The 69,653-nt window shown below is 39.5% G+C and overlaps 6 protein-coding genes and 1 long non-coding RNA gene across 21 annotated transcripts in view; 3 read left to right on the top strand and 4 right to left on the bottom strand.

Moving 5' to 3' along the window:
- Positions 1 to 717: 717 nt before the first annotated feature.
- On the top strand, positions 718 to 6,870 carry LOC148863570 (ATP-dependent Clp protease adapter protein CLPS1, chloroplastic-like). The gene is made up of 3 exons (XM_088974233.1): positions 718 to 1,361; positions 5,240 to 5,390; positions 6,321 to 6,870. The coding sequence occupies exons 1-3, from the start codon at positions 1,295 to 1,297 to the stop codon at positions 6,580 to 6,582; spliced, it is 480 nt and encodes a 159-aa protein (XP_088830359.1). The 5' UTR covers positions 718 to 1,294; the 3' UTR covers positions 6,583 to 6,870.
- A 432-nt stretch (positions 6,871 to 7,302) lies between these two features.
- Positions 7,303 to 21,897, bottom strand: LOC148863571 (GDT1-like protein 5). Of its 4 annotated transcripts, none has more exons than XR_016108891.1 (5): positions 21,779 to 21,897; positions 8,531 to 8,602; positions 8,387 to 8,431; positions 8,218 to 8,279; positions 7,303 to 7,399 (listed from the first exon to the last, which is right to left on the bottom strand). XR_016108891.1 is itself a non-coding variant. In XM_088974235.1 (5 exons), exons 1-5 carry the CDS (start codon positions 11,781 to 11,783, stop codon positions 7,396 to 7,398), a joined length of 258 nt encoding a protein of 85 aa, XP_088830361.1. In that variant the 5' UTR covers positions 11,784 to 11,912; the 3' UTR covers positions 7,303 to 7,395. The 4 variants fall into 4 exon arrangements, 2 of the variants coding, with proteins under 2 accessions (XP_088830361.1, XP_088830360.1); XR_016108892.1 differs by lacking the exon at positions 21,779 to 21,897 and adding an exon at positions 12,296 to 12,431; XM_088974235.1 differs by lacking the exon at positions 21,779 to 21,897 and adding an exon at positions 11,709 to 11,912.
- LOC148863572 (protein FAR1-RELATED SEQUENCE 5-like) lies at positions 12,319 to 23,513 on the top strand. 10 transcript variants are annotated; one of them, XR_016108883.1, is made up of 8 exons: positions 12,319 to 12,793; positions 16,026 to 19,057; positions 19,155 to 19,240; positions 19,317 to 19,391; positions 19,481 to 19,552; positions 19,665 to 19,724; positions 19,805 to 19,874; positions 22,893 to 23,399. XR_016108883.1 is itself a non-coding variant. In XM_088974231.1 (7 exons), exons 2-6 carry the CDS (start codon positions 16,040 to 16,042, stop codon positions 19,853 to 19,855), a joined length of 3,276 nt encoding a protein of 1,091 aa, XP_088830357.1. In that variant the 5' UTR covers positions 14,533 to 14,681; positions 16,026 to 16,039; the 3' UTR covers positions 19,856 to 19,874; positions 22,893 to 23,470. The 10 variants fall into 10 exon arrangements, 1 of the variants encoding a protein (XP_088830357.1); XR_016108885.1 differs by having other exon boundaries at positions 19,639 to 19,724; positions 22,893 to 22,911; XR_016108884.1 differs by lacking the exon at positions 12,319 to 12,793 and adding an exon at positions 14,459 to 14,911 and having other exon boundaries at positions 22,893 to 23,513.
- Positions 23,514 to 23,655: 142 nt separating this feature from the next.
- On the bottom strand, positions 23,656 to 32,088 carry LOC148863573 (peptidyl-tRNA hydrolase, mitochondrial-like). The gene is made up of 8 exons (XM_088974232.1): positions 31,747 to 32,088; positions 27,982 to 28,066; positions 26,650 to 26,717; positions 26,509 to 26,559; positions 26,336 to 26,409; positions 24,380 to 24,438; positions 24,169 to 24,245; positions 23,656 to 24,041 (listed from the first exon to the last, which is right to left on the bottom strand). Exons 1-8 carry the CDS (start codon positions 32,068 to 32,070, stop codon positions 23,928 to 23,930), a joined length of 852 nt encoding a protein of 283 aa, XP_088830358.1. The 5' UTR covers positions 32,071 to 32,088; the 3' UTR covers positions 23,656 to 23,927.
- Positions 32,089 to 55,904: 23,816 nt separating this feature from the next.
- LOC148863574 (uncharacterized) lies at positions 55,905 to 57,936 on the bottom strand. The gene is made up of 2 exons (XR_016108893.1): positions 57,798 to 57,936; positions 55,905 to 56,603 (listed from the first exon to the last, which is right to left on the bottom strand). It is a non-coding gene; the product is annotated as an uncharacterized LOC148863574 (long non-coding RNA).
- LOC148863575 (uncharacterized) lies at positions 56,462 to 63,483 on the top strand. 2 transcript variants are annotated; one of them, XM_088974237.1, is made up of 7 exons: positions 56,462 to 56,594; positions 57,587 to 58,059; positions 60,554 to 60,737; positions 60,859 to 61,083; positions 61,221 to 61,337; positions 62,046 to 62,279; positions 63,178 to 63,483. In XM_088974237.1, the coding sequence occupies exons 1-7, from the start codon at positions 56,559 to 56,561 to the stop codon at positions 63,391 to 63,393; spliced, it is 1,485 nt and encodes a 494-aa protein (XP_088830363.1). In that variant the 5' UTR covers positions 56,462 to 56,558; the 3' UTR covers positions 63,394 to 63,483. The 2 variants fall into 2 exon arrangements, with proteins under 2 accessions (XP_088830363.1, XP_088830362.1); XM_088974236.1 differs by lacking the exon at positions 56,462 to 56,594 and adding an exon at positions 56,994 to 57,337.
- Positions 63,484 to 63,754: 271 nt separating this feature from the next.
- LOC148863576 (ultraviolet-B receptor UVR8-like) overlaps positions 63,755 to 69,653 on the bottom strand; it is an 11,020-nt gene continuing 5,121 nt past the window's right edge. For both annotated transcript variants that reach the window (XM_088974239.1, XM_088974240.1), the window contains exons 8-13: positions 68,307 to 68,392; positions 67,962 to 68,163; positions 66,517 to 66,570; positions 65,854 to 65,964; positions 65,572 to 65,628; positions 63,755 to 64,149 (exon numbers count right to left, since the gene is read on the bottom strand). In XM_088974239.1, the coding sequence (XP_088830365.1) occupies positions 63,940 to 64,149; positions 65,572 to 65,628; positions 65,854 to 65,964; positions 66,517 to 66,570; positions 67,962 to 68,163; positions 68,307 to 68,392 (720 nt within the window). In that variant the 3' untranslated portion in view covers positions 63,755 to 63,939. The remainder of the gene's footprint in view (positions 64,150 to 65,571; positions 65,629 to 65,853; positions 65,965 to 66,516; positions 66,571 to 67,961; positions 68,164 to 68,306; positions 68,393 to 69,653) is intronic.

Genomic DNA, 69,653 nt, shown 5'->3' on the forward strand with positions numbered 1-69,653 from the left:
AACTTAAATAAATATGGAATTTAATAAGAGAGAATGAGAGTCAATACCTTAAATACAAGAGTTGATGGGAGATGATTAAATAAGGTAAAAAACACTAACTGAAATTACATTTTCAGCCTCCATAATTAGAGTTGGACTAAATAACAAATGTGGGCATTTTGAGCTTTTTTAACAGGAAAATTTATGATGCAAAAAGACATGATATCGAAAGAATTTTGATAAATTCCATCAGATTGATTAATACATTTATAATACCCGTTGATTGATCACAACTTTTTGGGATATTAAATGTCTTTCTAGTATCATAGTCTAACCTTTCTGACAAAACGATTTTTTAGACAGCTTTTGACTGTGTCCGTTGAAGAAACACTCCCAAATACGATCTGAATGAATGTCAGTTTGGAAGGAGTACAAATACAAATATGTACAAAATACAAGGTTTTGCACTCTATATATTTGTATTTGTACTCATTCCAAACTAAGCCTGAAGAAATTTTATGGAGACTCAGCTACAAAGTGATTTCCTTTTCTTTTGGTTGGGTGCCTCGTACTGCAAATGAGGTGGTCCACAATCCAACTACCTGAGTCAGATGTGCTCTGTTGTGACTCTCTTAGTAGGGAGGTTTAATGCTTGAATTTGTTTCTTTTCTTTGTTTTTGTTTTTTTTCCTTTTTGTTCTGTTCTTGTTTGTTTTTATATCTGCTTTTCTGTTGGCAGGATGTATTGCTGTTGTTCCTGTTTTGAATGAATTATCATTTCTACCAAAAAAAAGCTTCAAAGTGATTTCTTGGACCCATTGGACTGGACAGTGAAGCCCCTACGGGCCCGGTCCATTCAATGCTACCAGCAAAATTATGGCCCAAATCCAAGCATGTACCGGTAAGTTTACTATATCAGCGTTCAGATTCGATTATAACAATACCAATTGAACGGTCCAGAATCTGAAGTTCCTGTAGTTTCATGAAGTCAAAAGAAAAGTTTCTACTCGTAATTCTGGACCAATCATATTACACCACATGTCATCTAGAAGCGTGGCTCCCACATCTTGGAATTACGTGGTGTATTGTGATTGGCCCAGTATTCTCCAGTTCCGCTGGGCAAAAAAAACGAACAGGGACCAGGACTCGAGGGAATGAGGGAAGCGATGCAGCCACTTGCCACTCGCCACCACCTCTTGGTGTTCAGAAGCAAACAAACACCAGTTCTGGTTGATATTTTTCGTTTCATCGGAGAAGAGAATTGTTGGTTCAGAGATCAGACACCGAAGGTTGGGTGAGAGAGACAGAGAGTGGCCATGGAGACCGCCATTTCTGGGAGAATCGCTCTTTCTCCTAATCACGTCTTTAGCTCTACTAAACCAGGTTTCTAGCTCCCCCCATCTATTCTTCTTCCTTCCTTCACTTGTTCAATTAGAAATTTCATTTATTTCTGGTTCATTTATACTGAGAGAAAATTTCGATGTTTAGGAATGTTGATTGAGTCATTACTTTGATCTTATCTTCAATTTGTTTCGCAATTCAATACCATCTTTTTCTCTTGAGCATCTGTACGTCCTGCCATTACCTATTTTTTCCCCCATTCTGTATTCAGACCTCTAGTTAGTTTTTTTATTTTTTTATACGTCATTTAATCCTTAAATTTTGTCAAGCTGGTTTTGATAAAAAAAACAGGTTTATTGAATTTACTGTTTGTATTGAGTGTAGTTGACACTTATTTATAGAACTTCTGTGATTTTATATTTTTGCAAGCCAAAGTGCATCTAACTCGATTGTTTTCGTATAAGATATAAGCTTCAAATTGTAGCGGCCTTTATTGTTAATAGCGACTATTTGACAAACTGAAGAGAGTGATTTCTGGAGGGGGACGCTGAACGGACTGGAAATCAAGGATAATAAGAGCCTGAATTAATTTTTGGTAGCATCATTAGGCTTGGTTTGGTTTAATAATCTAAAATTAGATAACAATATTGATATTTGTTAACTTTCGTCATGCAGTTTGTAATTTCCACGAGTTCTAAATGCAGTTGTATTATGATTTTAACTTCAGAGGGAAAAATTTTCTCTCGAGTTTACTTGATGTAAAATCCATTAAAGAATATTGGTCCCAGCTATCTGGGGTCTTGGGAGAAGTGGACTGAATACGAACCTAACCAAGCAATGGTCCCTATGGAGTTTATTTGCTGTAAAATTCTTATTTGCGGTTGATGTATCATTATGAAATGGCTTACAATACTTTATTCCAAAACATAGGTATCTGGTTGTGAAATTAGGACAGTTGGACTAAATCCAGTAACCTGAGTCTGATCTTGAAAATCTGTTGGAAAATTAAATGGATTTTAACATAAAAACTCAGTTTATACTTATAAAAAAAAAAAAAAAAAGGAAATTCATACTATGCTTGTGGGATTCTCGGAGTGAAAATTGAGCACAGAAATGTTAAAAAAAGTGTTCTTTGGAAAATATCAAGGAAAACGAATGTGATAGAATTAGTGATATCAGGGAGAAGTTAAGAATAAAGTGGATAAAATGATTTTTTTTAAACTTTTTTTTTGGGTTGGGGGGGGGGGGCACAGACAGGTTGATATCGGTATTTCATTCTGTCAGTAAAAGATTTTGCAGTTTCTTGTGAAGACAACATACTTGCATAGATTTGGAACTGTTTGAATTTGTTTGGTTAATTGTTTATCACTATTTTAAAAGCGAGAAGTCCTGAGGTATGAGGCACAAGGCAAGGTACATGCCTGATTGAAGTTAGGCACCACTTTTGAAAAGGAAATAAAAGAAGTTGTACAAATTTATTATATAATAATTTGCAAATCTAAGTTCTGGAAAAATAAAATATTTCAAAAAGCTTATTAGCTCAACTGGTTAGAACATTATGTTATTAGAAAGGTTCTATGCACACCTTTTAGAACACTGTTTTTGACTGACAATGAAAAATATTGTGCAGAGATTTCTTATTGGTGGTTATGATTTTTATTTTCACTCTTGTTGGCTGGAGCACCTCGTATACATCCTATTTGCTTGTAACAATTGAAAACACCATTCATTCTAAGGTCAAAAATAGCATTACTGATAATAATTCCTGGATTTGGTTATGCAACTTTTGTTAAGACATGATTATTTGATTACCGTATGTACTGAATATTTTTATTTTGTTTATATGTAAATTTGAAATATTTGCTAGATCCTTGTCCTGTTAGAAAGCTTTATTAAGAATTGCTGAATCTTGTATTATACTATTATGTATATATTAATACATCTAACATACCATTTGTCAGGCTATCTTCTCTTACCAAGAAGAAGATTTAGCACAAAGAACAAAAACATATCTTATTTAGCAGTGAAAATATATTAGCACAACACCTTTCCCCCTTTAGAAAAAAGATTTTACATCTAAAAGAAAATGAAACATTGTTTTCAGAAAGAAACTGAAATTGACAGTAATTATCCCCTTTGTAAAACAATGCTAAAATTTGTTTATATAGTTGTGTATTAACTCTTTCTTTGTGATTAGATATTCATTTAGCATTTGATTAACTGATACAAAAAATTTATTTTGACAAAAATGGTTGTTTATACTGTCTAAGGGTTTAATCTTGTGCCACCATTATCTTTCTTTTTGGATAAGATTTTGGATTATCAAGTAGAAACTATATTAGAGAATATGTGCTACTTAGAAATAGTGTTTACTTCACAGTGATGTCAATTTGTATTGTTGAATAACAAACAAGATTAGAGAACTTTTGACTTCAGTCTCATTTTGTACATGAGTAAGGTGGAGTTTTACATAAATACCCATATGTTCTCTGTGTAGTTTGTTCATGGCTTTTATGGCCTTTATTGTCTCATATATTTAATAATAATTCTTTACATTTCAGAAAAAGAAAAAAAAAACTATGCAACAGATGTCTGTTGTTCGTCTATGTGCTTTCCATGCAATTTGCTTACTTTGTTGGATTGATGGCTTTAGCTCAATTGAATAGGAATGCTTGCTGATATTTAAGTGTTCAATGGCACCTCTTGCACATTAAACTGAAAACATCCTTGATCTTGTGTATTTCTATAGTGATACATCTTTTGCATGGAGATAACAAGCCTTCTATGGGAGTGGGACATGGATCCCAGACATTTGAATATACCAACAGAAATAGACATGATACACAGTTCATAACTCTAGAGGGAAAAGAGACTCTATGATATTAACTAAACTGGCATTCTTTACAATCAAGGGAGGACTGTGACTGAAGAGATGGAAACCATATTCATATGCTTTATACCAGATGCCTAAGGTGTCAATGTAGCTGAAAAAGTGAAAATAAAGATGATAACTGCAAGGTTGTACTCTCCAGGCCACCATCAAGATAGTATAGTCCACTAGGCTCAAGTTCTCCACCAATCCGCTTCCTTGCCTTTAAGTCTTAAAACATAATGAGAAGGATAGAATGTATGTGTTTTCAAGTCCTAGCCTCTTTATGGCAAAAAAAAAAAAAAGAAAGAAAGAGCTAGAGTTTAAGGTCTGTACTAATCCACCCCTCCAAAGAGTCTGTATAGCTGGGACTAGCATTGGGTAATGATCCTTAGTCTTTAATGTATGCAATGTTAAACATATCTGACTTAACTAGATTATCCTAGAAGGAAATATCTCTGAGTATATTTAAAGGGATGAATATATCTTATGCATGTTCAATTTTCTGCAGATGAATTTGCAAGTCAGTGTTAAAATTTTATCCAAGTTAACAATCAAAATTAGGGGGGGGGGATATAGTGTATGCTATTCCTTGGGCTTTTTCTCCTGAAGGCCATGGAAAATTGCAAAAAATGGTGGGTGATAGTGGAAATATATAGACCCTGAATGTTTCCTTTGATATGCCCATATCAATGCTACTGCATATATTCATTTGCCAATGCTGCTCTATGTTTTTTAAAGAAACCTTCAAATGTTCCTTATCAGAAAAGGTAAAAGGAAAAAAGACAGGAAAATCGTAACCATGCTTTAACATCTTCTGCAATGTTGTTTTTTTTTTTCATTTTTTCTTTTTCTTTGGTGTGGAAATATAAGGGGGAAATTATTGATAAAAAAAATATAAGGGGGAAATTTACAAAATACGTTTTCTACTACATGAAAACCTGATGCTTATTTGTAGTTTTGTGGCATCAATTGGCTTCCCCTCCGTAGATGACCTTCAATGAATATATTCATAACTGTTTCTCACTGGTACCTGTTATGCATGATTTAGGGGATAAACACTCCCTCTATAAGGGACCATGTACAAATCGAGGCATTGTCATGTCAATGTCAGCTATGTGTCAGGGCAAAGGTGGTGGTTTGTTGGAGAGACCAACTATAGAGAAGGCTACACCTGGCCGTGAATCTAAGTTTGACTTGAGGTATAGATATGAATCTTTAGGTCAACCACCTTGATTTTTTTGTTTGTTTAACTATACAATATTAAAATATCTTATATTCCGAATCTTGGCGAGATACATTTCAATCATAAATAATGATTATGCATTATAGATTGACCTGTATGCTATCAGTTCCAGTTAGGGCATTCTATTTGTTTAAATTCACTGAAAACCCAACTTTACATTGGACACTAGATCAGGGAACACTAACTTGGATTTTCAGAGCAATAATAATTAAACAAAGATCAGGATATGAGAACTGGGCAAATGAAGAAATCTATGTGCATTTGCTTCCATGTAAAAGGGGTGGGAAACAAAGTTTATGATGTAAAAGAGTAGGGAGGAAACAGAAATATTTCAGACTAGAAAATCTCCACCCTTACTACTATGAAACAAATGGAGCCATTATGATGATAGCATCAGATACATAAACAAATAGGAAACACAGAAATCTGCTGAACTCACCAAAATAGCCGATGCTTTGCCTAGCCACCTTGATTAGACTGCTGATAGTATTATATGCAGTTCTATTGGGTTTGGTTGATAGGAGTAGGATTTATGAAACACTATGTACATTTATCTACATATTTCTGATGTGAAACACTCTATATTATTCTAGTACTGGTAAAAACATAGTGGTATATAGCAATGATTTTTACCTCAAGAATCCCTTCTTTAAGATAACATATAGTATCAAATATCCATCTCATGTTGATATTAGGTATCCTATCCTTGTTGAAAGATCTGATGCCCAAATGGGTACCATTCTCCTAAGACATCTCCGCAGATTCGTGGATATTAAATGTTATTGTTGCATTTGTTCCATCTTTGATGCAGAATTGTTGTAGTGAAGAACAGAGCATAAGAAAAAACAAAGGATCTAACAACTGATTATTGAAACCTGATTTTCAGGAAATCAAGGAAAACAGCTCCTCCTTATCGTGTAATATTGCATAATGACAACTACAACAAGCGAGAATATGTTGTTCAAGTTCTCATGAAGGTTATTCCTGCAATGACCCTTGACAACGCGGTCAATATCATGCAAGAGGCACACTATAATGGCCTGGCAGTGGTGATTATTTGTGCTCAAGTAGATGCTGAAGAACATTGCATGCAGCTGAGGGGCAATGGTCTCCTAAGTTCAATAGAACCTGCAAGTGGGGGGTGTTGAAGACTTGAAGGACTGTTCTCATTGTGGAGAATTATGTCTCTGCTTCTGCTTACCTCCATCTTCTTTTAAGTATTATAAATCTGCTTGTGTGTACATAACCTGAAAACATCCATGTTATATGAATCCTGATGTCATATCATCAGGTGTTAAGGCAAGGGAGGTGGACAATACGACATTGAGGACACTTTGTTTGTATAGTGATTAGTTTGGACTTTGGACTTGCTTTTGAGATTTGATAAACTGAATGGATTAAAGATGTAAGTAATGAATGAATCCTTGTCTTGAAAATTAGAGAATCGTGGGTGTTCCATCTTCAACCGTTCAGCATTCTGACTTTCTGAGGAGGGATGGTTTTAAGGTAAATGTGGACACGGTACTGGGTCTCAACTGCTTGGGATTGGTATTGTGGTCAGCGATGGTGGGTGTGTGGGTGCTTTACGGGTCAGTCTAAGCTATTGATCTGAGATTGATAGATTCATTATCGAAGGTGATGCACCGAAGGTTTCGACGTTCCTGTTGGACCCTTCCCTGGCTCCTCCTTGGCGGATTCAAAGCTTTGGGACGTTACTTACTCATGCTGACAGTGAGACATCCCACGGCAACAGATATCAGATATATTATCCATCCATAAAAACTCCAAAATTTTCAACATAAAAGGCAACAAATCACCCACGACCATGAGAAAAAGCAAGAGAATATAGGAATACGAGGACAGCCTCCACTTTGGGCAAAGATCCATCCTTCCCAAGATGCCAGAATCCAGATACATTGGGTAATGGCCTTTTCTGCTGAATTTGGCATTCCTTATTTCCTTTAACTGCAAAAAAGGAGATAAGTTCTTTAAAACAAGTAATGCCAAATACTCTCTTAAATTGCTCTGCATCTTTCACATGATGCCCACTAGACTAGAGTTGAAAAAGTATGCAAGAGTTTCAAGAAAACTTTGAAATATTTCCTTTTTCCTGATGAAATTACTGTTATCGGCTCTTCAGCTTTAGTGATCATAATACTGAAGACGATAATATTAATTCCCACCTCACTTAGCAATGCTCTAGCTTCAACAGTGTCCGCAACAACAAGAGTAAGAAGTAAGAACAACAAAATTTATTTATTTATTATGATGATGATGAATTGTGAATAAAAGGAGTATATTGCAAGCACGCACAATTAGCAAGCATCAGATATCATATAATTCAACTGTTGATGAGAAAGATTGGATACCAAACACTACAAAAAAGAACTCCACCTGAGAATTCAACCTGCATCAATAGATGGGTACAATATTGAGTTCACAATCTATATATAAACCATAAAAAACAATCCGTGCTTTTTTTTTTTTTTGAGTTCTTGCATTAGACAGGTTCTAAATAACTGTCTAGCTCTACAGCCTAACTTGCAATGCAGTGGTCGGGATGCCTAGGCCCTAGGACCAACATAATCAGTCAAAAAAAAAAAAAGTGAGTGAATCCTTGAAAGTCGGTCAATACAAAGAATGATTGATCCATGAATACTGAATAGGGTGGAATATAATTGATATGCATACAAAATAAAAACACATGCACAGACATGCATGCTACCATGGCGATACATCAATCAGTACATAAATACATAGAGTAAGAGATGGTCAAAGCATACATGATTCCACCAAGGACCACACCCAAAGGGTTTTCATCTGCAGCCAAACCAATTGTAGCTATCTGAAAAGCAACAAGTCGGTATAAACTTGAAAATAGTCATAAATCAAGTCTAGTTGTGATCAACATGATATAGTTAGGTGCATGGAGTTCTCTGTTCTACTGCCTACCTGACTCTTGTCACCCCACTCGCCAAAACATGTAATTGAAAATGCCTACAGAAAATAGGTTTGATGGTTACAACTTACATACTAGTCTTTCCAAGTCCTCCTGAGTCCTGAGTTTTGAAATAAACAATATATAGGAGTTCATACCTTTAAAAGATGGATGGGAAGATCGAAATGTGTGAGAAAGTGCTTCCTCTGTTTTTTCAAATCGTCTTCTATCTGGAAGAAAATAACATGATGGGAATTATTCAAAGAAAAAGTTAACAAAGTATAAGCTGGGGATGATAATAAGACAAGGAGGTAAAATATATGTTGTGGGAAAGACATGATATCAGAAAGACTTTGACATTACAATCCTCCTAAATTTTGGTAAAAGCCCACATGATTGACTTCTATGGTTGATTGGTTGAAGTTTTTCCAATATCATATGTTTTCGACAGCATAGTCGAATCCCTCCTTATCTATGCTATAGGCTCTTATTTAATTAAGCTAACCCATATTTTATTCATGAGTTAACAGCGAGGTTGGTATCTTGTTGTGCACGTAGTCTGTTGTGAAGTGAACACGGAGTGTGGGAACCTGCTTAGGTGACCAATCACAAGTGAACACCCAAGTATTCTGTAAACATGTCTGAATTTTGATGTGATGTGCAGGAATGGCAAGGGGCGGGATGGGGACGGAGGGCCTCTCCCCATCCCCGTTCCTGTGAAAATCTCCATTCCCGTTCCCACGGGGATTTTCATCCTTGCGGAGATCTTCATTCCCCATAGTTTTTTTATAATGTTAACCATTTTGTTTTTATTTTTTTATTTTATTTAAAGATATAAAAATAAAATAATTAAAGTTTACAATCCTATTACTTAAACATATTTAACCATATTTTTAAAAAATTTAATATATATATATATATATATATATATACATATATATTAGTGGGGATCCCATGGGGCAGGGATCAGGGTCCCCGCAGGGCGAGGAGTGCTCTCCCCACCCCTGCTAATAGGGATGAAAATTTCCCCATCTCCATCATTGGGGGAAAATCATCCCCATCTCCACTCCATTCGGGGCAGATGGATATCAGGGAAACAGAAAAAATTGCCATCCTTAATGATGTGGGTCCCATGTGTGCATGGGATCTGATGTGGGTCTATGTGTATAAACATTAGTATATTCACTTGTGATTAGTCACAACTAGATTCAGACAATTGTGTTTGCACCATATATAAGGCTCAATGATGGATTGTATATACTGGTTTATAGCTTACGACAAATGTGATACAACCTAATTGTTAATCTTCATATTTTTCTTTCAAAAGATTGAAAGAATGTTCAAATAAATATATGTTTGACATCAATGCTGCAAATACAACATCGTTTGCTGTTGATGTGTGGGTTGGAAGCACCGTTTTTTTTTAGAAAATGACATCTTTTTTTGTTTGGAAACGTTACAACCAGGTAATACGTTTCTTGGAGCAATAACAACGTTTTTTATTTAGTACCAATGCTCTAAGAAACGTTTCCTGGTGCTACGTCATGTCCTTGTCACTGCCACCTCATGTCCTTGTTGACAGCAACGAGTTGTAGCTCCAGGAAATGCCAAATTTGGTGTTGCTCCAAGCCACGCCTTCCTAATTTCCAAATTGTGGCTTAGAACACTATTTTGTATGAAAAATAGTTCCAAACAAACAGACATTTCCTAAAGAACCGTTTTTTCCAATGTGACGCTGATGTGTCACCATTTTCTAGAACAACGACATCAATGCCCAAACAAACACCAAATATGCAGCCTTGATGGAAAATTTACTTAAACCTCCCTTGTATTTTGGTCAATGCAAAAACCTCATTTCAGGTTTGAAATAAATATGCAAACATACCTATTTTTATTAGTTAACTTGATGGAAAATGTCCTTGTTATTGGATGAAGATTCATCGAATTACTCCAAAAAAAGGGTGATTCACTTTATTTTCAATGACTTTCATTGTTCATTTTATGAGATGGAACAATGAAAGGTTAGTTGGAATTGAAGAGATCACATTGGTTCCCCACATGCAAATTCATCGTGCATTGGGAATATCTCCTGTAATTGTCATGGGGAGATGTTCCCAATATACGGGTGGGAGGTGCTCTGAGGTCCCCTTTCAACAGAAATACCATACTTTAGCAATTAAAAGAAAAAATAATAATAATGTTGAGTGCATATTCTTAACACCCAAATGGTCATAATTTCAACAACTTAGTTATGGGACAATCAATAAAAAAAAGACAAAAAACAAAAGGATGCATTTATGTAATTATTTGAAACATGAAGGCTAAATTTGAAAAGAAAACAAATATATAAAATACAACATTTTGCACCATAGATATTTGTATACTCCAAACTGAACCTGAAAGATCTTTTAAAGCAAAAATAAACCAATTGCATTGTCATATTTTTGCATCAATACAAATGAAACTGCTCTACAAACAAATGGCATGTTCAACAATGTAAATGGTTTTGTTTTATTTTTGCTGATGTGGCAATTATTTTTGTTGGTTTTAAAAAAGAGAAAATTCATCTTTAATACCTAAACTTTGGGGGTGGTGTCAAATTAGTACGGGAACTTTCAAATGTATACTAGAAATATTCAAACTTTCAAAAAGTGTCAAGTTGGTTCAAAACTATTAAATGATTTCAAGTAAGGTATTGTCCAAAACCCACCATCACTTTATGAATTCTCTTAAACTCACCATAACTTTTTAAAACATCTAAAACTCACCATGTCAGTGAGATAAGAGTAATTTGACTAACAGGCATCGCTATTTTACTATTTTACCCTTTATTATGTTCGATACATTTTACTATTTAACCTAAATGTTTGATCCATCACGCATGAGTGTGAATATTAAAATATCAGGACACACGTGTTGGCATCGTTCTTTTGTGATTCTGAATTTTTCCATGCTCTCGCTTTCTGGTCATTTCACTATCGTACTCATCGTCGGTGTAGGTTTGCATCATCGAAGGCCAAAGAAAAGAAGAGAGAAATTGAGTGGTGGAGAGGAAAGGAGAGAATCCAGATCTGAGCTACATTGAGAACTCCGCCAGAAGATGATCGGAGAATTAGTTGTATTGCAAGAAGAGGGCGTGAAGACGAGAGCATCGTTCTCGTGTCAAGAACGGAATTAGACTCCCGTTCTTATACAAGTGAATTTTAGATGCACCCGTATAAGAACCGAAGAAGGAGGGTGTGAAGATGGGAGCATACATTCGTTGCTGAAGATCTGAGGAGGGTATACACATTTGGGATGGTGGGTGTAGTAGTAGTAAAATTTGTTCTTCTTTACCTCCACTTTCGTCTCCTCTTTAGTCCCCAGTTTCGCTTCTTCACCTTCTTTCTTCTCCTTCTCCCCTTCTCCCATTCCTCCGCTTCTTCACCATCTATTCATTGGGCGCTTAAGGGGAAAGGAAGGGCTTAAGGCAACCCCTAGGTTTTGAGGACGATCGATTAGACTCCAGAAAAAATGGGTGTAGGGAGTGGAAATGGGAAGCCAAGGCTACCAAACTGAATTGGGCTTCGAGTCGGACACGGGAAGCATGAGAGTTGGGTTCAGTGGCCCTCTAAGTGGCCCTTTGACTAGCAACAAGAGAAGCGGCAATAGACGGCTGGAGACCAAGTTCAACAAGGGCGATTCATAATTTAAGGGCAGTTTGGTCATGAAACTTGCATTGAGGTTGATGTGGACAATTTAGTTTAATGAACTTTAACAGTATTCTAAATAAATTTCTTAAACAACTCTTATGATTTACCTAATTGAATAAGTGTGTCCTTAACGTTAAAATTGACTAATACTACCCTTATTATTTCTGACAATTGACTAATCCTTCCTGTCATTAACGTGTGTTAACGGAGATATGAAAAAGATTATTTTACCCTCCCTCTCGTTCTGTTTGCCGAAAATTCTTTCCGTTACAACCAAAACTATAGATCTCTCAGAACCGCCGCTCCTCTCCGACACTCTTCTCCGGAATCGCCGCTCTTCTCCGGAACTGTAGAGGTTGGCGCCCCTCTTGTTCTCTTCGAAACCGCTGCAACCGCCGCTCTTCTCAGGCACACAACCAGAATCAGACTACCACCGGCAGCGCTCTGGCGTTGGTGCTGAGTATACAACACCGGCAACTTTCTTGTGTTTTCCGACGTCGCCCCGACCTTATCTTCGTCCCCTTTCGACGGCCAACCTGTCTCCTCAAAAAAGGGTTACCCAAAAATCCTTCTTCACCTACGCAACCGTTATTTACGAGTTGTAGCTTGCTTCTTCAACTTTGCGAGCTCCTACCTAATCAAACCACTTCTCTTTATCTTTGCGAGCATGAACTTAAACCTATTAAAGTCATTCAAGGAGGATCTTCGCTTTTGCACAATCAACTAGAGGTGAGTTTTCTTGTTTCTATAAGCTTTGTAGTGGATTAAATTATGGGGGGAGGGATAATAAGCGGCAGAAAGAAAAGGAAGGAAAAGGGGTGCCCACATCCCAGAAAACGGGGACCGGTGAAGCTTCGTCGTGGATTAAATTTTGGGGGAGAAAAGACAACTCTCTTCGATCCAGTTTGGATTTTGGCCAAACTCAATGCGACCCTGATCGCTCAATGAACTCAGAGAGGTTTGTGGCTCCTGGAAAAGATTCCAAAATACGAGACCTTCACCGTTGAAAATCTTTGGACCGGCTCTTCGGTATCACCATCAGTGTTTTCTGCCGATACCACATCCCGTTCAGCCATCGGAGACCCCTTCAAGCGCTTCTTCTAAAGCACACCCATCCTACGAGTTCCGCATCAGGCAACTGGTTTGGGATCAAACCGTAGCTTTCACGTTAATCGGCTTCTGTATAAAGAGCGGGTTTTAGTCACCTGTAAATTCCACTTTGGAACATGGTAATCAAGGCATAGCTAGAAGGAGCTGAGACCTTGATTGGAACGCATCTCTAGTAACCCATATGGAACGACAATCAAGGCATAACCAGAAAGACAGAGAAGAAGAGCAAGCATTGCAGTTGTGGAGGTCAAAGGGATTTTTAGGAATGGAGGTAGAAAGGGTAGTTTCGGGATTTTTTATAAGGGGACCTGCAATCAAAGTTAGTTTAAAAAATCATAAGAGTAAGGGTACACTTAGAGGGCCACTGAATCCAAAGAGGGGGCCTACAATAAAAGGTAATCTAATTTTAGTGAGGCCGAGCTCAAACTTTGAGTTCAAGCTCAAGTCTCTAATTTGAATTGAGTTCGAGTTAGATGATACCTCGACTAATGAGAGAGGCCTCGGCTCGGCACCTAGGTCACTGAGGGAGATTTTGGCTCGACACCTCAACAATTGAGAGAGACATCAGGTCGGCACCTTGTAAACTAAAGGAGACCTTAGCTTGACATCTTGCCCGCTAGGTCAGCTCGACACTTCAGCAACTAAGGGAGACCTCACTTTGGAACATTGGCAATTGAGGGACTTACAATCAAAGGTAGTCAAGCTCGAACTTTCGAGCTTTTGACTCGAGCCAAGCTCGAGCTCAAGCTCAAGTCTCTAATTTGAATCGAGCTCAAGCATGATAGTTTATGAGTGAGCTCCTGCAATGTAGGCCCCCTCCACTAGTTTTTTCCTTAAAAAAAAACAAAATCATTGATAGCTAAACGAAATAATTGTTAACCGGGTTGTTTGGTAGTATATCCCTACCTGGCTTGTTTGGACCGAATCCGAACCTTATCATCTCAATGTGGCTAATGACTGTTTGGAATAGGGGTGTTAATTGGACTGAATTTGGTTCAATCCGATCCAATCCAATGTGTCCATTACAAATGGACCTGGTCCAATCCAGTGCAATGAATATTTTGAATCATTTTGGACTGGTGTTCAATTTGTTCAAATTCCTGTTAATTTAGATTGGTTTCAACTCAAACCTGGTCCATTGACACCTATGTTCTTATCTTCTATCAATGGACCAGATATTGGCTCAATCCAATATAAAATTATTATGAAAGTACCGGGTCCAATCCAATATGTCATATTGGTCCGTCCAAATGGATTTTAATTGGAGCCTAAAACCGGTCCATTGACACCCCTAGTTTGGACTCGTGTTGGGATCAGAATAATTTCTTTTAAACAAAAGTAGAAAATACGGAAAACAAAAAACTGAAAGGCTCCTGTTTCTTTCTCGTTCTCGCCGATTGCCCGCGTCCGCCGCTGCCGCTGCTGTTTCTTTCACCGTCAATCATCTGCCGCTGCCACCAAAAAAACGGTCCAATTTATTTCATGCTGACCACACCGAAGCAGATCGGTAAAACCCTCTGTACTTTTGTGTTCATCACATTTTATTTTACTCTGTAGAGTCCTTGCGCCGAAGCAAGGCACATCTATTCCCTCCTCAAATCCTCCCTCTGTCTCGCTTTCTCGCCCCTTGTGCACTTCCATCGCTGCCATGCTATTTCTTCCATCGGCCACCGACTGCTGCTGCAACCGAAGATCGGTGCAGCTTGATACTCACACTTACCGCGCCAAAGTAGATCGGTAAAACCCTCCATTTCTTCTTCTTCTTCTGGAATCACTTTGCTCGAACTTACATGTTAAGTAAAAACTTCTCACCAGAATCATTTCTTTCTATCATTAAATACCTTGGATGCTTACGTTCTCTAGTGGTCGTGCTGACATGTTTGAGTGCAGCATTGCCTCCCCACCAATCCCGATAAAACCCTTATCACCTTAGTGCTGTAATGTGGCACAAATTGGAGAAACTAGAACTATTATTTGGGATAAACTCTCTACAGTTGGAAGCTGCATGTCTCCGGAGCTTGAGCTATTTGCTCAAGACTGTTGAATTTTGTCATGTATATTGCTATGCAAATATTTACTTTATCTATTTATATTTAAAAATGTTGAATGGAATATTTTTATTGACTTGTTTGTGGAAAAAAGCATGCTCTGTAGATGTTACTCTAGTAGTTTTCTTTCAGTATCTTATTTGTTTGTCCAAACCAACATTTGGTCATTTCTAGTATGCCTAGTTATTCAAAGCAATTCAGAGATCAGGTAGTGATCATGGTTTCCAAACATTGATTGAATGATCAAGTATGATCATGGCCTAGTTATTCAAAACATTGATTTAATCACGGTTTAATCAGTAACCTAAAGATGTGGAGACTCTCGACAAATGAAGTCAGAAAAGATATTAGGAATTTGGTAACAGGATTGCAGGATTTTCAATAGTCCTTGGAATATATGGAAAACAATGCTCGTGATTTTTCCTTTCTGTTAGACTTTGTAGGACTGCTGTTTCATGTTTTTATCATACTTTCAACACAAGAAAATAAGGCAGAAGATCTTATGCAGAATAACTGGAATTCAGCTCCTTGTTTTGGGGCTGCATTTGTAATATGCTGTTCTATTTAATAAAATTTTACTTTATCTTTTCTCAGAAAAAAATATTATATGCTTGAATCCTTTTTTCTTGTGTTCAATGGCTGTATGTATTAGTGTTGTCAACATACTCTAGTGATGATTATTGAACATGATTCCTATTTATTTTTGTGTGTAAATCTATGTTCATTAAAGTCATTTCATTTTCAATTGTTTTCTTTTTATTTAATGCGTTTAACAATTGTGACCTTTTTATCATTTATAACAGAATAATCAAAGACCATGGAGGTTGGGCCTCAACATATTGATGTTGCCTCAGTCGATGCGGATGAATTGGCTAAAGCTATTGAGCTAGATAAAGGAAAATGCATTATTGATGACTTGCCTACAATGGAAGAGCAACAAGAAAGCATAGATGAAAATATAAAAAGAAAGTTTGAGGAAAGATGTGCCCTTATTCCGAAAGAGTATATCCCAAAAGTTGGTATGGTGTTTAAGACAGAAGAGGAGGCATACGATTTTTACAATAGATATGCAGGAATGTTGGGATTCATCACTCGAAAGTCTAATAGAAATATATGTCGGAGGACAGGTGAAGTGAATTATAGAAAATTTTGTTGTTCTAAACAGGGGAAACGTGAAGTAGATAAACGTAGACCTTGTGTTAGATGTCATCGGGCTGAGACAAGATGTGGTTGTATGGCAGAGATGAGGATAAGTCTTCGGGAAGATGGTTGCTTTCACGTTATTGTTTTTAATGAGACTCATAACCATATTATTGCAACCCCCACAAAAACACCCAAATTAAGATCTCAAAGAATGACATCTGAGGCACAAGCTGCACAAGTTAAACCAACGGACAATTCAAGGATAACTCCAAAAGCATCAATGGAATTGGAGGTTGGGCCTCACTCTATCCATAGGTTGGATTTTGAATCCAATGGTAATGAATGTCAACATATTGATGTTGTCTTACATGGAGCCGATGAATCGCCCAAGTCTGTTGAACTAGATAAGGGAGAAAGTATCGTTAATGATTTTCCAACAAAAGAGCAACAACAACAAAGCTTCGATGCAAGCATAAAAAGGAAGATCAAAGAAAGATGTGCCCTCATTCCTGAAGAGTGTACCCCAAAAGTTGGTATGATGTTTAAGACAGAAGAGGAGGCATACGATTTTTATAATAGATATGCTGGAATGTTGGGATTTACCACTCGAAAATCTAATAGAAATCTATGTCGTATGACTGGCAAAGTGAACTATAGAAAGTTTTGTTGTTCTAAACAAGGGAAGCGTGCAGTAGATAAACGTCGACCCAATGTCAAGCAGCCTAGGGTAGAGACAAGATGTGGTTGTATGGCGGAGATGAGGATAAGTATTCGGGAAGATGGTTTCTTTCATGTGATTGTTTTTAGTGAAATTCATAACCATATTATTGCAGCCCCTAGAAAATCACATACATTAAGATCTCGAAGAATAAACTCTGAAGCACAAGTTAAACAAGCTAAAATGGCAAATAATCTAGGGTTAGCTCTAAAGGCATCAATGGAATCGATAGCCAAGGAAGCTGGTGCGCATGAAAATGTTGAATCCACTTCTACAGATTTAAAGAATTACTTGCATTCATGTAGGACTGGGAATATGGAAAAGGGGGAAGCAGGTGCTATTCTACAATATTGTCAAGACATGCAGGAAAAGGACCCATCTTTTTCTTATGCCGTACAATTGGACCAAGATGAGCTAGTCACAAATATGTTTTGGGCAGATGCACATATGATAGTAGATTATGGTCACTTTGGTGATGTTTTGTGTTTTGACACAACATATAGAATCAACAATGAAAATCGACCATTTGCACTTTTTGTGGGGGTGAATAATCATAAGCAATCAATCATATTTGGTGCTGCATTTTTGTATGATGAAACTGTAGAAACTTTTGAGTGGTTGTTTAAGACTTTCATCAAAACAATGGGTGGGAAAAGGCCGAAGACAATTTTGACTGATGATGATGCATCTATAGCAAAGGCAATTGATTTGGTGTTGCCAGAATCACATCATCGACTATGTGTTTGGCATGTTTTCCAAAATGCCACAAAACACCTTAGTGGTGTATTTCAGAATTTTAAGACATTTTCCGAGGATCTTAGCAAATGTGTATTTGATTATGAAGAAGTGGATGAATTTGAAAATGCATGGGAAAGTATGATCAATAAGTACAATCTTCAAGAAAATGATTGGTTACAGAAGTTGTATGAGAAAAGATATAGATGGGCTCTAGTGTTTGGGCGGCACACATTTTCTGCTGATATAAGCACAACTCAAAGAAGTGAAAGTATGAATAGTTGTTTGAAAAAATATCTTAACATCAAGTATGATTTGTCAAGATTTCTTCGACATTTTGAAAGAGTGGTTGCTGATAGGCGGTATGAAGAGTTAAAAGCTGAATTTGCAACACAAAATATCCCCACATTAGCTGTACAAGTGGATATATTGAATTATGTTGCTCATATATATACTCCGCCAATATTTTCCATGTTTTATACTGAAGTACTGCAGCAACTAAATTGTAGTATTGATGAAGATCATGTTGTGTCTGAAACAATAACTGAATATGAAGTTAGTGTGTCTGGAAAAAGGAAACATATAGTTGCTTTTAATTCAGCAAATGATTTGGTCAACTGTAGTTGTAGAAAGTTTGAATTCATTGGAATCTTATGTGTGCATGCATTGAAAGTACTGAATCATAGACACATCAAGACAATCCCCTCGCATTATATATTAAGAAGATGGACTGTTGACGTGAAGGTGAAGGCTGTTGAATCATCATGTGGCTCTACTATAACTCTTGATGAAAGGGAGAAAGCAGCAATACGTTACAAGGAGATGAATCGTTTGCTTAACCAAGTAGCAGATAGAGCTGCATCTGTTGAAGATGCTTACAAGGTTGTTATGGAGAGTGCAAATAGGCTTTTGAAAGAAGTCACAGAATGTTTAAAACACACAAACTTTGAGAAGTCATTTGTTGCATCAAAGGTTATGGGAGCAGAAATTAATGATACCGTTAGCTCTATTTGCTCTCCTTCCACACATTTTGATGATATATGTAAAGATGCTGTTAGCAACAATATCAGTTCTACTGAAGGAGTGTCATCCACTGTAGTGAAAGGATTTAAAGACAAGGTGACAACTGTATGTTCTTCAAAGAGGCCAGCAGATGCTTTAGAAAAGACCATAACAAAGAGGACAAAATGGAAGAATAACCAATCTGTTGATGAATGTTCTACCCAACAGCCTACACAGGTATTGTTTTAAATTTATACGGTTATACCCCTATAATTTACTTTTACTATATTCTTTGTCATTGATAATTAAATTGTAATGATTTGGGAATGTGGAGATGGAGGCAATTTAAATCATGTCCCTAAAAGGAAGACAAAAAGGACAAGGGCACAGAATTTTGAGCAGCCTCTTTCATCCACACAGGTATTGCTTGATCAAATATGTTTAAACTATGCATTTTGTATTTTTGATATTAAAATTATAATTCTTTATATTGTAGGAATCAAACGAACAACAACACACATCTCATACATTTGGTTTGAATTCAATTACCTTCAACATTGGTTTGCATAGTGTTCGTACCATACCTTCACTTCACCTAGTTCTTTCAAACTATTATAATAAATGTATTTCTTATATATTCTAGTACATTTTTTGGTGCAGCCACAAAATTATTTGTTCCATGGACAGCCCAACTCCTTCGACACTGATCATAACATGTCTCAATCATTACAGGTGAGTGGTGCATATATGTTTTTAAGACTGCCCTAGATAATTTTCTTTGTACTTGTGATTTGTTCTGTGTTTTTGGGTCTCAATAGTTGTTAATGCATGTGCTTCCACATAGACACAATTACATGCAAGTGTTTCCAAAGAATCCATTCACATTGAATCTCATGTGAGCCAGGTGATGATTTCTACATACAAAAGAATTTTATTTCCAAATTTTCTTATGCATGAATGAAGTAAGATAATTTTGTTTTGCAGGAATCATCAAGGAAGACTCGTAGCATTTCAGAAGATGTAGTAAAATTTTGAACCTGAACCCTTTTCTCTGGTATTATTTATTCCTTGCACATGCTAAATATGTCCTAGAAATCAATGTTTAGTCTCGTGAAGGAGATGTGCCATTTTTTTTGTTACCTGAGAAAGACTGTTCTGTTTCTGACTCTCTCACCCCTCAAATCACGTTTGGTGTGGTGACTGTGGTCTGGGTTGTTCATATGGAAAATGAAAAGGAAATAGAATGTACTGGCTACATGATTGAGATAGAATCAGGGAGGTGATACCTTATTTGGGTATCTGTTTCTTGAAATTTCTTTTCCTATTGCCCATCTTTCAATGAAATTGCCAAGCAGAACTTAATAAACTGTTTTTCCATTTTCACAACCAGTGTAGATGTTTTGGATCACTAATTTGAAATTTTCTAATGCTTTGTACAATGAGAAAGCAAAACCTAGGAAGCAGATACTAGATTTTGCTTGGTATAAAACATGGCCTATTGCAGAAAAGGTGGATGCTGGGATATATGAGGATGGTAAAGGATCAGAATATGAAAAGAGATTCCCAGAAAAAAAGAAAATGATGAGCAGATTTAAGCAAGGTAGTAGAAAAAGAAATTGAGGTTGGAAAAATATTGGGTCTGTTTCGTTTAGGGAGGGATGGAATATGCAAGAAAATATTTTTGAATTAGAGGGGTATGGTTGAAGGTTGATTGAGAGAATGGGGAGATGGGTTGAAGTCTGTAAAAGGTAAAGATTGAGGGTTGAAGGTTGGGAAGTGGGTTTGAGATATATGATGTGAGCCTGCAGTTCATTTTGATTTAGGTTCTTTGTGAGGGAGACACTTGGATCAAAGTAGTTTGGTTGGAAGTGTCTTAAGGGGATTTTTGACATTTGTTTTTCTTTTTCTTTTTTTTTCTTTTCACTTGTTTGTTGATACCTTAACCCCAAAAGTTGCATTTGCTTCTTTTTTTATTTAATGATTTTTTCTTTACTATCAAACAAATTTTGTTTTTGTTTTCACCACAGTGATGTGTGGCTCATTGTGACACTAGCAAGTGCACTAGCCGTTCAAGTAATAAAGTAGTGAGTGAAGTATCGTTCCCACGAGGATTTAGGAAACAATTACCAATACTAAATTGAGCACTTCTTATCTGATCAACAAATGAATCAAAACTTTAATGAAAGCTAAAAAAAAATCCTAAATTAAAATTTATCTAAATCATTGGCCCAATTGCCTTCAAATCAGGTTAGAAGAGTAAGCAGTAAATGTCAATCTCAGAATTCAGCAATCTATCAATTTGGATCATTCGAATAAATCATGATTGAGCCTTGGTTTGGTGAAACCCCAAGGTCATGAACAGCCTCTCTCAAGCGCATGTTCATCCTATGCATGAGTGACGGTTCTTCTATCTCTAGCAAGAACCTAATCCCCATGCATGCATTTCTTCAAACACTTCTAAGGCATCAATTCAAATCTGAATTGATCACCAACTGAATTGTGCAAGTTATCTCTAACCTTGCACTCAATTCAGTTCTTGAATAGTAGATCTGAATTCCTAGAGTCTCTCTCAAGCACTCTAGGAATTCCAAGCTGTAGATTAATTCGGCCAATCTGAAAATTGCAGATCTGAATTATCTTTCAAGCAATTCAGATCTTGCAATCTTAGATCTGAGAATTCAGATCTGAGTTTTGAAGGTTAGTTGGCCGAATTACTCTACAATAACACCTTTATTCAAGAAACTTCAAGTACAATTCATGACCATTTGAATGAATAAAAAAGAATTAGATTGCTGAACTGAAATTTTACAAGCTGAAATACATCAAGGAAGAATGGAAACAAGGAGAAAGAAGAAAGAAAATATAACAAAGAAACTGAATTCAAATCAAAAGAGAATGAAACTATAAATGATTTATTACAAAAGATCTTTGAATCACAAACCCTCAATTCGAACTCACCTTCTTCTTCTACCTTGCTTGTCTTGAACTTCCTTCAGCCCTTCTTTTTCTTCTTCCTTGCGCCTAGCCTTCTTCTCTTCTCTCAAGGTGGCCGAACCTCTAAGAGTGGGAGAGCCTTCCTCTCAAGCAATTGAACACCTCTCCCCCCTCCTAGAGGCCTCCTTATATAGTTTTTTCAAGGGGGCTCTTGCCCCTTCTTGAAGTCTCTAGAATTGGGTGTATTACACCCCTCATGAACCTTCTAGAGTGCTCCCTCCTTCTCTTCAAGAAACATCTAGGAGTTGCCGCCCCTAGCTCCCTTTGGGCTGCTATTTGGGCTACAACTTAGCTTGTTTTTGAGCTCAAGTGGGCTACACTCTAGGCTGTTATTTGGGCTAAAAATGGGCTGGGCCGAAATTTTCTTCTTGCTAGGCTTCTTCCCTTGGATTTTCCAAAGAGTTAGTTTGCACTTCTTGGGCCGAATAAAAACTCCCTTTCTCTCATGGCTGGGCCGGGCTGAACTTGATAAATTTTGGGCTTTCTTTTCTTGCTTTTGCCTTCTTTTTGTTGATTTGGCTCCCCCTGAAATCTTTCTTGCAATCAAGCTAAAATAGGGCAAAATCTAATTAAACCAGCATAAAATTTCATGCAAAAACCTCATAAAATATAGATAAATTGTAGGTTCATCACACAGCAATTAGTTGGATATCATACCTATATTTTGGTTTAAACAGGCATATGCACCTGCATGGTTTCATTATTAGTTCTGTTTGCAATGGTATTAATCCATATGAATGTGTTCCCGTGAAATTTAATTTTGGGTTTGAGTTGGCCAAACCCCAGTTATATTAGTCTTGTTTTTAATTACTACCTATTTAGGGGCTGCTGTCCATGGTATAAACTGTGCTTACAGCATATAAATTTAACTGAGACCCTAACTTTGGCTTTTAGGTCTACAGCATATACACTAGAGTAGTTGTCCATATTAAAGTCTTCATATGTCTCGGATGGAATATGAAATGCAAAATGAAAAAAAAATAGACACATTTACCATCTTGATTTACCCAAATACTTATCTTTTACACATACTACACAGTAACTCAAATATATATTAACATGAACTCTGGGTTTTCAGGATGAACATTTGTGGATTACGTGTAAGGCAGAGTCTAGCAACATGATCTCTCCAAAGAAGCAAAGACCCGATTAGTGGTTTACCTTGGGAGAATTTTTGGACATCTAGGCTCTCCAGACTTATCAGTTTGTTACATATTACGGGCAATACTGGTTTTCCTAATAGATAAGAGGCATCAACTCTGTAGAATTACTAGCTAGGAGTTCAGTGTAGTATGTATTATACTACTGGTTTTTTAGTTCTTTTATTAGTTAGCTACCCTTCATTAAATTTCTAAGTTGGTGCTTTTGGGAGGGTGAAGCAAAAGCTTTTTTTTAGGTAAAAGGAGGATCTGAATTCAAGCACATTTACAGCCATGTACAAAGTAGGTGACACAGTTAGGTTATGCTTGAAGAGGTCCTCGATTATCTTGTTTTGAAGTGTAGATGGATGGTCAGGACCAGTTCAGGTAGATAGATCTTTCCCATTCTTTCCTCATAATCTCTTATTCTTACTATTTTCCCTTTATCCAACAAACTTGTCATGTAAAGGGCAGTGTCAAGATATCTACAGAAAAGCCAACTCTATCTGTATCGGCAGGGGAATTTTTCTTTACTTAATGACCTCATTAGTTACTAAAAATTTCTTCAACCATATAAATCACAGCACTCAAGCATAATCAGCATGTAGCATGTAAGGCAGATAGGATAACCTTCCTTGTTATCTCAGTTTGAATTAGTATTTGAAATTTTAAAGAATAAATTCATCATCCAAAACGAGTTCATGTCTTGAAACAATTAACCTCATTGAATCACAGGAAAATGTTGTGGCACATTTCTTCTGTATGAAAAAAAAATACAAAGAATTTTACCAAAAAAAGAAAAAATACAAAGAATCAATATTAGAAAATCAGTGGCAAGGCTTTGATAACCAGCCTTCTTGCTTTCTTGATGAAGCTTTGAACTGGCCATTAAGCACAACACCCCTTCATTTATCATTACAGTGTTCTCATTCACCCACTATGATTCCAAAGCAATCGCATTCTCTTTTAAGCTCTCAACCAAGTTGCCCCATTGATTTTGTGCTATTAACAAATGTCGCACTTTTGTTAAATCCCTCAAGCAAAAGAATCCTTATGGCTTCCAGTCCATTTTGAAATGTGATGTCCAACTGAAATGCAGCCCAAACATAGAAGATTAAACATGGTGGTAAGTGATTCAATTAATAAATGGTCAATTTGGGCTTCAAAGTTCAAACCCACATTGTTGTACAAAGGCTATCAAATTTACTGCTTTACCTCTTCACGTTCTTGTCTATTAAAAGGTTGAAGAACGAAATTAACAGTATCCATCTTTCCAGGAGATCGCCCGATGCCTTGGGATTTATTTTTTGATAATTAAGTATTTAATTAACAAAGTTAGAGAAAGGCAGAATCACCATAATACCAAAAAAATAAAAAACATAGGTAAATGATAAATGGATAAAGATAGTAATAAATGGGTACCAACCTATCCTCAAGCGAGGAAAATCGCGGCTCCCTCTGAAGTGGTCAATAACACTTCTCATCCTGCAATCAGAAAAATTAAAGATGATAAGCTCAAGGCACAGTGGCAAAGGATATCATGCTGTGATGTTAAAGGAATCTCATGAAATTCAAATATCAACTTTCAGGTTATTTATGGTAAACTACACCTACCAATTTAGCCACATATCAAGCAAAAGTTTTGGTGTTTATCCTTGATCACTTTTATCTGGTGTAAAATATTATACAAAAGAATTGGAGAGAAACAATGAGACAGTATCACGGTGCAGTAAAGATGTGGTGCCTAGAGGTTCATTTTTTTGTTGAGGCTTTTATAACCTGTAAGAATAAGTTCTCAAAGGCTTATGGCGACTCATTATCACTAACAACTATCTAGCAATGGAAACGATGATGCATAGAACCCATATTACGTGCACTTGGGGTTAAATGAAAATTTTATTCCCTAAAATCTGCAGTCATTAAACACTAGTTTTCAATTAACAGATTTAATGACAGTTATTTAACAGTCTTTAGTTCCACGAACACCCATTACTTTTAAGGCTACTAGCATGGTTTTTAATGTAATAACTAAAAAAACTAATCATGTCACAGCTCCTATAAGTAACTGAGACATAAGAAATCAGCATAGCTGCTTATGCTCAACAAGTGGAACCCCACCCCCATAGTAAACATTATACAAAATTCACGGGGGTAAGATTGTAAGAATGCATAACAGAAAAGAAAATTTTACAGTTGAGTCCCCCAAGTGATCATTGCCTTTAACTTGGGTTCAGAAGGAACTAAGAAAACCAAAGGAAACAAACTGACCTATAAGTCTACAACTCTTGTTTTGGAGGGGTTTCAATAATTGCCATCAGACAGAACCAATGTGGATATTGGCTCATGGTACCTAGCTTATCATCTTAAGGAAGTTTGAGAAACATTGGCTGCCATCTCTGCTGAAATTTGATGCATTTCTAGAGACTTGACCATGTTGGAGATTGTCTAAAAAGAATTAGGGTATAGTGGCATTTTTGCATGTGACAGCTTTTTCTCTTCCTAGTTCTTTTTTTGGTGGTCTGTTTATTGCAAATTTTGTATATCAATGCACATGAGGAAATCCCCTCACTTAGACCTCCTTTTTGGCAAGTATAAAGAAAATAAAGCACATAATTTGGAAGGAATAGGCCGCTACACTCAAACTCCTAATTTTACAAATTCATCCTTTCCCTCCGGTCAAGATATTGTATAGTTCCTTCTATAACCACCTTAGGCAACTTTGTGCATAGTATTGAAACAATCCATGGATCTTTTTTCCGCCCTGGACTTCACTTCAAAGATTCTGTTGTTCCTCTCCTTCAACAATGCACAGCAAATGGAAAAGGAAGCAAGGTTCCAAAGAATACTTCCTCTTTTACCGAAACCCCTAGCCAACCAAGTATTCACTAAACTCACCAGGTCATCAGGGATGACCCAATGTTGATCAAGAAGATTTATAAAATGCCACCAGATTGCATCAATATCTTAAAAAGAAAAGAAAAGAAGCCACTATTGATGATTGTGGTTCTTTCTTCTGATTCTCGAACCAATTCAGGATTACATTGGTCTTGGAACGTGAATGTATAAATTACCTTCAAGGATGTAGCATCCACAAGAAAATCTTAATGCTTAGTCTCTGGCAGAGGATAAAGTTGGACATTCCAGAGGGCTCTCATAAAGTAGAGTCACCCCTACCTGACCAATTACAACCTAGAAAATTGAGGGTGCTATAGTTCTATATATTCCACTTTGCAGGAAGAAAGTATGTGCGGAACTAAATTGGAGAGATTAAACATCTAATGTTGTTTCTTAACAGGATTTTAGACCATGGATGGGAAACTGTTGCATTATTAACAATAGTAAGCTAAATGAAACAAAGGGAATGAAAGGAAAAAAGAAATACCCATTGTGCCCCCCATGTCCACCTTTTGGCAGAAGACGTAATTTTGCAAAAGGCAAATCCATGTCATCATATATCTGCAGAAAAGGAAATAAAATCCATGTATCAGAGAGCAAGAAGTAAAGGTTTTTTTTTTTAACGATTTAGGAAAAAACAGGAAATGATGTAATAATTACCAGAAGTACTTGACTTAGTGGAATCTTGTAATATGAAACAATGGGTCCAACCTTCAGAAATGGATCCAGAAGTTAAACTAGTATAAATCGGGGAAAATAAAGCAGTTTATATGCAGAAGTCCATCAAGATGAGTTACTTACAGACTCTCCACTTGCATTCATGAAAGTCTGTGGTTTGGCGAGCATAACTGGGACATTTCCTATACGACCTGCATATGGAGAAACAACCCAATCAAGGCTGGACAAATTCATGAATGTAAAACATGCTTAATAAGTATACAAAATAGTTGGGACATTTTCTTTTGTTTGTTAACAACCAAAGTTTGTATTAATTAAAAAAAAGAGAGAGAAGTGGGATGAATACAAACCCCTAGGGTATAAAAAAAGTACAATAGCAGTCCTAGCCCAACAAAGGGTTTCCCATCCCATGTATGTCATGTAGAAAAACTACAAAAATGATTTAGTTGACATGTTAGATCCCAATAGACATCATTTCTTGTCACTCCCCCTAGCAAGACTGTCAGTATCAAGTCAGAGGATATTGAAACCCATATGAATGAGGGGCTGAGTCTGAACACTTGGGAATGATGTCTCTTTAAAGCAGTTAGAAATTATTTTTATAGTGTCAACTCATATGCAACAATATAGCATTAAAGAGGAGGGGGAACACGATCTAAAACTTCATGCCTCACCCTTCCTTCACATACAAAACAATAACAAGAAAAAAAAGGCCAAAGGGTTTCCAACTTCTTTTTTTTTTTTCCGCCATACTTCTTTTCTTCCTAAAACTACCTAGATGCTAGGAAAGGCCAGATTATAATTCTTTTATTTCTCCCAATTAGCTTATTACATTCCAAAGGAACTTTCAAAGGCATACATGACAGAGAACTCCCAACTTTATTTCCCAGCTCATGTGATCCCCATAAGATATCAAAATATCCATAAAGGATTATTGGAATGGCATGCATTGGAAATTCTTTGTATGTGATCCCCATAAGATATCAAAATATTTATCAATCCCCATAAGATATCAAAATATTTACCAACTTGTTGTCCAAGTGCCAAAATACTACACATCTTGGTCCTCTGTATGAGAAAAAATTAGCTATGCATATTTTCTAATGAATATAAAAGAGAGCATAAAAAAGAAATTTCTGCAAAAACTTTCTTGCTGAAAGCCACAATCAAGGACCTATCCAATTGCTAACAAGTAAAAAAAAAGATCCTGGAAAAAGCCAAAATTTAAGTGCATAGCATCTAATGGAAGTGATAAGCAGAAATTAGACCACCGAATATATTGTATCAAAAGACATGCGTAATATAGTAGCAGATATGGAGAACAATTTCTTCAATAATTAACAAGTGTAACAATCAGAGAATTCCCATTGGCTCACTTTGATGCTGTTTTCTTAAGTAACATTAAGAGCAGCATGAAGTCTTTTACAATCTAATTATTTACTGGCACAGGCAAACCTTTTCCAAAAAGAGCTTTGAAGCTAACACTGCTTATAGATATCCCTTCTGCTTTTGCTATAGCGTCTAACATCTCAAAACCCACCTGGAAAAAAGGTCTATTCAGTGGCAGTAAAAGAAGATAAAAGAAAAAAAATCATTCTGCAAAAAGCAGAAAATTTGTAAGCAATGCATCCAGATAAGCATTTAAACAAAGTACCAAAATCATTATCATCAACTGCAATGTCCTTGACCATGCAGTTCACTCAATCCAAAATAAAATTTCCTTAAGAGAGACAATAAGACTGGAAATGAACATGACATCTATGTTTTACCATTGATAGAAATTTAGTACAACATCTAATAGCATAAAAATTTGATGAATATACCAGTATCTATGACAGTTGAACCATGTTTATGAGTAAAACCACTGCAAATTCATAAAATGGTATGTATAATTGTTAGTGATGTAAGTTGTAAGAAAAGTTCAACTAAAAATGTTTACTTTCTGAATTTTAGAGCGCAGCAGCTAAGGGTTGAAATAGACTGATATTTAAGTGATCTTAACTGCTTGAAATTAGGGTTGACAACTAGGGATTCAATACATGCTACCCAGATACAACAAGGACAAGGCTGGATATTTTTTCGATATGGAATTTTACACCAAAAGTTGAAGTATCTGACATAATAATCACCCTGGTACTGGTATATGGTTATCATAATTTTCAATGGGTCCAAGAAAGGGCTGTTGGTTAGCACTTGGAGTAGGGTGGTTGGCCACAAAAGGATGGTTGAATATAAGCCGCCCAAATACCATAATACATTAGAAATTAAACAAAAAGTACAGTGTTTTTGAGCTCAAGAACTTGGAGATGAGATTCAAGGAAAAGAGCTGAGATCTAACCTCTGTCAGAACAATCCGCATTGCATCTATCTTGTGAATTGTTATCATGTATTAGATGGCATAAGACACCCCTAATCACCACAAGCATTGTGCAGAAGCACCAGAGTTATAGGATTTAAATTGACTTAACTTTTTTTTCAATCACAGTATTTTGCGCAATTGACTAACTGATTGCTAAGCAATCACAAAGTACTTGAATATTAGCCAAAGTTGAACTGGATTCAGTAAAAACTTCCTAAAAATTGACCAATCTGAACCATTTCCATTACGCTCTTGTTAGGACCAAAATCAATAAGAAATGACATAGAGAGTAACTTAAACACTACTGATCAAAAGAAATAAAACAATCCTAAGGCTTGAAGAACATTAAAGAAGGATTTGAACCAAATATGATAAACCTTCAAATTCAAGAAACTGAAACCAAATAAAATTGAAGAAAACTAAACAACATGGTTTACAAGGTATCTAGGTGATTTTCGGTGACAGTGAGTCACCTAGGCATTGTGAAGAATTTGACAATAAAAAACTAAGTTTTACCTAGTACCTTAGTTTTGAATACCATTCAGCATGCATATTAATTGAAAAAATAGCAATTTCCTCTCGAAACATTGCAAATGAACATATCTAGGATAATAGTATTTCAAATATATTAATTCAATACTTTCAAAAGTAATACTAATATAATAAGTATTTAATAAAGCGATTTCATATCAAATTAGAGACAAAAGGGTTGATCAATTTTTTATTTAATATAAGAGAGAGAGAGAGAGAGAGAGAGAGAGAGAGAGAGAGAGAGAGAGAATAGAAAAACAAAAAAGAAAGAAAGAAACCACTTTACATTTCTATTTTTCTTTCTTTTTCTTTTCTCAAAACCCTTGGATCTTTTAAATTTCAATAGTAAAAGTGTAAAACTTTAAAGTGCAAATGATAAATATAGTATATAATAGAATGTATTAACATACACATCTGTAAGACTTAGCAATATGAATGATATTACAATAAAGCACCCACTTTGTCCTTTTCTGTTGCCTAGGCAAGCACCTAGTCAAGGGTCATTACTTGGTGTAATGGTAAAATTGCCAAAGATTAGGAGTTAGGACCGTATCCAGTCCACCCATCCCAAGACCCCAGATAGCTGGGACCAATGTTGGGTAATGGCCTTTTAGGTAGGCACCTAGTCACCTAGATGATGCCTTGACCAAGGTTCAAATTTTCAATATGATACACCCTGTATCAGGTGTATCATATTGTATCTTTTGGGTCCCGATACGCCTGTTTACAGGTGTTTCGGGATCCCACTCTTTTAATGAAAAATACATGTACTTAACTCCCCAAAAACCAAATTTTGAAAAAAAAAAACATGTTTCTGCATGTGTTTAAGTACCGCTACGCCTCTGCCGATACACAGAGGTGTATCAATACTTTGAAACTTGGCCTTGATAACTTTGTTGAACAGAGAGATCTAAACAATTTAAACTGTTTACACTGTCACCAGGGCTCTAAATTAGGTTGGGCAATGTTCAGAACAGTATGTAGTTACCTTCCTAAAAAGTTATCATTTAATGTGTAAAATTGGAATGATATAGAGAACATTACTTAATGTGTCAAAACTACTAGAATATGAATATTGATCAGCTTGGCTTGATCTCTGCAAGATTATGGTTATAATCTCCCAAAAGTTCTCCTGCACGTGTGATGATATATCTCTTCATTGTGAATCAAAAAAATTATCATTGTAATTTTATTTTTATGATATCATCAAATTGATGGAATTGCTGAAATTGGATGTAAAATCTTTAGTGGGAATCATCCAAATGAGATTGATTTCTCAACAACATTCTCATTTAATCCTGACTTTTTTATTGCCCTCAACACATCCAGTGGTGGTGGACCTAGTGGTGCCAATGCCTTCAATGCTTTCACCATATATGTGGCCTTTATAGCACATAAGATTGAGAATCCACTGCGTTGTTGTCTTCAATGTCCTAAATTCCACATGGGGAAATCCAGATACTAGAGGGCGGTTAGTTATGACTTATGAGATAACCCTCTTCTGTAGTCAGCTTCAAGTTTTGGCAGGCCTAAAATTGACAAACGCAACAAACCATATGGATGATGACAAAAAGGAAAATCTAGCTTGACACTGAAAAGAAAAGTCAATCGATTTGTTGTATTCCAAATAAGCCTGTATAGAAAAGAACAGCCACAGTTCCATATAATGACCACATAAGAATTTAAAAGAAAATTTTCAAGGTCCTCCATCCCCACAATCAATCGGTACCCACATTTAAAATTCAAAGACCACAACAATGGAGCCTCAATATCAAAAGGAATTCCTATAGAAGCCCGGGACCCAAATCACTGGATGCCAATTCTATCAAACAAATGACAATCACGTAACCAGTTCATATTGGTTGGAGCATATAATGTAACAATTAACAAGAATGCTAGGCCATAGTGTCACTGCATCAAAACTAACACACCCAAATCATTGGCAATAACTTGTACCCTGACCTTGATAAACCTTTCAGAGGTGTTTCCTTGTGCAGCTAAAAGACTATTGTCGAATAGACTTCCACAGAAATAAAGGCTGCTTTCTTGTTTAGTTCATAGTATTTTTACATGGATTCAATCGAAGCTCTCCTAAGTAGCTATAAGGTAACACCTAAACCAATTACAATTCCTATTTCCTATCTTGCAACGGATAATATTAATGTGCGTTACTAAGAACATAAAGAATCATATCCTGTTCCTGAATTTCATTTGTCAAATAGCTTGAACTTTGCTCTCTATGAAAAGGGAAGAAAGTCATGAAATCGGAGCACGTAAAACTCCAAAATAAGTATAAACATACAGAGAGAGAGAGAGAGAGAGGGGCATACGTTGTGTCTTGTGCCTTGATACTTCTTTCCAGGGTTTCCGAGTCCGACGAGCAGCCACGGCTTGGGCTTGGGTTTCACCTGCGGCGTGGTTGTGGAAGTGCTTGAATGCTCTGATGCTGCGCTTCGGCTCAACGAAGCTAAGGCCTTAAGGCGATTCATTCTGGCAGAAGAGACCAGACCGGAGCAGATGCAGTAGCCGCTGTAGGGGAAACGAACAGCGTTGGCTGGCGGAAATGGACCAACAGGAATAAACATGGTTAACAGAGCAGAACCGGGGAAGAGGAGGAAACCTGCACGCGCCTTAATGTTGATAAAAATGTCCATGCAGTTTCAGCTTTCTTCGCCCTACAGACAAGGTGGGACCCATAGTCCATAAAAAAGGCACCTTTTGTAGGGGCCGTTTGGTAACTAGAAAATTGGTTGAACTAAATTGATGATTGGTTTGTATTTCACCGGTAATATAAATGAAGAGACCAAAGAAATAACTCAATATCATCATTTTCAGTAACTTTGGTTCAAGAAAGCGCGATTAAGGAGTATATCAAGGAATTAGAGCAAAGTGTTGGGTAGTGAAAAAATATATTCAGAAAAATGAATATGGCAAAAATGTGAAATTGCTCGGGAAGACCATCAACTGTGTTATTTAGAAGAAGTGATTTATTAAACGTTGAAGGGCTAGAAGAGTTTTATGGGCTAAAAAAGAACATGGGTAGAAGCAAGGTTCAAAATATTGATACGTCTGATACGTTGGTATGGGCGTATCAGGTGAATTGATACTATTTTTTTTTTTTTTTTGAAATCAGTTCAGAGGCCAGTTTAGGGCTCCTCTACCCCCTAAACCGGTCAGACCCTTGATACACTCACTATAGGGATGCATCGGTGGGTCCTAGATGATACGTATCGACCGATAAAGGTTGATATGTGTCGATACTTTAAACTTTGAATAGAAGTAATAAGAAATAATTAAAACACTTATATATGCATATATATAAAAGTTGAGATAAGTCATAGATGATGATGATGGTGATAGTAATTGAAATGAAGCTTTTTGAATGATCAACAGAAAAGCGCATTAAAATGATTAAAATCCCTCCAGAAAGAATTGCAAAGGGCAGAAATCTTACAACGAAGATAATGTAAGACAAAGTTGTGTTGCTCATCATACATCAGCTACTCAGACTGGTTGGAGTGTTTGGGGGACCTCGTCTCAATGTTTAGTCATCAGCTGTCCAATACTGGTTTAGTGGATTCTTGTAATGGGAAACGGTAACTCTAATCATCACAGCGCCAAGTATAATGAACATGGAGTGAGATCAATAAAACCTGTAATTTGGCCAATACTATTGGGAACTACTCAAATAAGTGAACAATTTTTATATGATCAGTGGTAGCAATATAAGTATGCTTGGACCCTGAACATTTGAAGCAAATGTCAACCTTCTCTGGGAAGTCGGTTGGGTTTAGCATTGTTCACAGTTACCCTTCAGTCTCAGATATGGTGTATAAAATCTCAAAACCCACTTGGAGGAGCAAGAGTCGATTGACCATCACCACTAAGAAAACAACAGAAAAGCAAAAACGAAGGGAAAACAAAAACATTGAGGAAAGGTGGAAGATGCATGTCATACCATATATGCATGAAACCCAGATTGGAAAGTAGGTGGCTGGGAACTCTATATAACGGTTTCTTTTGTTTTAGCTGAGTCTTTGAGACATTTTGGAGATGTAAGGATGCTTTGTTGCATCTAGTTCATTTGGAACTAGCTGTTGCTCGCGTGGTTCCTGAGAGGTACCTGAAGCGAGAGGAAAGAGGAAGAACTCTCGGGGGGTTTCCCGGCAGGAACGTTCCGATGCTTAAGTTAGTATTGTGTGCAAGAAGCAGAAGGAGAACGAAAACTAAGAGTTCAGGTTGCGCTAGTCATTTAAGATACCTTGTTCCTTGAGAATAAGCTCCTTATAACTGAATTCCGTTGCTTCAGGCCCTCTGACTTCTGACAGGGCAGGTATAACCACCACTGTCAGTCTGCCACATCCGTTACAGACAGGGATGAGGTGGCACACGCGGGGCTATCGTGCAGGGTACGTGTCTATCAGGTGTGGGATGCCTTTCTAAAGGTGGCAGGCGCAGCGATGGAACATGCCTGCTGTTCGCAGGTTTGTTGGGTACGGCGGTTGGGCAGGAAGCCCTCCTATGGTATACCGAACTGTTCTCTTGCGAATTACCCTGAGCTGGGCTGTCCTTTGAGTGATGGGCTGCCTGTAGTCGGTTATGCTGAGCTAGCCGACCTAAGGTCTTTGTGCCTCGGGGCGTCCGAAGAAGAATCGGTGCGTTCTTGCTTAGGAGTGGCTCGAGGTCCATTGGGAGGAGCTCGGGTCTCAAAAGGGGTCAGGGTGCCCCGAACTCGGGACCCCCCGAAGTGCCTTAACCCCAGGGAGGAGGTGCGGGCAAGGCGGCTTTCGGCGAGTAGTTTACCTGTCGAGTTGTCGTGCTGAACTCGGTGGGACTTCCCCTCCGAGTTGTGCTCAAGTCCGTTGCGCTGTCATGCTGAGTCACTGTTTGAGCAAGGTCATGCCCACGTGTACCTGAGCTACGAGGTCGGGCCAAATCACCCTTCATCAATTGCCCTCACTCCCTGCGCTGGCGGCGGTGACCCAGCGCGGGGAGGTCATGACATGCCGGGTGGATTTGGCATCGATGTTTATGCTGCATTATCGCGCGTTCCGTCCAGCTGTACTGGTCTAGCGCCCGGCTCGACCGAAAAGAGATTCGAGTCGTGTCCAGATTACGCATGAACTTCACGCGACTTAGACTTCGCAGATGTCAAAAACACGCTAAATCGTTTTCGCCTCGAAGAACCCGCGGTCGCGACTATAAATAGAGGGTCCCTTGGCCATTTTCTTCGCCACAAAGCCTTCGTCGTTAGCGTTTGAGCTCGCGCCAGGGGTATCTTAGCTCGGGTCCTCCAGTTCTTTCTATTCTTCCAGTCCGATTGCGTTTCTTTGGTGAGTCCTCCCGAGCTTCCTTTTCCCTTCTAGTTCGTTTCTTTCTTTTAGTTCGGTATGTCGTCTAGTGTAGATAGTCTCATCGACGAGCCCGAGGTAGGTACCTCAGCTCGAGATGTCCCCTTTGCTGCCTAGTCGTCTGAAGTATGGGTGGCTTCAAGTCATCTGGCGTCCACCTCCCATCGAGGTCGGGAACCATATCAGTTCGGGCCTTCCATAATGACCTCGGAGAGGATTCAGGACCTCATACAGAGGTTCTGCCTCCCTAGCGAGTACTCATATAATCTTCCCATCGGCAACTTCCCATGGGAGCACGGTCCCAATGAGATCGTGATCTTCAGGGAGCAACTGATAGCCGGGCTCAGACATCCACTTCACCCTTTGATCGTTGAGGTGTTGGTACACTTTAATATCACCCTGGACCAACTCCACCCGAACTCCATACGGAATGTGGTGGGGTCCATTTCTCTTTGTTTTGACCATTCCCTCTCCATAGATTTAGATGTTCTCAGTATGATTTTGGCTATAAAGAAGAGCGCTTCGGGCGCTCTCCCTAGGCATAGGCGGTCCTACTACCTATCCCCCCGCTCGGGTTTCAAACTCATGCACAAACTCCCGAGCAAAGTCCCAGCTTGGAAGCGGGACTACTTCGTAGTCCGGAGCAGTACGGGGTGGCCCTTCCCCACCGATTGGAGGATAACTGTTCAAGACCCTGGTGTCATCCTGGACAGGAAGACCAAGAAGGAGCTCCAATCACTGGCTCAGCTCGAGTTGCATTATAAAGACTTCACTTCTAAGGAGAAGCTCGTCCGAGCGGGCTTGAGTCTGGGTAGGTTTTCCCCACTTCGGCTTTTTGCTCATATATTTGCTTCGGATTACTGATGTCATGTTTCACAGTAGGTCCCATGGAGGCAAAAAAAAAAAAAAAAAGACAACCAGAAGCTCTTCCACTAGATGAAGATGAAGAAACACCTTGCAAAGAAGGCGCGTGTTGGGTCTCCGCAAGCTTCAGTCGAGCCTCGACATCCGCAGACTTCTGCCTCAGGGCCCGAGGTGGCAACCGCACCCGTCATTGACTTGGAAGAGGGGGCTGTGCCTAAGGGGCCCAAGGTAATGGCGGAACCTGCCGTTAAGCCCACTGAGCCTGCTACCGAGCCCACCAAACTTGCCAGAGAAAGCATTGCCGAGGCCAACACTGCTGCTGCCGGGGCTCATCCTGCCGAAGCTGCTGCTGAGGTCTCCGAGAGCTCTACTAATGATGTGGAGATGACGGCTTCCAGCTCAGAGGTCAGGGGAGCCAAACCGTCCTAAACCCCTAGTGTAGCCTGAAGAAGAATAAGCTGGCTGCATACTCGAGGGAGGTCAGCGAGTGGGCCGAACTCACTCCTGGTCAGCTCGGCGCTCAAGCCATCGCCCATACTATGGTCGTGAGCCCCCCTTCTTTTTTCTCTTCTATTTTCTTCTCTCTCTCTTTTTTTTGGTGGTCTCCCTCTTAACCAGTTCTCCTTTTTGCAGGTGAACTCCACCATTCGCGCCTTGACCCTTCAATCAGATCGACATCTGAGGCGGGCTCTGGCGGTTGAGAAATCGTCTTGCGCAGCCCATACTGAGTTGAGGGCAGCCCATAAGTAGTTTGCTCTTGTAACTTAGTCTTTTTCCTTTCTGAACTATGAATGTACTTATTCTGAGCCTTTGAGCTCAAGTAAAAATTCTTGTACCTGAACTCTCTTTTTAATGAAACATGGTTTCTTCCGAGTATCTCCTAGTGCAAAAACACTTCTAAGTGTGAGTGGACTCCGAGTTGGTTAATTTAATGTATAGGTTACCCGAGCTACGTAAGAGCAGTAGGGGTGTAGATGCTGTGGGGTTCATACCGGAGCTGTCTTTCCCTTAAGGGTTAGAGATAACCAGGTTATGCCAGTTTGGCGTTTTTGTGGCCGTTTAGGCTTTGGGAGGGATTCGTAGTCTGTTCTTGAATTTCCCCATGCTGGAGTGGCACTTGGCCTTTCCTTGCGCATTCTTTATTTTTGTTAAGGCGATCTCAACACCCGAGCTATTAGAGCTGCGTACTCGTGACAAAGTAGGGTACATGCCTGACCTGTCCATACGTGAGCTAAGTTGACATCGGTTGTCCTTAACAGGTTTGACTCGTTGCATGCTAGGGCGGGCTACTCATTACAAGGTTCATGCCCGAACCGCCTGCACCTTGGGCATTGTAACTACTTAGTTCATGCTGATGAGGCCACTCAGTCCTATACACTACCGAGGTCTTTTCATTAGCTCGGCGTTTTAGCCCTTAGGCTGGAGGAGTTGGCTCGTGGCCCACTCTCGGGGTCTGCTCATGCCATAGAGGTGGTTGGGTCCTGTTGTGCCGAGGTCATGTTAGCTTGGTATTCTGGCTCTTAGGCTTAGGGAGTGGCTCGTGGCCTACTCGATTCTTACAGATAATATTGCCTTAGGTTGACAATATTCCATGCTCGAGGTAATTGTTTCCCTTCGAGGGTCTCGAGCTCGTATGTTCCTTCCCTGAGCACTCATTTCACTCGATAGGGACCTTCCTAGTTGGACCTGAGCTTGCCAACTCCGGGCTCAGGTACCATAACTTTACGAAGGGCCAGGTTGCGAACGTGGAGGTTCTGCTTCTTGACCCTGGTGTTATAGTACCGAGCTACTCTATGCTGGGAGGCTGCGGTCCTAATGTACGCGAGGTCCCTTACTTCGTCGAGTATATCAAGGTTAGTACGCAGCTCATTTTCGTTTGTCTGATCACTGTATGTTTCTAGCCGCAACGTAGGTACTTCGATCTCTGCGGGGATCACTGCTTTGGTGTCGTAGGTGAGATTAAAGGGTGTTTCTCCCATGCTGGTCTTCTCTATGGTCCGATAGGCCCATAGGACACTGGGTAGTTCATCTGCCCACAATCTTTTAGCTTGGTCCAGTCGTGCCTTTAGTCCGCGGAGGATGGCTTTGTTCGTGACTTCTGCCTGACCATTTGCTTAAGGGTGTGCGACTGAAGTAAAAGTCTGTTGGATCCCCATGTCTCGGCACTAGTCTTGAAATTTGATATCCTCGAACTGCTTGCCGTTGTCGGAGATCAATACTTGAGGTAATTTGAAATGGCACATGATATTCTTCCGAAAGAAGTTTTGGACATTTCGGGCTGTGATCGTCACAAGGGGTTCGACTTCTACCCACTTGGTAAAATAGTCCACCGCTACTACTAAGAACTTCCTTCCACCCGTTGCTGACGGGAATGGCCCGAGTAGATCGATGCCCCACTGCGCAAAGGGCCACGGGCTGGTGAGATACTTGAGGTCGGCAGCGGGTTGGTGGTGAATATTGGCATGTCTCTGGCATTTGTCACATTTTCTGATGAGCTCAATAGTGTTTGCCTTCATTGTTGGCCAATAATACCCTTGTCGGAATGCCTTTTGGGCGAGGGCTCTGCCCCCCAAGCGCCCACCGCACAGACCCTCATGGGTGTCGTGGAGTACGAGCTTGGCTTCGGTAGGTCGCAAACAATGCAAGTAGGGGAGCGTGTAAGATCTTCGGTATAATTGTTTTACTATCATGACATATTTGGTTGCTTGGCGCTGTACCCTTCTAGCTGCATTGCGGTTTGCAGGGAGGGTCCCGTGTAGCAAGAAGCTCGCGAGTGGGTCAATCCAGCTCGGCTCTGCTTGAACGACGGGAGCGACTTCCTCTGCCCCCCTGAGAATGCTAGGCCGAGACAGGTCCTCTATGTATACGGTTCTCATGGTGATGTCGCTGGTGCTGGATAACTTGGACAGGGCGTCAGCCTCAGCGTTCTCTGACCTAGGGATTTGTTTGATAAAGTGTGACTGGAAGTTGAGCAGGGCCTTTCTGACTTTGGCTAAGTAGGCGATCATGGTTGGCTCGCGAGCTTTGTACTTAGCGGTGACTTGGTTAACCACAAGCTGGGAGTCGCTACAGATAACGATGTGCTTGGCTTTTACTTCTCTGGATAGAGCTAGTCTAGCTATTAACGCCTCGTACTCTGCTTCATTGTTAGATGCCACGAACTCGAAGCGTAGCGCATACTCCAGTTTCATGCCACTTGGACCGTGCAGAACTATTCCGTCTCTGCTGCCCTACTGATTCGAGGAGCCATCTACGTGAAGGATCCAGGACTCCTCATCCCAGCTTGGGCTTGGCCGAACTAGGAGAGATGCCACACTGGTTACTACCTCACGAGGCTCGGACTCGACTGGCCTGGGAGTTTCGGGCTCACCCGAGTTGAGAGCCTTGTGCTCAACCAGCCTGGGGGCTTTAGAGCTGAATGTGCACTCGGTGATGAAATTTGCTAAGGCTTGGGCCTTAATGGCAGTTTGTGGCTTGTACTGGAGATCGTACTCGCTGAGCTCAACGGCCCACTTCATCAACCGACCAGAGACCTCGGGCTTAAGTAAGACTTGCCTCAGAGGTTTGTCAGTGAGAACGATAACAGTGTGAACCTGGAAGTACGGGCGGAGCTTCCGAGCTGCAATTACTAGTGTGTATGCTAGCTTTTCTATCTCTGGGTATCTTGTCTCTACTCCCTACAATACTTTACTAACATAATAGATGGGTCGTTGGACCCGATTTACTTCCTTTATTAGTACCGAACTGACCACTTCGTCGCTCGCCGAGAGGTACAGTTCTAAAACATCGCCCTCCTCAGGCCGGGTTAAGATCGACACATTAGCGAGGTATTTCTTGAGCTCGTCAAACGCGAGCTGACAGTTTTGGGTCCACTCGAACCCATTGCTCTTGATTGCCTTAAAGAACGGCAGACAGCGGTCTGTCGATTTGGACATGAAGCGGCTTAGGGTGGCTATGCAGCCATTCAACCTCTGAACCTCCTTCAACTTACAGGGTGGTCTCATGTCTAAGATGGCCTTAACCTTATCCAGGTTGGCTTCACTTCCACGCCGGTTAACGATGTATCCTAGGAACTTACCCGAGGTCACACCGAACACACACTTGTTTGGGTTCAATCTCATATTAAACTTACGCAAAATTTCAAAAACAGAATGCAAGTCTTGTATTAATTCATGTGAGAATTGAGTTTTGACGACCATGTTGTCTACATAGCATTCTACTTTTTTGCCGATTAACGGCGCAAACAATTTATTTACGAGCCTTTGAAAGGTTGCCCCTACGTTTTTCAAACCGAGGGGCATAACCTTGTAACAGTACAAGCCAAATTCCGTGATGAAGGCAGTCTTTTCTTCATCCGTCGGGTCCATCTTGATTTGGTTATAACCTGAATAGGCATCCAAGAAACTTAGTAACTCATGCCCTGAGGTCGTGTCCACCAAACGGTCAATTCTGGGGAGCGGGAAGCAATCTTTCGGGCAAGCCCAGTTCAGGTCAGTGTAGTCGACGCACATGCGCCACTTGCCATTGGCCTTCTTTACCAGGATGGGGCTGGCTACCCAGCTCGAGTAGTGGACTTCTCTTATGAAGTCCACTGCGAGGAGCTTCTCGACTTCCTCATCGACTGCTTTCCACCGTTCTGGGGCTAGGTTGCGTTTCTTCTGTCTAACGGACCTAACTACAGGATCAGTGTTCAACTTGTGAGTTATGAGTTCGGGGTCTATACCGGGCATCTCTGCCGCAAACCATTAAAAAATATCTAAATTTTGAAGTAAAAAGCTTACCAGTAGGGGCTCCTGGACGGAAGCGCCGATCTGAAGTGTTCGAGCTGGGTTTGCTGTTGAGGTCGGGATCGTGACTGTTTCTTCAGTGGGCGCGGCTCGCTCTTCGCCTTGCTTCGTGGGCCATTCCAGTTCGAGGTCATCGGCCACCTTGGTTTTCCCCTTTATGGCGGCAACGTAGCACTTGCAGGACTCGAGCTGGTCACCCCGCCCGTAGGACATGGGTGACCGGTCGACCTATATATGGCATTGTAGGGGGAGGGGGTCGCTACCACCAGGAAGTTGTGTTCGAATCTGACCACACAAAGCCATGTGCCGACCTCTACAGGTACTGTTACTTTCCTAAGGGAGCGGACCTCCTCTCCACTGAAGCCCACTAAAGGGGTGTCTGTAGGCTTCAGGTCACTTCTCTACAACTGAAGCTGGTCGAACGCATCTCTGAAAAGGATGTCGGCTGAGCTGCCTGAGTCCACGAGTACGCGCCTGACCTCGAAGTCGTTGATTCTAAGCTTTATTACGAGTGCATCATCATGGTGGTAGTGGATCCCTCGCGCATCATCTTTTGTGAAGAAAATTGGGTCTCCCATCTTCGGTTGCTTTGGGGGGTTCTACTCTTCCCGGGTCGCCTCACGAACTGACGTCCGAGCTACTACTGAAGTGCAACCCGCAACGATCGAACCTCCCACTATCATGTGGATGGTCCCCCGAACTGGCCTCTCCTCTGGAGGCTGCCTCTACAGTTGTTCGGTCGGCCTGCTACTGGACTCGGGAGCATCTTTACGTGCTCCCCTTGCCGACCTGTTTTATTACTATTGTTATTATTATTATTTTGTACAAAGTTTCTCAAATATCCGCGACGGATGAGCTCCTCTATCTCATTGTGGAGGTTTTTACAACTCTCGGTAATGTGACTGTGGTTTTTGTGAAAACTGCAATACAGACTCTTATTTCTTTCATTGGGATTCCCCCTCAAACGGGGTGGCCACTTCACGTATGGGGTGTCCTTGATCGCCATCAGGATTTTGGCCCGCTTCGCGTTCAATGGGGTGTAATCAGCTCGGTCTAATACAGGAGCTCGGAACAATTGACTCAGCTTTGCCCCCCGAATTGTTTCATTTTTTCTTCGACTGTCCCCTTGACTGGAAGGCTCTCCTTCTCTCTTTCTTTTTTTGGGTGCGCCCTCGCCCTTCTGGTTGATCTCCTCTTCGGTGGCTATGAACTTACCCGCAAGCTTCAGAAACTCGGTTATGGTCGTGGGTTGGTTGACGACCATGTGCCACTTGAACTCTTTGTGCGTCATGCCCTTCTTGGCTGCCGCAAGGCATAAGACAGGGTCCAGGCGCGATATCTGCATACAAGCATCGTTGAACTGATTGGTATAGCTCTGGATGGACTCTCCCTCTCTTTGTGCTATGTGTTAGACAGTTTTTGTATGCCCTTAGCTTCAATCAAAATGATGTACTTTATGAGTTTATTGTAAATGAATAAAAGTGCATATTTGATTCATGTTCCCTTGGTATGTTTCTGTGTAATACCCTTAAACTGGACACTTAATGAGACTCGTGTTAGTTTAGAATGTTCATAGCCAATGGGTCGGTTTGGGGAGACCTATCCTGACAAGGCTGACACTGTGGTGCCACCAAGTCGGTTGGGGTGGCTTGTCTCAACTACCAAGGTGAGACCCTAGGCACATACAGTGTGAAATTAATTGAATCTTTGAACTGAACCAGATTTCCAGTATTGCCTTGGACCTTGGAGATTGATGGGCAAAACTAGAAAGTTACACCCGACCCCTAGACTCGATTATGATACTGCACTAGGTGTCGGATTGGGCTGTCTTTGATGTACCAATCAGTGAGATCCTTAGCGGGGGTCAAAACCTGGGTATGTTGGGACAGTCTGAGAATTCATCTGAGTGGGTGATCATAGTGACAGGATCAACCCCTTTGTCGAACAAAGGTAATGATCGGGGATGCACTCTCACTGATGGAAACCAAGACTGCCGACAACCGATTTCAATCGTTGAGATTTGTTTTGCAAAATATATTTTATATAAGATACAAAAGTATATATATTATGGTTTCGAAATGATTTGCAAAATGTTTTAATTCCCGGGATCCATATATGCGAGAGTGCAACACTTATCCTTGCAACCAAGGGAGAGGTCCTCTCTTGTCGGGTAGTGTATGATCATTATGGGCTGAGAGGTTAAGTGTAAGGCCATTGAGGATGATACCTGATGGGATAATCTTGCATATGCCCACAGTCCCTGGGTGTTACAATGTGGCTTGGCCCAGGGACCACTTAGGGTAAGTGTTGGGCCCATAGATCCCATCTGATGGGTTTCAGGGGGTGTATTGTCCATAACAGTGTATTCGGCCAGGACTTGTAACAAAGGTTGGGCTGAACCCATGTGGTTGATGTGTAGATCAATGTTTGGGTCCCACGCCATACAAGGAAGCCCAATTGGGCAGTAGTTTGGAAGGCTTATTGAATACATAACCCTAAATGGGCCTTAATCCCATTTCGAACTGGGCTAATTTGATTAGTCTTTAAGGGGCGAATTCTGAGATAAGATCAGCTGATAGGATCGGGCCCACACCCTATCCACTCAAAGAGTCAAAGATCTAAATGAGATTTAGATTTGGAAACTTCCTAATTAGATTAGGAGTTGACTGATCTAATCTGCAGATAAGATAAGGATTATCCCTTATCTTAAAGGGACTTCTAATCCAGATATGATTTGGATTAGCAACTCCTAATGGGATTAGGAGCTGATCCCTTTAAGTATATAAAAGGAAGAGGGGGTGACAACCTTTAGACATCCAACAATCACCGGCAACAATCTTGTCTTCAGAGCTGAGATCACAGAAAAGAGAATTTTGCACCCTACAAATACTCTCTAGCCGTCTCCTTCCTGTAGTCGCCGCTTACAACAGTTCGATCTCCATTGCTTGGGAAAAATCAAGATTTGATCTTGATTCCAATCTTTTGGAGAAAAGATTGGTAGGAGTTGTATTCACAAACCGTCTAGGTGATTCTTGTGAAGAATCAAGTTCTTAGGATTGACACTACTGATTCTGCTCCACCTTGCACTGTGACATCTTCAGTGGGAGCAAATTTTGGTTTCTACCTTGGGCGTGAACACCTCCATTGAGAGATATTGTTTCTCTGTATTAGGTATTATCTCTCTCATTTTGGTTCAGATCTGGTTCAGTTTATGGTTCAAGAATGATCCTTGAAAATATGGTTTTCTAAATAGGGAATTCGATTCCCAGTTGAAGGGAAAGAAAAATTTTTGAAATTCACCCCCTTCTATTCCGCAATCTTGGGCGTCCACCGGAATCTGGCTTTATAAAAGTCAGTGGGAGCCACTTTGGTTTGACCTAAATCAAACTAGGGCATAATTATTTGTTCCCAGCTAATATGAGTGCAAGTGATAGGGAGATTCATATGATGAACTCTCTAAAGGCCTTCCATCATTAGCATGAGGATGAGTCCTTCAGTAATGAGGAAACGCACCAGAAAATGGGCTATCCATTTGCTGTTGGGCTTGCCTGAGTGTTTCATAAGATGATAGAGGCGTCATAGACCGATGTGGGAGGGGCTTCACCAGAAAATGGGAACTCTCTCACGGTACCTTGGCGTTCACGAATATGATGGGTAAGCACTCACTGGACATAAAGGTTTACCTGAAAACGGCTCTGAACCTTGTCTGACATAGGCCAAAGGGAAAACTCATATGATGAGTGGATATGATCCTTCACAGAAAGGTGGTGGGGTTATGCAACTGAAACAGTTGGCTCCATGCACCCTATGTGATTTCCCACATTTCCAGAGACAACCCGTAGTCTCCGTCACTGAGAAATGAGGGAAATCTCAGAGATGAATAAATGGAAATGAATCGTAGATTAAAATCCATATCTATGAAATGAACATGAATCAAATTAGGTTGTGGACTGATGTTTGCTCCTTTATCAAAAAATGGCAAACGGATCTTTTGCAAAGCTTCTTGATGACAACAAGCTTAAGGGCCCAAACTACGTCGACTGGTACAGGAACCTTATGTTGGTCCTAGCTTAAAAAAAGCTGGACAAAGTGGCAAAGAATCCTGCCCCGGAGCGTCTGGGTGACAGGGCTTCTGAGGCCCGAATGAGAGACTATCAAGAATGGGAGGAGAAAAACTCCCTAGCCCGGTGTTACATCATCGCCTCCTTGGACAACCCAATACAGAGGTAGTTCGATCAGATCGAACTTTCCAAGGACATATTGGACAGCATGAGGACGATGTATGAAGAGCAGAATCGTTCTACTCGGCAAAAGGTCATGAAGCAGTTCATGACCACTCAAATGTCCAAGGGCCAACAAGTTCACGACCATTGTCTTCGGATGATGGGTTACATCAACGAACTGGAGGCTCTTGGATCCGGGTTGGGCCTTGCAACCCAGATAGACGCCATCCTTAATTTTTTGCCTCCTTCCTTTAATCCATTCATCATGAACTATAACATGAACAAGTTGAATGTCAGCTTACAAGAGCTCAACAATATGTTGCAAAGAGCTGAATAACTAATAAAAAGGATGAGCCTGTAGCTATGCTTGTTGAAGCTAGCAAAACGGGCAAGAGAAAGAGGAAGGCAAAGAAGCCTCAGAAGAAAGCCACCAAGGGCAAAAGGCAGAAGAAAGACAAAGCATCAGATGCATGTCACTTCTGCAAAAAGACCGGCCACTGGAAACAGAATTGTCCTGCCTACCTGGAATCCAAGAAAGGTAATTTTGAAACTTGTGTTATAGAAACCAATTTATTGGTAGCTTCTGCGTCCTGGTGTATTGACTCTAGGGCTTCAACTCATGCGTGTAACTCACTACAGGGGTTCAAGGTAAGCAGAAGGCTAAGTGAAGGAGAAGTCACTCTCTACTTGGAGACTACTACAACTGTTGCAGCCGCAACAATAGGAACCGTGAAGTTAATTTTTAGAGAAGGAAAAATTGTACTCAAAGATTGTCTTTATGTACAAAACTTAAGAAGAAATTTGATCTCTGTTTCAAAACTGTGTGCAGATGGTTATTCTGTCTTCTTTAGTAATACGATTACTATTAAAAGAAATAACGGATTCATCGCATACGGGGAACTGGAGAACGGTCTCTATGTTCTACATCTTTCTCTAGAAACTAACATAACCGAGACTACGTCGGCTGAAATCCCCAAGAAGAGAGCCCGTGATACAGTTAATCCCACGTGTCTGTGGCACTACCGACTTGGCCACATCAGTGTTGACTGAATCACAAGATTGGTAAAGGATGGTCCTTTGGATTTTCTAACTGTAGAAGATCTTCCCACCTGTGAGCCTTGCCTACAAGGCAAGACGACGAAACGGCCATTTAATGGTAAGCCTGAAAGATGTACATGCACACTTGACCTAATACATACCGATGTATGTGGTCCCCTGAGTGTTAGGACACAGAATCAACACGTGTATTTCATCACCTTCACAAATGATTTCTCACGATATAGTTACGTGTACCTAATGAGACACAAGTCTGAATCCTTTGAAAAGTTCAAAGAGTTTAGACAAGAGGTCGAGAAACAGTTGGGGAGAGAAATTAAAGCCCTTCGATCTGATCGAGGTGGCGAGTATCTCTCTGACGAGTTCAGGGACTACTTAAAGGACAATGGGATAGTATCATAATTAGCTCCTCCTGCTTAACGGTGTTTCAGAGAGGAGGAATAGGACCTTATTGGATATGGTCCAGTCACTTCTCATACACTCAGAGTTACCCACATCCTTTTGGGGTTATGCATTAGAGACTGCGATTTACGTGCTGAATCGGGTTCCAACCAAATCGGTTTCGAACACTCCATATGAACTTTGGACCGGAAAGAAACCAAGTGTCAAACACTTGAAGATTTGGGGTTGTCCAGCACACGTTAAAAGAATGAGTGCAGACAAGTTGGAAACCAAGACCAGGCGTTGCCTATTTGTAGGCTACCCAAAAGGCTCTGTAGGTTACCTTTTCTATGACCCAAGTGAACAAAAAGTGTTCTGTAGTCGAAATGCCCAGTTCTTGGAGACCGATTATATCCTGGACACCCATTGTCAGGAAATTGTTCTTGATGAGGAGAGCTCAGGAGCAGTGGGAGATGTCCTACAAGTTCCAGGTAGTGACCAACCTAGAAGATCCATTCGGGTATCCAGGCCACCAGTCCGTTATGGTTATGACCAGGATAGTTACCTGGTGGAAACCTTGACTAGTGATGAGGATCCCGTGACTTACACGGAAGCTATGTTGGACATAGATTCCTAGAAGTGGGTGGAGGCCATGAGAGCAGAGGTGGACTCAATGGATACCAATAGAGTCTGAACTCTAGTAGATCCGCCCTCCGGGGTAAAAGCAATCGGTTGCAAATGGATTTATAAGAGGAAGAAGGGCCCCGATGGTAGAGTTGAGACCTTCAAAGCTCGTCTGGTGACGAAAGGGTACACTCAGAAAGAGGGCATCGACTATGAGGAAACCTTTTCGCCTGTGGCCATGCTTAAATCCATTAGGATCCTGCTAGCTGTAGCAGCATACCATGATTATGAGATTTGGCAAATGGATGTCAAAATTGCATTACTGAATGGAGATCTTACTGAAGATATCTATATGCAGCAGCCGCAAGGCTTCATAGCTGCGGGTCAGGAAAACATGGTATGTAAACTTAATAGATCCATTTATGGACTTAAGCAAGCTTCTAGAAGTTGGAACATCCGTTTTGACTCTACCGTCAAATCGTTTGACTTCGAGCAGAATCCGGATGAACCCTGTGTTTACAGAAAGTACAGTGGAGATAATGTTACCTTCTTGGTTCTGTATGTAGATGACATTCTACTAATTGGGAATGATGTAGGAATGTTGACTACGGTGAAAGTGTGGCTTTCACAGCAATTCTCCATGAAAGATCTTGGAGAGGCCTCCTATATACTAGGTCTTCGACTCTATAGAGATAGATCGCAGCGGATAATAGGACTATCCCAATCTGCCTACATTGACAAAATAGTCAAAAGATACATCATGGAAAACTCCAAGAAAGGAAATGTTCCTTTCAGGCACAGAGTCACTTTCTCCAAGAAGATGTCTCCCAAGACTTCTGAGGAGATTGATGGCATGAAAGACGTTCCCTATGCCTCTGTCGTAGGGAGCATCATGTATGCCATGTTGTGCACTCGCCCTGACATTGCTCAGGCAGTGAGTGTAGTAAGCAGATTTCAAGCCAACCCAGGGCAGGAGCACTGGACTGCTGTGAAAAACATACTTAAGTACCTCCGAAGGACAAAAGAGTTTTGTCTAGTATTCGATGGTAGTTCACTACAGATCCAAGGGTATACAGATGCCGATTTCTAGCCGAATCCAGATGATAGAAAGTCTACATCTGGATATGTTTTCACGATAGGATTGTGTGTTGTTTGCTGGAAAAACAGCAAACAGGGGTCCACTGCAGACTCCACGACCGAGGCCGAGTACATTGCCGCAAGTGAGGTTGCCAAGGAAGCCGTGTGGATGAAGAAGTTCGTTCACGAGTTGGGAGTAGTTCCATCCAGCACATCACCCATCCCATTGTTGTGTGACAACAATGGAGCTATTGCTCAGGCTAAGGAGCCACGAGCCCACTCGAAGTCTAAGCACATCGAGAGGAAGTACCATGTACTGAGGGAGATTGTTGATAGAGGGGACGTCCTGATTCAGAAAGTAGCATCAGCGGAAAATGTAGCAGACCCATTGACAAAGCCACTATCACAGAAAGTGTTTGAGAAACACGTGGAAAGCATGGGACTCCGGTTAGTACCTGATTGTACCTAAGTGCAAGTGGGAGCTGTTAGACAGTTTTTGTATGCCCTTAGCTTCAATCAAAATGATGTACTTTATGAGTTTATTGTAAATGAATAAAAGTGCATATTTGATTCATGTTCCCTTTGTATGTTTCTGTGTAATACCCTTAAACTGGACACTTAATGAGACTCGTGTTAGTTTAGAATGTTCACAGCCAGTGGGTCGGTCTGGGGAGACCTATCCTGACAAGGCTGACACTGTGGTGCCACCAAGTCGGTTGGGGTGGCTTGTCTCAACTACCAGGGTGAGACCCTAGGCACATACAGTGTGTGATTAATTGAATCTTTGAACTGAACTAGATTTCCAGTATTGCCCTGGACCTTGGAGATTGATGGGCAAAACTAGAAAGTTACACCCGACCCCTAGACTCGATTATGATACTACACTAGGTGTCGGATTGGGCTGCCTTTGATGTACCAATCAGTGAGATCCTTAGCGGGGGTCAAAACCTAGGTATGTTGGGACAGTCTGAGAATTCATCTGAGTGGGTGATCATAGTGATAGGATCAACCCCTTTGTCCGACAAAGGTAATGATCAGAGATGCACTCTCATTGATGGAAACCAAGACTGTCGGCAGTCGATTTCAATCATTGAGATTTGTTTTGCAAAATATATTTTATATGAGATATAAAAGTATATATATTATGGTTTCGAAATGATTTGCAAAAGGTTTTAATTCCCGGGATCCATATATGCGAGAGTGCAACACTGTTCCATGCAGCCGAGGGAGAGGTCCTCTAAAAGTAGTGGAGAAGGCCACGCACATGCACGACTCACTAGCTCGTGCCAGGTGCACCTGTGATTGAAAGGCATCTACGTGATCATTCGGGTCGAACGACTCGTCATACTTGTCAAGAGGGGGGAGCTTGAAGTCCTTGGGCATTGGGACTACCAGGAGTTCGGAGGACAGGGGGGACGGAACCGAGAGGAGGGGAGCTTTGGCTTCGTCCGAGCTTACCTCTTCTTTGCCCATGAGTTCGGGCAAATCGTGGGTGACAGTTTGGCGAGCTCGGCGGCGGTGCCTCAATTTCTTGGTGGGCTCGGCGTTCGTGCTGCTCACCTCTGCGCTGTTCGGAATGGTTTGCGTAGGGAGTAGCCCGGTCTACTGGTGATGGCTGTGGACAGAAGGGTCCTGCTTGGAGTCTGTTGCCAAGATCTCAAACTGGTTTTCAAGGATCGGGGTTCCAAACTTCGACTGTCGAGGTGACGTAGACCTGTTGGTTTCTCCCGTCTGCCGTGGGGGAAGGCTTGATTTTTTGGGAGATTTTGGGGGCCCTCTCCTCGGCCGGAGGGGTGCTCACTCTAGCGGCGAGACTTGGCTTGCTGCGAGGCTGGGCGCTAAGGCGGGAGCTGAGGCTGCTGAAGCAGAGGTTGGGGCAGCTGGGGGAACTGCTGCTGATACTGATACTGGGAGACCTGGTGCAGTACGTGTTGTTGATAGAGCTGAAGTTGTTGGAACTATTGCATTTGAGCCTGCATGGCCCTCATGCACTGCATCAGGTCCTCCAGCTGGTTTGGGCTAGTCGCTAGGGGCACGATCGAAGGTTCGGTGAACGTCGTTTCAACTGTAGCAGGGAGTGGGGCGATAACAGGTGCCATTGTGAGGGGCACGTTCAAGCTGGGGATTCCATCTGCTAAGAGGGGGACGGTGAACTGTCTGATACAGATAGTAGGAAGCTAGGGTTGTTCCCTGGAGTTATCCATTTCTGTGCTTCGTCTGACGTTGCTAGAGGATGCCATGAGCATTGGATTGTTTCAAGGAGGAAAAAAAAAACTGAAAGAGTTTTGAGAGAAAGGCCTTTTGAAGCATTTCCCACAAACGATGCCAAATGATGTAGCACAATCCGATCACTCCTAGATGGCGCTCGCGTGGCTCCTGAGAGGTACCTGAAATGAGAGAAAAGAGGAAGAACTCCTGGGGTGTTTCCCGACAGGAACACTCCGATGCTTAAGTTAGTATTGTGTGCAAGAAGCTGAAGGAGAACAAAAACTAAGAGTGTAGGTTGCGCTAGTCATTCAAGATACCTTGTTCCTTGAGAATAAGCTCCTCATAACTGAATTTCGTTGCTTCAGGCCCTCTGACTTCTGACAGGGCAGGTATAACCGCTACTATCAATCTGCCACAGCCATTACAGGCAGGGCTGAGGTGGCACACTCGGGGCCGTCGTGCAGGGTACGTGTCTGTCAGGTGTGGGACACCTTTCTAAAGGTGGCAGGCGTGGCGGGGGAACATGCCTGCTGTTCGCAGGTTTGTCAGGTATGGCGGTCGGGCAGGAAGCCCTTCTATGGTATACCGAACTGTTCTCCTGTGAATTACCCTGAGCTGGATTGTCCTTTGAGTGACGGGCTGCCTGTAGCCGGTTATGCCGAGCTAGCCGACCCGAGGTCTTTGTGCCTCGGGGCGTCCGAAGAAGAATCGGTGCGTTCTTGCTTGAGAGTGGCCCGAGGTCCATTGGGAAGAGCTCGAGTCTCAAAAGGGGTCAGGGTGCCCCGAACTCGGGACCCCCCGAAGTGCCTTAACCCCAGGGAGGAGGTGCGGGCAAGGCGGCTTTCGACGAGTAGTTTACCTGCCGAGTTGCCGTGATGAACTCGGTGGGACTTCCCCTCCGAGTTGTGCTCACGTCCGTTGTGCTGTCATGCTGAATCACTGTTTGAGCAAGGTCATGCCCACGTGTACCTGAGCTATGAGGTCGGGCCAAATCACCCCCATCAATTTTTCTTCTGAGATCAATTGGGTATTCACATAAGAAACACCTTTACATAGCACAAAGTTTTTTCTTTCGACTTCCTTGAAACAAAACAAGGTTGTCTTTGTTAAAGCCACTTTGCAACTCACATTGTTTTTACTATAGAAGATCTTGAGAAGAGCACCTTTTAATATGTTGCCGTTATGCTTTAAGAAGCACAAAGAGCAAAAGCTTACCCAAGTTGCTTTTCTTGAATGAAACATACCAACAACCCCCCATAAAAAACCTACTCAAATAAAGTAAAGCCTTGTCCCAATTACATTGGGTCAGATACATGAATCCTGTTCTGAAATTCCACTTTGATTGGTGCTACATCCATTGTTGAATTATATATGGGTCCAATTATTTCTCACAATTCAAATTTATGCTTTTTTTTTTGCCTATCCTTACTCTCCTAACTCTATCATCAAGTTGCAATTGATCACTTCTTCTCATTGGTATTGTAGATGGTTTTCTCTGACCCATAAGCAACATAACAGAGTAAGGTTTAGCTGAACGCTTTAGTTGTTCATCAAGCAGTGGAACCAATTAATAAGTTCTACGCCAATATTAAATATATGCCGTACACATCTTTTACAATGGACCCATGAATTTATTAGTGACGTGAAACCTTATCATTGATTCTAAACAACTAAAACGTTCAAATAATCCAAATTCAACATAACAGCCTTTTATGCTGAGAGAGATGGCATAAACACCCCATGGTTTGACCTTGGAGTTCCATCACTGGTGAGGCTGCAGCTGCAATTGGGACTGTCCATTGTGCTTTAAGGGAGCAAAAGAAAGTCTTCCTTGCAAAATGGACCCAGCTAGGCAGCTATAACAGTAAAAATTGGGTTGGGGAGGGGGGAGTAAACAATTAATTTACCTCATTCGTTGACAAAAAATGATAGCTCGGATCTCCATGGTTGTTGGGTGGTCTTACTTGTAAAACTATATTAAGGCATGTGCTATGTTCTGTGTACTCAGCATAACCGGTATATATGAAACATATGCATATAGTATGTATTATATGCATTTATGAATTATTGACCAAAATAGTATTAGATCCAGAGTTATTCAAATATATGGAGCGATATTTGAAACTTCTCATAACAAAGTATAATATGTTAATAATATGGATTTTCAAAAAAAAAAATGATAATATATTATTTTTAAAATATGTTTTATGATATATAAATATTATTACATTTTTAAACATGCAATTTTTAATAGATTATATATGCCAAGTTTTTTTAAAGATGATATATTAAACATATTTTCGTTCTTTTTGCCAACAAACATATTTTAATTTATAACCATGCCACATATTTGACCAAATTTTTGTCACATTTTTTTTTAATTTTTATAACCAAATTATATACAAACATTTCCATATCTTAATTTTGGCATATATAATTAGTTTTCTAACTATGCTCTTCAACAAAAGTTATTTGTTTTGCTCCAATTTTACTTCCTAGCTTTGTATTAAGTGTGGAGATGGTTGGCTTTATTTATATTGTTCTCCTCACACTCTTCCAATGTGTATGGAGCCCCTTGGCATGCTTTGTCTCCCAAAAGGCCAACTCTTGTACTTATATGTAAACTAGAAGAGTCCCAGGCTAGTGTTAAAAGATGCCCGCTATATTATGTTTTCATATACATTGTAGTTTAATATGGAAAAATGTTATTTAGACGGAAAATATTTATCTACTGAGGGAGAATGATGGTTCAGGCCAGGGTCAGAATTGTTGGGGTGGGTGCTAGTTTGGAATTGATTCTAATTTATGGATGGACATTAATCTGTAGAATGAGGTTTTTGATATTTTAAATGTTTATAACTCTGCAGTGAAAATAAAAAATCTACATTGAACTTTTATATTCTGATTTTGAATTTAGTTTGGATTTGACCGCTTTTAAATCTAATGAGAGAGAAGTGCAGGAAATTTCCTATGCAATTCAGTGCCATGAGATGTGCAGTCAAACTTTCTAGTTAAATAAAATGACAATTGGCCTTATTTCTTTTAACTTTGTCCTTTTTTTTTTTAAATTTTTGCTTATTTCTGATACGATTTCCACGGCTCAATGTAATTCAGTCCAAATGTCAAAGTTGTTTGGGCCAAGCTGGTCTTGGTTCATTGATTCTATCCACTGCAAGTTCTACTTAAGAAAATCAAATGGCTATGTCAGTCAAGATGAAATAAAAGAGATCTATCTTAATCAATTAATTATATATACAGGAAACAATTCTTTTTTAATAGTAAGACTTGAGGGTGTTCTTTTTTTGGATTTTGAGAGAGGGAAAAGTTGGTCAATGAGATTTTGGTTCCCATTGACCAAGAATCCCATGTTCATTTTTCAGATTAATGTAGGAACCAGGAAAAGTTTATTTTTTTGGGTACTACTTACTCAGGAAAGTGATACTCATCTCCTAAGTGGGTAAATAACTTTTCCACCTAAAAGGAAAGTTGCTAACACTTGAATAGAACAAAAATGCTCCTTTTAATAATGGACTTTTATGACTAAAATGGTTATTATTTTATTTACCTGAGAAATAAAAGAACATGGATAAATGCACTTAATCAGATAAGTTTTTTCCGAGAAAACTTACCTAGGTAATTGCATTTACCCGGGTAAATAATTTACCGAAAAGCAAACAAGGCCTTAATGGAAGCTTCAAAAGTGTTGTGCATTGAGGAGAGTCATCAAAACCAGGGGCTAGCTTGTATACCTACAGATGTGTGGACTTGCATATGGACAAACAAAAAATGAACACCACATACAACTCAAAATTTTAATCTATCAGACTATGAGCCACTCTTGTATATAAGTTTCTTGTACTTTTCGTTTCTTTTCAACTTGGACACTCTTCATTATATACACCATTTTACTTGAGAATCACAATAAAAGAGAATATTCTAAGGAGAATTTAGGTTGTTTGGTTTGAAGGAAAAAGTAGAGAAATGAAGGGCAAGGTAAGGAAACCTATTCAAACCAAACATAGCCTTAGGGAAACACCATATGGAAATGGTTTCTTGTTTTAATAATTCAAGATGCTAACATCTTTAACTAATGAGTAAATAGAAAGGCCATAATTCACGTTATTAGTTATCTTGGATCACTTAGGAGGAGAAACTGAATACAAACCTAATCTCTAACATTTTTTAGGCCACTCTTAGATTTGAACCCACATTCTCACACTTGTCAGTTCAAGTTTTAACACTTATAACATGTAATCACCTATATTTTTAAACAAATAGTTGGTAATCAATATAAATATTTTGATCAGGAGTTGTTAGATTACATCCACGAGTCCATCCCTCTTCACTTATAATTGATAGTTGTTCCCATTTAAAACACTTTGGGTTGATCAATACAAATAATTTAATGTACAAATGTTGAAGCTATTGCAATAGGTATACCTTAAAAATGTATGTGAGTGCTGTGAACATATAAATTAACAGTTCAACCAGAAAGAACAATGATCATTCCAATTCCAATTCAAATAAAGGGAGAATGATTGATCAGCCCAATTTAGAAATCTTTAGGCCCAACGGTACAGGGGATGAATCTTATCCATGAATTGATGCCAAATTCATGAACAGGATGTGGATATGCAATTTATATTAAGGGCTACTAATAGACTACTGGGACTGTAATTTCAAAATTCTGCATTGGACAACTAATAGTCCAATTTTCCAACTGAAATAACTTTGATGTCATAATACATATCTCGCACCAATTTATAAATTGATTAACCAAAAACATTTCAGTTATAAAACAACAATGCCACCAAACCAACGCGTGTGGCTCAGTTTGGAAGGAATACAAATGCAAATATGTACATTATAAATACATACAAAATATAAGATTTTAAACTCTACGTATTTGCATTTATATTCCTTCCAAGCTCAGCTTATGACAGACTAGTTTTGTCACCATCATCACTAACTTCATCTATATACATTTGTGGTGGTTGGGCCGGGACCTATGGAAAGTCCAAATTAAACTCGAAAACCTTTTCACATGCATGACTACGACTTTGATGATAACATTCACAGTTGTTGATATGACAATAGGGGCATTATTAGGGCATGTCATTTGGTTGATATGAGCCCGGGTTGGTCTAGCTTTATCATCTGGCCTGGCCAAGAAGTCCAAGATGGATCACTTTCTAATCAGACCATATGAAAATTTGGGCCATTGTCTGCTCAGGATTTATCAAATGGGGAGTGTTGGGTTGGGCCTCTGCCATCTGCCCAAACCCGTGGAGATGGATAGAAAGGAAACACTGATTGGGTGACAGTTGGACAGTTGGAGAGAGATGATTGAAAAGGAAATAGATATAGATTATGGAGACATTTTGTTGTAAATGCATGTGCGTTGTGCTTGTCAAGCATATTCACCTCCGACTATCCTACAATTTTTTGAGATAAATGACAAAGACCCCTTGTATTTTTTTGGGTCTGTGACAAAGATCCCCTGTACTTTATTTTGCCACAAAAACATCTTGTATTATGATTGTGAGACAAAGACTTCTCTTGACGGAATGCCTTGCATTATTAAAATACTCTACTAAATTTTTCTATTTTTTTACCATTTTTTTCTTAGAACCTATTGTTTGTACTTTTTTTTTTTTCTCTTTTTTTCCCTCTCTCACCATCCTCCCTTGTTCTCTCTCCCAACTCTCCGAAATAAAAGGACGAAGCAAACCCATTTATCATCGAGCGCTGCCAGTACTCAAACAATTATTGCCACCGTCTTTCCGATTTGATCATCGGTGGGTTAAGCTTTTTCGCTGGAAAATGAGTCGCTCTCGAACCCTCTCTCTCCTCACTCGGCTAAATCCAGATTTTGCAGTAGAGAAGCTGCGACATACCAGAGAGAAGAAAGGGGAAGGGGAAGAGAAAAGCATCTGCAAGCAATTACCAGCAGTCATTTTCGGTCCAGGTGCCCCTGAGGCAAGTACATGACAACACTCTCTTTCTCCGGCAACGATATAAACGGCCCCGCACAAGTGCTGTAGTGCAGAAGCAAATTACAGGGGAGAGAGATACAAGAAAGAAGTAAAGACGGCAAAGAAAGCCCCAAAACCCAAAATAACGGAGTAGCCAAGTCCCTGATCAAGAACAGGTTTGCCCTCAAAGAAACTACTCTGCCTCACGCATCCACCTCCATCCCCCACATGGTAGTATTTGCCGGAGAATCCAAACGGCGGACACTGAGAAGAGGAGAAAGAAGAAGAATCCATGAGAGAGAGTGGGTGGGGGGACTGGGGAAGAGGGGAACTCTTAACTTGTCTATCAATTATCCATCTCATCTCCCTTCATCAATTATAAATATAGTTGGACGTGGACGGAGGAAAGCTGTAGGCTGTGTTAGTGTTGTGTAGGTAAGAATAACGCCTACATCAATTATCAACACACTCGACCACCGCCGAAGCTTCGCCATCGTCGTCGGTGACGGTGTTGAGATCAATAACGCCTCCGAGCAGCTTTGAAATAGTACAGTTTAACCTGCGCATCCCCTGGTCAATGTTTTCTGAAGAGTCTGATGGGTCAAAACTCTAATCCGCCTCGCCATGCACCTGTACTCCTCCTGAGTCCAGATCTCCTTTTTATTTTATTGAATAATTTCAAATATTAATTAAAATTAATTCACATGAGTAAGGGGAATATTTTATTTATCTTTCTCAGTAAAACATCTGCAATCAATTATCATGTAGCAGTACTTATCGGTTGATGCAAAGAAGACGGTTTTTGTGGAAGAAGAGAGATCGAAGGAAAGAGAAAGAAATAATGATGTCGGCATCTGTGCATTATTCATGTATCGTAATATTGAAAAAAATAAACAGTATTTTTCTTCTAAATGTCTGAATAATTATTATAAAGGTAATATAGGGATTAAAAAATATTTCAACGAAAAACTAACGAAAAGAGGTGTTTATCTCACAGTCATAATACAAGGGGTCTTAGACCCAGACCCCATAGTACTGGGGGGTCTTTTATAATTTATGGTCCACTCTCTCTGCTCATTAATCCTGTCTTTGCCGTTTGAAAGGAGGATTTTAGTTACAGTTTCGTTGTAGCCTCCCTTGACCCTCCTGCATCTCCATCAATCTGTCTTCGGCCTTCATTTCATGCGCTCTCTCTGTCTCTCTCTCTCTCTCGTCAACCTACAAAAATCCCACTAAGGAAACCCAGGCCAATCCGTGAAACCATGCCTCTTCTCCCTGGACTAGGACGTTCCACTAGATCAGACACGCCATGAGTGACGCTCAAAGCGCCTCCTCTTTCGGTGCCGATTTCGCTTCCATCCCTGCCACTCAGCAGGTAATCCTTCCTTTTCTCTTTTCCTCTCTAATCCTAATCCTTTCAATCACTACCCTCTCTCTCTCTCTCCTCCCTTGACACGTTACCCATCTTCAATTTAACTACAAAAAACCACTAAAGCTGATATGTTTATACTGTTCTGCTAAAAAAAAATGAAATTTTGATTCAAGATAGATTGATAGAAAACATGAAGATTAAAAAAAAAAAAAGGAAAGATAATAACAATAAGGGGTATCCTTTTAATTTCAGAATGGTGGGCGGAGCCCGATAAGTGATGATGGGAGCCAAACGTTGTCCCACGGAAGGACCCCTGAACCATCGAGGCACTGGAGGGATGTTTTCTGGTTAGGAATATTCACTGTGCATTTGGTGGGCTTGGGATTCCTTCTTGCGATTCTGGGACTCAATAGGTTTAAGAAAGCAGATAGGCTTAATATTGACAAGTACACAAACAGGATACCTGAGAATCAGGCCGGATTGACCGAGACTTACTGGCCCTTGTACGCTGTCGCCGGCGGAGTCGGTACAATTCTCGGATGGATTTGGCTGTCCTTACTTGGGTCTCGGGCGAATCAGATGATGAAGGTGTCGGTTCACATCTTGACTACTTATCTAGCTGTGATAAGCGTCTTGTGTTTCTGGGGCGATCAGGTCTTCTGGGGTATTGCCTTTGCTATTGGCGCGAGTCTGCAGTTTTTGTATGTGGTATCGGTTATAGACAGGTATGACTCCAGAGCTTTAACCTTCCTTATCCACATTATATAAAACAACATATTCTATTTAGGGGAATCTACGCACTTCTATTTCCTGCTTACTGTTGTACGGTTCAGACAAACAAAAGTTGTTTGAACTGTTGAACTCAATAGGCTTACAGAACCCATGAAACCTAAGGTGATAAGTTTTATACAGTTACCACAAAGATTAGTTTTGACTTATCATGGTATATACTATATGCAAGTCTTTCTAGGAAATTCCGGCAATGGGTTTAGTGCCTAGTTTTGAAAATTAATATCAGCATCACAAAAGGTTACTTCAAGAGAATGGATATAGCATAATCCAAGTCATTTCTTGTGAATGGAAATAATATCACCTGCAAGATACATCAATTATTTCACATTTGTGGAAATTTCTGTAAAATGAAAAAGAAGCAAAAAGTTGCAAGAATATGCCTCAATTAAGATTATTCTTTACACAGATCTGCTAGGCCAGTCACTTAGAAAACTCAAACGACCCAGGAATCTTCCACATGGAACCATGGTTTGTTTGGGCCCCACATGTTTAACTATCTACCTTCTATCCATGGAACAAATTACAACTTAAAATCCCTTGCTACTTGTTAGAGAATAAATACCTATTGAGGTACCTCACCTAAGCTTTTAGTTTGAATGATTCTTTGAGATGGTATCAGAGCTTGTTTGGGCCCCACATGTTTACCTTTCTACCTTCTATCCATGGAACAAATTACAACTTAAAATCCCTTGCTACTTGTTAGAGAATAAATATCTATTGAGGTACCTCACCTAACAGCTTAAGCTTTTAGGTTGAATGATTCTTTGAGATGGTATCAAAGCCTGTTAGATTCTCATTGTCCCCATTATAATTAATTAAATTCCAGCACAAGGTATGGGTAGGCCTTGCTTGTTCACACTCCAAGCCCGATAGGCTTTCACATGCAGAGGCATGTTAAAGATAAATACCTATTCAGGTACCTCTATTAACAGATTAAGTTTTTAGGGGGCATTTAAGAGAAGTACCTGAATATGTATTTATTCTATAACACGTCGCCTCATGCGTAAGCCCATCAGGCTTGAAGTGTGGACAAGCACAGGCCTACACATACCTTATGCTGAAACTTAATTAATTAAAATGGGGGCAACAAAAATTGAACACTAGACCACTTGGTCAAATAGGTTCTGATACCATCTTGAAGAACCATTCAACCTAAGCTTTTAGGTGGGGTACCTCAATAGGTATTTATTCTCTAACACTACTGTCTCGAGAAAAATCTCTTTTTCCCATGGCAGTACTAATTAAAAGTTTAGACTTTGGATGGCTAAATACGTTTACCAGGAATTCCAGTACAAAATGGGATATAGGGACAACCGGACAATGTAGACCGGGGGATTCAACAGATGGCCAATTCAAAGTTAAGCTTATTTGACAGCCAGATTGAATCAGTCCAATTTGATAAACGGAGGATTTTTGTTTTCTTTGGAAAACAAACATTTTTTATGCTTAGAGGCATCCTCTCAAGCTGCTTTCTTTTTTTTCTTTTTTTTTTGGGGGGGGGCGGGGGGGCTAGAATATCTCTTACATTGAGTTTAGAATATCTATGGTTCAATTTGTAAAAATTATTTACCAAAAGTCTCAATTTAGGTAAGCATTACCATACCTATAGTAGTACTGGAGCTACTGAATGTTTCTCCATAGCTAACTTAAGGACTCAACTTCCAACAAGCAATTGCAACACTATGGGAGAAGACAAGTGTTCTAAAAGCTCCAGTCTGTTAAATATACAAATAAGTGTTGCACAAACTACATGCATCCTGTTTCACCATTCTATCCTGTTCAGTAGCATATCCATTGTTAAAGTGTTTGCACAAACTAATTAGAAAAAAATATGAAAAAATGACAAGTTGATACTTTAAGAATCAAACTCCATTTTCAACTTATGATTCGGGTATATTTCCTTACCTAAGGAAAACCCTAGTGAAAGAGGTAGAAGATTCAACAAGCCTTATCCCAAATCAACCATATTTTATGGCTGAAATTTCATGGTATTTCTTAATCAAAAGGTGATGTTAGTGTATGCAAGTCTGCAAGAAAATGTTTTTTATAGTGATACAACTACTTCTCCCATATAACGGTTGATGAATAAATCTCCTGTACGTAACATTTTATAGATTCATAAGTATCCTATCCTATTGGTGCTCTCCATAATTTTATGTATGATAGGAATGAAAAGGGAATATAAATGGAGATATGCATTTATGCAGTATTTTAATCACACAATTGGATGATGCATATTCTGGGTCCCTCATGTTGGAAATCTCATTATTCCTTCATGTATTTGGAAGAGTATTTATTTTTTTAATAATTCTTAATAGTGGCACAGTAATTTGAATTTTGAAAGAATCTTGCCTACCATTTAATTTTATTTTATATAGACTTTGAATAAGTAATTACGTATGAACATTTTTTTCTGACTTTCCATAGACTTCCCTTCTCCCTGCTGGTGTTGCAAAAAGCTGTAAAAATGGCATGGAGCCTTCCAGAAGTTATGAGAGTAGCTTATGCGTTTATGGTTATCATGCTATTATGGATGGTAATCTGGTCCTTTGGAGCAGCTGGGGTTGTTGCTTCAAGCATGGGTGATGGTGGACGCCGGTGGCTCCTTGTGGTGAGCTGGCAAGTTTTGTTCTACGTTCCATCTAATCATTATTGGAACGATACTAGTAATGAGGTACCTTTTAGAGCATGGGCCAACTACTAATGCCAAAAAATGCTATTTGTACATCCAGGTTCTTTCTGTGAGTTTATTCTGGACAGGTGCTGTCCTCTGTAATACAGTTCATGTGATTGTATCTGGAATATTCTTTCTTGTTCTCATCCATGGTGGCCGAGAAGCAGCATCAATGCCTCCCAAGCCCTTGGCAAAGTCTTTGAAGCATGCTATGACAACTTCATTCGGAAGTATCTGCTATGGATCACTGTTTACAGCTGCTATTCGAACATTGCGATGGGAGGTAGGTTTGAGAGAACCATAGAGCATTTTAAGTTATTTTTCTGCTTGACTGATGTTTAAAATTGTACTTTGCTAACAATGTTCTTTTGCTTATTCTAGCTCTAATTTATTTCTGAATTTTATCATAAAATGTTTTAGATCAGGGGATTGCGATCAAAGATTGGCAATAATGAGTGTTTGCTTTGCTGTGTGGACTTTTTGTTTCATCTTGTGGAGACACTGGTTCGCTTTTTCAATAAATATGCATATGTCCAGGTAGCTATCTTATTTCATCTTTTAGTTTTCCTTTCAAGATGCTGACAAGATTATTTATTTACTTTTAGTAATAGGTAGCAACAACGTTTGCATTAGTAATAAAAAAGAGTATAAGTTGTAGGTAAATGCACAACTTCATTGCCCTCAAGATTGTTAATGGAATCACTGGTTCTAATTTGGTTTACAACTTATAATTGATATCCTGGCATACAAAAACTACTTGAAACTGATTGTTCTCTTTTTCAGATAAGTCGGCAACTAGGGTTTTTTTGGTTAGTGTATCATTTGTCATGATACTTGGAAATATCATAATAACATTTCCTTTCTTGTTTAACATAATCATCAACTAACATATTTTCTTTTCATTATGCATTGTAATCTGAAGTTCCATTCACATCCTTGTCTTAGAATTCCATTCATGACTAGGTGTCAAGGTAATCCATAATCAGTTTGACCTTAGATCCATTTTCACCTAGCATAACTAATCTGTTGCTTTTTATGTTATTGCAAGGAACTGATAAGATATTGACTGATTCTTCAGGCTAAGAAGCATGGAACAATAGATTCTTCATATGGATTTCTCTTTCTAAAGCTTAATTCTTTCTATAAAGTCATTGTGATTTATTTCTATAACATTGAAAATTACCAATTCCTACTCTCTTGTGATCAATAACATGTTCTGAAACCTTACTGTTGTTACTTCTCCAGATAGCAGTTTATGGAAAAAGCTTCAATCGTTCAGCAAGGGATGCCTGGGAGTTATTCCAGTCGACTGGTGTTGAGGCACTTATTGCCTATGATTGTTCAGGAGCTGTTCTATTGATGGGCACCATCCTGGGCGGGCTTATTACTGGAACCTGTTCAGGAACTTGGGCATGGTTTAAATCAAGTGACAGGGTGATTATGGTTGGCTCCACAGCTATGTTAATGGGGATGATCTTGGTAACTTCATTAAACTTTTTCATCTTCTATCTTGAGTGGTGTTTTACCTTTGGTTCTTGTTTTTATGACCTGCTTTGCTTCTTTGTTGGTTTTGTTTTACTTTTTATCTTTATAGTGACGATTTGATGATGTTGCTTGGAACTTCTAAACAATCAGTTTCTCCGGGACTTCAGAACTATTTGATCCTTCATTTGTTTACATGGCTAAAGAAATTAAATGTAGCCTCTCTTTCATCCAATGAGTTCTGAGAATCTAAGTAACTTTGAAATGTAATTGAATGTCCAAGAATATCCTCAGGGATCTAGTGTGATTTGATAATTGTCCTGTTAAGGTGCGAAACTTTATGTAACATTCAAGGTGTGCTATTTTTTTAAGGATGGGAAGTGTCTACCTAATCTATATCCATTTGGCCTTCTAAAAAAAATCTATATCCATTTATACTGGTTAAAATTTAAAATTTCAAACAGTTAATATGCAAATCTAGCCTTTCACTTCAATGGCACTGAACAAGCTTCCCAGTAGTTAAGGTTAACTTCACGGCTGTTGAGCTGTGTTAGGCATAATGATTACTGCCCCCTCATCACAATGTAGTTCCTGGTAGTAAATCTTTCCAGTTTCTTAAAATAATTAATTGGGGTGATAGGATGAGCATTTGTTGACTATTTGCAATAGATAACTAATTCCATGCTAGTTTAGTTGGAATGTTAAATCACATTAATTTCTGATATGACTAACATGGATCAGTTAAGAGAGAACCGAAATATTGTGCCATTTGTTTTCATTATAGTACGTAACCAAGTATAATCTAGGAAAAGCATTTTGTGGTCCTCTGAATTGGCTCTTGGTTTGTTTGTAAGATCTTAATTGATGGAACAAATTCAATCCATTTACTTTTCAGGTGGGACTTTCAATGGTGGTGGTGGAAAGTGCTGCTACGTCCATATATATCTGCTATGCAGAAGATCCTTTATTAATTAACAGATGGGATGCTGAGTTCTTCAATCAGATGTCAGAGGCACTTCACCAGCGTTTGCAGCATAGAAGTGCAAGAGCACGGGAAGTATTGACCCATAATCGTACTGATTTCCAAACTCATGATTCACCCCCTGTTTAAAGTTAACTAATTTGTATTGCAGAATGCAGTGTAATTAATTTATCAAAAACTGCTGAGTAATTAATATAAATATATCAGAGTTTACTGATCCATGCTCAATCTGCTCCTTTCTATTTATTCATATAAATATACCAATTTGCTCCTTTCTATTTCAAATCAAAACAGAAGTTCAGAGTTTACTGATCCATGCTCAAGTTCACCATCAGCAGTTTGATACTGCTCACAGCCAGTGGTTTGATTCATTGGTCCAATATGTGCTTATTGTTAGAGAACTGCATTAGCCATAAGCAACAAGCAATGCACGCCAATATCTTCCAATATCAATTCTAAATGCTTGAATCACTCCATGGAAATACCACAATTTTGTATTGCAGAAAGCATGGTATGGTTAATACCATCCTAATTCATATATATGTATTATTTTTGTGAGTGCCATGTAAATGTATTAATTAGTCGCTGTTTAAAACAATATACAATCTCAAGCTGTGTTTACAAAAGTTCTGCTAAATCTTCCAAAATTCATGACTGCAATTTTAATATCCGCAATCACAGCAACTGGTCTGGTTCATTGGTCTCCCATGTTGCTATTGCTAAAGTATGGCGTCCACCACAGGCAACAAGTTTTGCACACCAACGTCCTTCAGCACCAGTGCCACTGAGATACCTTGATGACGGGAGGTTTATTGGCACTTCCATTGGGTGACCAGTTGTTACTTTCCTCCCATATCCAAGACGTCCATGATCTCCTCGACCAAACTGCCAAGAAACAAAATCAGTCAACCTTATATCACTACGGAGAACAAACAAGTCAAGGTATAATTCACTGACGAAGATTAAACATACATACGAGAGAGAGAGAGAGAGAGGAGCACAGAGTATTCAAAATCTAAAAGCAGTTATAAAGTGACAATAATAGAAATTAGCACCTCAACATATAATTTATTGCACCAAGTATCAACTGAGCAGTTTCAGTTTTCTATGGAAGTTGGAAATCACTAAGATAGAGCTTTAGAAACTAGAAAGCGTGATGTGTCTGTAGTACTGCAAGCATTAGTGGAAAACCCAATCAAATTTGCATTATAAAGACCCAACGAGGCCTAGGGGTGCAACTTGTGTGAGTTGTGTCAGGTTTAAGGTCAACCCAGGCCCAAGACCTAGACCTTAAGCCAACCCTGCCCATGAAGTCAAACCCTAAATTGCAAACCCAAGCCGAGCCCAATTTAAACCCAATAAAACTTGGGCTGTGAACACTTGGATAGGCTTGGTCGGGCCTGGGCAGGCTTGTCAGGTCTTAAAGTTTTCTTAGTTATACTAGTTTTTTTCTTTCATTTGGAATTTACAGTCCATTCAGAAATAGAAAAGAGAAACACACAAGTAGCATATAGAAATGTGTATATACATGTTTGTGCATGATAATGGGCCCGGGACAGTCGTTTACATATTCCAAATATACTAGAGCATAAATACATATACAGACGCAATTAACATGGGATAGATGTTAAGGTAGGGGTGCAAGTCAGGCCGGGTTAGGTTGGGTTGAGGTCAACCCGACCTCTTTTAAACTCAAAGGCATTATATATATAAAAGGACATAGTTATCATTCTTTTAAAAAAATGCCTTTAAACTTAAAATTGTTTACATACTGCACATATACATACATGCAACATTGCAACATGTATACATACATATATTCATAAGTAACTGCATATATAAATAAATGTTTATATAATACTTTTACATACATAAGCTATGTCAGGTTCAGGTTGGCCAAGGCCTTACCCTAATCCAACCCGAAGTTAAGTTATGCTCATACTTTTCATCCCTGACCCTAACTCGAACTTCAACCCAACCTAAAATTTTCAGGTTGGGTATGGGCTAACCCAGCCCAAGTTGCAACCCTAGTTATAGGTCAGTGGCCTTGGGTTTGGTTGGGCTGGGCATAGTCGGCTACATGGTTCAAAGTATCAATGCACCCCAATACACATGAATGTGCGTATTGGGTGTTTCCATCACTAGGTCCTTTTTTAGTTTTCAGATTGTTCTATGGAACTCTTGTCCTATTTTTCTTACAAATAGGAATGCCTGTTTGAAGTTTCTACTCCTCTAGGTTATCTTTTAAGGCCATCTCTAGTTGTCTACTATCACAAAATGGCTCTCTAGAAGTTTTATAATACTTACTGAAAACATACGCCCATCACGTGTTAATGCAACTGAATGTGTGCCTCCACATGACACCTGAATATGTAGTCAGAATTCAGAAATAAGTCAACTCAAAGAGTGAAGGGTGTAACCAAGAAATGGATTTATACACGTTTTATCATTTCTAATTTATATAAGCAGATGATGCCTGATCATGCCATTGTTTGATTATGACTATGGCACAAAGGGATGCCAATATAATAATGATGAATTACAACTAATGAGATGGAAAACATGGTAGAATTAGTTTATGAATATTACCTGAACTATATCCTCCCCAACTAGGAGGTGGACCTTCTGGGGCACCATTTTACTGCTCTTGTCATCTCCAAATCCAAGCCTCCCATGCTCCCCCCTTCCCCAACCATACACCTGTAGTGAAACACCAAGATACAGCTTATGATTTGTTTCTATTTTCCACATGTGAAGGTTCAGAAATCGATCTCCTTGAAACTACTGGGTTCTTTAACCACCCCAAGCCCCCAACACACAGATCTCATTTGCTACCTGCATTTCCAAAATTATCAGCCTACTAGTTTGAGAAAGTAGTCAAGTCTTCATGTTTAATTACCCTTGCTACCAACCTCAGTTCAAAACTCATCCTAACCACTTGCTAGTAACTAGTAAGTAGTAAACACCATGTTTAATTACCCTTGTCACTTGTGCAGCATTTGCAACCAAAGCTCTTTGTGGGTATGGTTTTAGAAATTCATTCCAGTTAATTTTGTCATAATTGAAGATGTGAGACTCTACAACTTGGTGTTGAATAGAAAGAAAAGTACTGTTATCTAACTAAGACCAAACAACAAATATTATTATTCCATTTTCACCAGGACTACTAATATTACCTCTTTAGTCAATGGTAATGCCATTTAATAATATGAAAACTAACAAGAAAAGCTACCAAGGACTGAAAAGAAATACCTCTCCCTCATCTGTCAATGCAGTAGAATGCCATCCTCCCGCAGCAATATCTACCTGGGATGCATATTCATTGAAATCCTTAACTCTTTGCAAATAAAGAGAGAACCAAACTAAAGAGAAAAAAAATGAACATCTAAGATTAAAATTAAGGGAGGGGGGGGGGGGGGAGAGAGAGAGAGAGAGAGAGAGAGAATTCAATTCATAATTGATCATCAATAGAAAATCAGGACATGGTAAATTTATAATATGGCAGTGATAGGAGCTTCCTCTCTCTCAATTGTTGATAAGATTTCATAATATCTTCATTGTTCTTTAATGGGAATGAAATTACTAAACACTTCCATAGTTCCTTTCAAAAAATTAACACCATATGCAGAATTGACCATCCTAGAAGACAAAATTAGAGGGGCTTCCCCATATTTGGACATCACCATCTTTTTCCATAAAGCTGCCTCATCCCTGGGAAATCTCCAGAGACACTTACCAAGAAAAGCTTTGTTCATGAAACCCAACTTTCTAAAACCACGCCCACAAAGAGCTTTGGGATCTTGCTTCCCAAGCACATTTCTTTTTACCCCTCTCCCATTCCATAAAAAAATAAAAAAATAAAAAAGGAAAAGAAAGAAGGCACTGCACCTTGACTCCTCCATATAGTATATGTGATAATACCTCCAGCAACCCAGAACCCATCACTAGAGACTAAGACCCCATCAAGCACCCAAGGATAAAACCAAAAAGGGCAAAATACCTATTGCAACAAAGACAATTGAGAAGATTGATTTTATATGAGGCATTGCCACTTCCTTCTATATTGATACAATCCCTATATTTCCTATCAAAATATAAAAAGGCACATGGTAACAATTGTGGCAAGTTTTTTTTTTTTTACTAGGCAAGGTATTTCCTGAAGGAACCAAAGGTACAAACATTACATGATTCCTGACACTTTGCATGTAAAAGATATGATACCTTCACTACTAGTCAGAACTAAGAAACTTCTCATCAAGGGAGGTTTGGTGGTAATCATAGCATTCTGCATCACTCTTATTACTTTTACTGCAAGGTATGAGGCATGATCCAATATTCGGACCATTATATAAAGCCTCATCAATTGGTGTACATGAATCTTTTTGAGGTATTAGAATGCATCCATAGAATACAATTTACCATTTCAAAAGGGAAAATAATATAATGTTTACGTAAACAATCCAAAGTGTAAAGATACTAAATGATGAACCATCAGTATACATACCAAAAAAAATATTAAGTATGAACATTTTATATAACACTTGTTGTATTTCTATGGTCATGTCTCCAACACAACATATATTAGCTTCAACAGTCAAAACTAATAACTACTGGTATAAATAGACAAAATATGAAATAAATAAAAGAAGAAAAGGAAAAAAGAGAATGAAAGAAGAAACAAGGGACCAGATACAAACCAGAGTGAGACCCGACAATCCTTGAACAGGAATAGGTTGCGATCTTGGTTGTGTATCCCCAGTTCCAAGTTGTCCATATTCATTGTTTCCCCATGCCCACAATGTTCCTTCTTCTACGAGTGCTAAATTATGAAATGCACCAACTGCAATAAGCCTCACCTTTTCAAGACCTTGTACTCTTACTGGAGTGGATATCTGTTTTCTATGGCCCAAAAAATAAACACAACATTTATAAGTAGATATCAAGCATACAACAAAATGAGTCGGGAATCAGAACAGATCTATGATCAGTATCATGGTGAAACAAGGACAAAAGCTTAAAAAGCCAGCAAGCAGGAAGTATACATATCTCCAGGAGGCCATGGTTGACCCCATGTCCATACATGCCCCTCCCGTGTAAGCACTACAGAATGAGTACCTCCAGCAGCAACCTGTAAAATAAGCAGTTACAGATTGTTAATCATCATTCCCAAGAAAAGTAAGGCATACCAATGCAGAAAGAAAAATCCTGCATCAAGTTTTATTTGGAGTTTAAAGTTTTCTTGTTTTTTTAAGAACAGTATAACAAAAATAGTAAGATGCACAAAGCTCCATAACTCTGTGCTCAAGTCTACCCAAGGCCATTTTTATTTAAATTTCCAAGTTTCTTTTTTTTTCAAAAGTAGTAATGAAAGATGCAATAATAAAGGATGGACTGCAGTTTGATATACTGATAAGCAGGCAAGAGAGTTAGATAAGTTCTCTGAATTTTTTTAATGTAGGGTATTATATTAATATTCAAAAGATCAGCATGAATGACTTGTCAAGGAACCGACTATACTGCAACCCTTTAAACTCCTTGTGAGCTGCACAGAAAAAAGTGAAGCTTTCCTTTTAAGTCATCAACAAAATGAGTGGGAAACAAATCCCCAAGCCAGGATGGCTTCACCATGACCTTTTACAGAAAATGCTAGAATGTTGTCAAACATGACCTCATGAAGTGGTGAAGGTGTTCCAAGAGTTTCACAACAATGCAGTATTTGAAATAAGCTTAAATTCCGCCAATCAAAAGAGAAGTTTAAATGCCAAATTCTTGACTCTCATTCCCAAGAAGGGGGACGGTGGAGACTAAAGAAAATTCTCCTTTCAGTTTAAGTGGTCATATGTATAAAATTCTCTCCAAAGTGATATCAGAAAGAATGAAGAAATCCATGCAGTTTATCATATCAAAATCTCAAGGAGCATTCATGGAAGGGAGGCTGATACCTTAATGGGGTGTTGGTTTCCAATAAAATAATTGACTCTAGATTAAGCAGTTGGAGATATTTGCAAGGCTGATATGAAGGAGGCACATTGATCATATGAATTCATGTAGCCAACCCCATATAGTTGGGACAAGGCTTATAAGGACAAACTTTGGATCACCACCCCTACCTTTTCAGTGAGTATAAATGGGGCAAATCATTGAAACTCTCCAAGATCCAGGGGAATTAGGGGGGGAGTATCCATTATCCCAATTCCTCTTCATATATATCATAGAGGCTCTAAGCAGGACGATGATGATGATGACAGCTCAAGAGAGATTTATTGAAGGTTTATAAGTAGGAGAGGAATTGGAACTGATCCCATTGCTATCTGTGGATAACACATTATTCTTCTTCAAAGCTGATCTAGATGATATGTTCCATCTCTGTAGCATTCTAAGATGGTTCA

This window comes from Nelumbo lutea, chromosome 3 (assembly GCF_056320005.1).
Source record: "Nelumbo lutea isolate HS-2025 chromosome 3, American lotus-T2T, whole genome shotgun sequence".
Classification (NCBI taxonomy): Eukaryota; Viridiplantae; Streptophyta; class Magnoliopsida; order Proteales; family Nelumbonaceae; genus Nelumbo; species Nelumbo lutea.

Excerpts from the sequence above, each read along its gene's own strand:
- LOC148863572 (XM_088974231.1), top strand. The coding sequence starts at position 16,040 with ATGGAGGTTGGGCCTCAACATATTGATGTTGCCTCAGTCGATGCGGAT. Across the intron at positions 19,058-19,316 it reads CTACCCAACAGCCTACACAG|GAATCAAACGAACAACAACA; the intron begins GTATTGTTTTAA and ends TTTATATTGTAG. Across the intron at positions 19,725-19,804 it reads TTGAATCTCATGTGAGCCAG|GAATCATCAAGGAAGACTCG; the intron begins GTGATGATTTCT and ends TTTGTTTTGCAG.
- LOC148863575 (XM_088974236.1), top strand. The coding sequence starts at position 57,272 with ATGAGTGACGCTCAAAGCGCCTCCTCTTTCGGTGCCGATTTCGCTTCC. Across the intron at positions 61,084-61,220 it reads TTCGAACATTGCGATGGGAG|ATCAGGGGATTGCGATCAAA; the intron begins GTAGGTTTGAGA and ends AAAATGTTTTAG. Across the intron at positions 61,338-62,045 it reads ATAAATATGCATATGTCCAG|ATAGCAGTTTATGGAAAAAG; the intron begins GTAGCTATCTTA and ends TTACTTCTCCAG.
- LOC148863573 (XM_088974232.1), bottom strand. The coding sequence starts at position 32,070 with ATGGACATTTTTATCAACATTAAGGCGCGTGCAGGTTTCCTCCTCTTC. Across the intron at positions 28,067-31,746 it reads ATCAAGGCACAAGACACAAC|GTGGGTTTTGAGATGTTAGA; the intron begins GTATGCCCCTCT and ends CCTTTTTTCCAG. Across the intron at positions 26,718-27,981 it reads CAAAGCTCTTTTTGGAAAAG|GTCGTATAGGAAATGTCCCA; the intron begins GTTTGCCTGTGC and ends CTCCATATGCAG.
- LOC148863570 (XM_088974233.1), top strand. The coding sequence starts at position 1,295 with ATGGAGACCGCCATTTCTGGGAGAATCGCTCTTTCTCCTAATCACGTC. Across the intron at positions 1,362-5,239 it reads CTTTAGCTCTACTAAACCAG|GGGATAAACACTCCCTCTAT; the intron begins GTTTCTAGCTCC and ends TGCATGATTTAG. Across the intron at positions 5,391-6,320 it reads GAATCTAAGTTTGACTTGAG|GAAATCAAGGAAAACAGCTC; the intron begins GTATAGATATGA and ends CCTGATTTTCAG.
- LOC148863571 (XM_088974234.1), bottom strand. The coding sequence starts at position 11,783 with ATGGGAGAAGGGGAGAAGGAGAAGAAAGAAGGTGAAGAAGCGAAACTG. Across the intron at positions 8,603-11,708 it reads AAGAGGAGACGAAAGTGGAG|ATAGAAGACGATTTGAAAAA; the intron begins GTAAAGAAGAAC and ends ATTTTCTTCCAG. Across the intron at positions 8,280-8,386 it reads AGTGGGGTGACAAGAGTCAG|ATAGCTACAATTGGTTTGGC; the intron begins GTAGGCAGTAGA and ends GTTGCTTTTCAG.